General features: G+C 36.0%; 6 protein-coding genes across 6 annotated transcripts; 2 read left to right on the top strand and 4 right to left on the bottom strand.

The window, feature by feature from the left end:
- The first annotated feature begins 218 nt into the window (after nt 1–218).
- On the top strand, nt 219–3,119 carry LOC121889927 (GTPase IMAP family member 7-like). Its single transcript, XM_042402161.1, has 3 exons — nt 219–225; nt 1,009–1,071; nt 2,020–3,119. The coding sequence occupies exons 1-3, from the start codon at nt 219–221 to the stop codon at nt 3,117–3,119; spliced, it is 1,170 nt and encodes a 389-aa protein (XP_042258095.1).
- A 5,410-nt stretch (nt 3,120–8,529) lies between these two features.
- Nucleotides 8,530–9,386, bottom strand: LOC121889926 (GTPase IMAP family member 7-like). The gene has a single exon (XM_042402160.1). It carries the CDS (start codon nt 9,352–9,354, stop codon nt 8,530–8,532), a length of 825 nt encoding a protein of 274 aa, XP_042258094.1. The 5' UTR covers nt 9,355–9,386.
- A 3,829-nt stretch (nt 9,387–13,215) lies between these two features.
- Nucleotides 13,216–15,856, bottom strand: LOC121889925 (GTPase IMAP family member 7-like). Its single transcript, XM_042402159.1, has 3 exons — nt 15,850–15,856; nt 13,958–14,819; nt 13,216–13,231 (listed from the first exon to the last, which is right to left on the bottom strand). Exons 1-3 carry the CDS (start codon nt 15,854–15,856, stop codon nt 13,216–13,218), a joined length of 885 nt encoding a protein of 294 aa, XP_042258093.1.
- Nucleotides 15,857–42,009: 26,153 nt separating this feature from the next.
- Nucleotides 42,010–44,907, top strand: LOC121889924 (GTPase IMAP family member 7-like). Its single transcript, XM_042402158.1, has 3 exons — nt 42,010–42,016; nt 42,801–42,863; nt 43,811–44,907. Exons 1-3 carry the CDS (start codon nt 42,010–42,012, stop codon nt 44,905–44,907), a joined length of 1,167 nt encoding a protein of 388 aa, XP_042258092.1.
- Nucleotides 44,908–49,129: 4,222 nt separating this feature from the next.
- Nucleotides 49,130–50,419, bottom strand: LOC121889121 (GTPase IMAP family member 7-like). The gene has a single exon (XM_042400830.1). The coding sequence runs from the start codon at nt 50,410–50,412 to the stop codon at nt 49,555–49,557; it is 858 nt and encodes a 285-aa protein (XP_042256764.1). The 5' UTR covers nt 50,413–50,419; the 3' UTR covers nt 49,130–49,554.
- A 3,866-nt stretch (nt 50,420–54,285) lies between these two features.
- On the bottom strand, nt 54,286–56,882 carry LOC121889923 (GTPase IMAP family member 7-like). The gene is made up of 2 exons (XM_042402157.1): nt 56,876–56,882; nt 54,286–55,845 (listed from the first exon to the last, which is right to left on the bottom strand). The coding sequence occupies exons 1-2, from the start codon at nt 56,880–56,882 to the stop codon at nt 54,755–54,757; spliced, it is 1,098 nt and encodes a 365-aa protein (XP_042258091.1). The 3' UTR covers nt 54,286–54,754.
- Nucleotides 56,883–59,790: the final 2,908 nt, after the last annotated feature.

Genomic DNA, 59,790 nt, shown 5'->3' with positions numbered 1-59,790 from the left:
TAAAAAAAAGTTATTTCTGGATATAATTAGTTAGAATAGCAAAATAACATTATGTCATATCTAAACATCATAATAAATCTATAGCTGTTTGGATCCTACTTGTCTTACTTTAAGTCCGCCCATAATGCTCCTGATAAATAAGTGTAAAAGAGAAACATAGTCACACAGGCAGTCTTGTCATCTTCATTGTCACTCTGCAGTTACTCCTTTTTGACAACATGGGCGGTGAGTTAATTCTTTTCACTTATGATACTTTGTTTGCTCTGAGCACAACACAGTTGTCTCATGAAGAATTTTAAACTGCAGTCATTTTTGTTTTAACAAAAAGTTTTGACTGTGTATACAGTTTTAACACCTGAGATGCATCACTATGCATTTAAAATATATATCTGTGAACAGTAGTGCTCTTAAACCTCACAGCTGTTTACAAAATTCCACAATACATCAATTTTGATTGTTGACAAGTTTTGTTAGATTACATTTGAAACATGAGATGTTCTTGCTCATTTTGAATCATTTTTCATCTTTTAATCATCTTAAAATGTATCTTGTCAATCCTGTCAATGTTAAAGCTACCAAGAGACTGGACAATCAATAATAAAAGTGGTGGTTGCCTTTCTAATTTCCTCAAAAACACTGATGGCATAATTGGCTTATCTTGTCTAGTTAATGTGGTCAATATTATTTGAAAATTCATTCGTTTTGGTGAAAATTTCAGTCAGTGAGTTCATACTTTGAGCTCATAATTTAAAATATTGAGACAACACAACATCTTTTGTCACACTATTCAGGCTACTGTAAAAACTTAGGATCTCTGTTATTTAATGTTTGTTTGGTTAAAGGGCTATTTTAACCTTTGACGGATAACTGTTAGTGTGTATTAGTAAACTGAGTCGGATATTGTGCTCTTGCTCTGTTCATTGAATAGGTGAATAGAGTTGTTAACTGTGTTATATTGGTACATTTAAAGTTACGGTGTGCTGTGCTATTGCATTTTTCTTTTTGAAGGTAGAGAGAGTAGCATTGGTGCCACAGAAGTGCAGACGCCCACTACTTCAGAGCAACCTGCAGGTACAGAACATTTTATGTTTTGTTAGAATATTAGTTGTTTAATTAGTTATTTATATTTTTAATAAATATTGGTTAAAAGTTAGTCCTTGTGTCCTCTCCCTCCTTAATGATATGTACCTTTGGTTTTATTTGAGGTTCATAACAGTACATTTTACTAAGCAGTTGTTGGCTCATTAGTTTGTTATTCACATGCACTAACATTTACCAGAATGCAGGAAATCAAGTCTTTGTAACTAAAATTTTCCTAGTGGAGGACCCCCTGATCCCCCGCTTAAAAAATGGCCTGACTGTGTCTTTATTTCACACAATATTTCCCGGCCTGAATAATTTTCCCAGTCCGGACCTGTCTGCATCTTAAAATCTAGTATGACATGTTATACTAGATTGTCAGAGTCGAGAGTTTGAGGTGTAAAGATATAAAAACTTCTTTTGGAAAAGAAACATACTAATGTCTCCTCCTCTGCTCGCTCTTCTAATGTTATCAATGCAAATGTATCTCAGGGAGGACACTGGGTGTTTAACTCTCTGAAATGCAATGAGACGGGACACTTTTAACAAGTGTTTTTACCATCTGTTGCCCTTATTTACCCACATTATATGGTCAAACCAAATAAATGGTTATTTCACAAGGTACAGCATAAAAGCTGAGAAATAATATAATTTTTTTTTCTAAAATACAGTGCTAGTATGCTTGTTAACTTCAGCTACTTTTCACACATGGACAAAAACATTCAAACCAAAATCAAGAATTCTACAAGACCTCATTTACCAGTTACGACTGCAACCTAATTTAGAGAGTGTTGTGTTGTGGTTTTCACTAATGTATGCATAAAATATTATTCCTATAACTGACATGAATGTCACAGTGTAATCTGAATAGTGATGCACAAAAATAAGTAAGAGCAATATGTATAATATTATTGATCCTGAATCATTATTCTTTTCTAGACTCAGACAGAAGAATTGTCCTACTGGGAAAAACTGGAGCTGGGAAAAGCAGTTTAGCCAACACCATATTCAGAGAGGATGTCTTCGAGATAAACCATACTGCAAACGCTGGAACAAGTCAATGTGCAAATGGAACCAGATCTGTCAATGAAAAAAGCATCACTTTGATTGACACTCCTGGTTTCTTTGACCCAGACAAGTCTAAGAAGGAGCTGAAGGATGAGATAGTTAAGTGTATCATAGAGTGCGCTCCTGGGCCTCATGTTTTTCTTATTTTACTTAAAGTTGAGAAATTCACAAACCATGAGAAGCAGGTTATTGACAAAATACGAAGGACTTTTTCTGAGGAGGCCTTCAAATATGCTGCAGTTGTCTTCACTCATGGTGACCAGCTCCGCAAAGGACAGAAAATTGAGGAGTTTGTCCAAGACAATAAAGTTCTGAGTGATGTGGTGAAGAAGTGTGGCGACCGATGCCACGTCATTGATAATAAATACTGGAAGAACAACCAGCAGGATGAATACAGGAGCAACCAGTTCCAGGTGGCAGAGCTACTCAAGACCATAGACAAGATAGTGGAGGAAAACAAAGGAGGCTGCTACACCAATGAGATGCTGCGGACAGTGTACAAATTGATTAAAAAGTATGGGAAGATTTATGTCTCAAATTTTCTCAAGAAGTCTGTTGGTATTACTACAGGAGTATTGTTGGGAGCTTTGCTGGGTGTGCCAGTAATGATTGTTTCAGTTGTCAGAGCCTTGATGAAAATGAGACCATCACCAGCGGCAGAAGCAGCAGAGGTTGCAGTGGGAGCAGCAGTAATGCCTACCTTAGGTGTAGCTGCAGGTGTAGAGGCTGCAGTGGCAGCAGCAGCAGGAGCAGCAGCAGGACCTGGATTAGGTATAGCTGCAGGAGTTGCTGCAGGAGCAGGAGCACTAGTAGGAGGTTTTATAGGATATCGTGAAGCTGATAAAGCAGCTTCAGTAGGGGAGGCAGCAAAGAACACAGCAAAGTTTATGTTGGACAAATCTCTACACAGAGTTACAAACCAAAATCAACAGCAAAGTGAGGATAATTATGAACTTCTGACAGATCAGTGAAATAAATTGACTGTTATAGTGCTCTTGTTACTACACTGTTATATATAGTGCTTTTATTCAAAAGCTTTACAATTTTCCTCTCATCCACTTATTCCCATTGTATAGAAACTATATTTGCTCCTAAAATTCTAACATCTATTAAATAGGCTTTAGTCACATACAGTATGTGTCCATCTTGGATCCAAAATGAGGCGAGGCAGGGAAACATATGCAGAAGTTAGTTTCTGTGCAACTTGACACTCCTTGTGAACAATATCCAGCTGAAGTGTATCTTCTTTTACCAGCTATTCTTGTAAAAACACAGCAAACGTTTGACTTTTAAAAGTATCTATCAAGTTTTAATATCTGTCAATGACTGTGATTTATTATTTCAAAATGTTGCTCTTTGAAACTAGATGTATATAAGAGTTCTTGAGAGAATCTTTAAGATTTTCATGAGCATGACCCTCCTGGTAACTGAAATGTTTTAAAGCTGTTTGTTATTCTGATTGTGCTTCAACTTTTTGCCAACAATTCAGGGAAAATGTTTTGTTTATGCAATAAATTCTCATTGTTATTATATAACCTCTTATTTCGTTGTTTCTTTTTTCAAAATGAAATGCCAGTTGGTATACAATGAAACAACTGACGGTAATGTAATAAAGATTGTCATTTCATCTGTTATTTCTTGTGGTCGAGTGTTGTTTGTTCTGAGGTCTCTGACATTTCTCCCACATAATCCCTGGTTCCTGGTAGCCTAGATTCAAACCTAAATTTATTACAGTCTGAAGTCACGCACTTACATTATAGTTTTATGGCTCCCTCTATCACCCTGCACCCAGTAAAGTGAAACAGGCACCAGAAATGAGGAAATATAAATATATTCACAGATGAAGTCACTCTGATTAATTGTCACTCTGCAGTTCGTTTTTTTGACAATATGGAGAGTAAATTCATTTAAATCACTTATTATGTCTGTAGAACAGAACACTACAAAGTTGTCAGATTTTACTGTGTACAGTGTTTTTTGTTTTGTTTTGTTTTGTTTTGTTTTATTTTGTTTTTTCATTTACTGTGAACAATGATGTTCTTGAACCCCACAGCTGCTTACAAAGTTATTCTGTTCCACAATAAATCATCTTTGATTAATTTATGAAAAATTATTAGTGCTGTTAGGTGAGATGACATATGTGTCCTTGCTCATACTGAGGTTACTCCTGTCCTTGAAAATGACAAAGATGTAACAACAAAAGGCCCGTCTGTATTTGCTATTTGCCCTCAGCAGATTTATTAGTAAATTATCAAGACATGAGGTGATTCTGACACATTGTAGTTCTTCTTTTGCTACATAACACCCGACTGAAATTCAGTGCAGTAGAAGTACATCTATTTTCTTTTGTGATATCTATTAATGTCCTTGTTAACCTCAGCTAGTGTTTATCAAACATTCAAAGCAAAGTCTTCATTCGTCATTATTTCACTTACTAGTTATGCTAGCAAATTAATTTAAAAGTGCAATCCTCTTCATTGTCATTATTAACTGCTGTTTGCACATTAAATTGTTTTTTTCTGTTAATATCAGAGTGATTTCACATCTGTACTTTGGTTAATATTTGTCCAGACCAAAGGTAAAAGATTGTTGCCCTCTAGGTCTGGTGTGGCTCATGTTCACACTGATTTATGAACAGAGCTGACATCACAAAGACAGACAGGTGACTCAATGACTGGAAAGTTGGGCGACTGTCTGATACCTGACAGTAAGTCATGCAGCACATTGTGAGTATATGTATCATCAAATCTCATCTTATTTCTTCTATCACTGATGATGAACTGCAAAGGCTGGTGCAACGTCACTGATAATAAATTACAAAAAGCAGGATGACTACATGACTACATGACTATTTAACACCATAAACAAGATAGTGTTGGAAAGCAATTGAGACTACTAAACCAATGAGATGCTGCAAACAGTGAAGAGAGAGATACAGACTGAGAAAGAGCACATTAGACAGTCATCAGGAACCAAGTCACAGAAAAATATCAGAGATAAGGCAAAGGTCAATGTTTCAAATTGTCATTGGTCAGCAGTGAGATAGGATCATTGTTGGGAGTTTTGCTTGGCATGACAATGATAGTTGCGTTTGTTGCCACAGCTTTGTGCAAGAAGTAAAGGCCAATTTTGAAAACAAATAAAACATGTCATAACTCAAAAATAAAAATGTTAAACAATTTAATTACAATGTGGGCTACTTTTTATACAATATTAAAGCAAAACTTTTACAGAATTGGATTTTCTGTCTACTCCAACTTAAGGGAGCCTTGTGGGTGTAGATAGATCCCTGCTTGAAAGTTTTATTGTATTAGTCCAAATATAAGACAACCTCCTGCTTTCCAACACTTGTTTTTGGAAAAATAATTTTTGAAGCTACAACACACATTCACACTCATCTTGTTCACTCACACACTCTCCTGTCAGCCTCTCAATTTCTTAATGACCCCTTATTTTCTCGAGTAGTTGCCATTTTTCAGACTGACAGCACTAATTCAGATGATTTGGTTCATGGTCCCTATCTGCAGTGAAGATAAGGAAGACGCTTTAGACTTGTTTTCAGCCATAAATTTATTTCCTCCGAGGCAGCAAAATCCGTTACATGAGCCATTTAGAAACTCTTGTATGTTTACATGGTCTCACAACACACTTTAAACTCTAACAGACCCACTATGAACAGACTTTAAGGAACTTATATAAAGTATAGCAACATTAAGGCTACAAATGACCCATAATGCAACACTCTCTTTAGGAGCTGGTGTCACAGTGATACTCTCAATTAAAAAAGAATTTCTGATGTTGTGAACATGTGATTGTCTAGTCCTAAAATGTGTGTGTCTAGTCATCTTTACAAATTATTCATATGACTGATCTGCACTGTTATAAAGGTTTAGGTACAGAAACTACTTGGTTAAGATTTTGAAGAGATCATAGTCATGGTTAAAAGAAAACATGCTTAAAATAAAGTCCCCTGTGGATAAAACACTTCAAGAACCCAAAAGACATGTTAAATGACCATGCAAGAGACAAATTTAGTGTATTACATATGTAAAGTAATTGTTCTCTTCCAGTGCCCACAAGGAGGATTATTCTGCTGGGATAACTAGAGCTGGGAATAGAAGTCTGGCTAACACTATATTTGGTGAGGATGTGTTCAACACAAACCATTTTCCCAACTCTGGCTCAAGTCAATGTCAAGCAAAAGACATATATATCTATCACATTTTGCACTCCTGGTGTGCTCCTGGCCCTCATGCTATTCTCACTGTGCTTAAGGTGGAGACATACACACATCAGGAGAACATTATCTCAAAAACTTTCCAGTATTTCTCTATAGAGGAATACTGGAAAGTTTTTGAAGACAACTAACATTTTAAATATATTCGTTGTCTGTGTGTGTGTGTGTGTGTGTGTGTGACAGAGTACACACACACACACACACACACACAAACACACATAAACACACTCTCAGACATGCATACATACTCCTACAGAGTTTAATTAATTTAATTCATACAGAACTACATTTTGTGTGTGTGACATCTTAGCCTATTAAAAAAAACAAAATGAGGAACAAGTCACTTTAAGGGTGGAAGTATTGAAAGTGACACTGCAGTATGCATGTTCTAAATTTTTGTAAACATTTTAATCAGAATCACTTGATATTTGTCTTATTCAAACAACTACTATGTTGCAACCCAGTCACCAGAAGAAAACGTTGGCATTGAACGTTTCTGCAAACCACAGAAACGTTGAATATATATGTTTCAACATGTGTAATACGTATCATATCAACATTTCTACAAATGTAGCATATTAACATTTCTACTCATTGAATAATGATGTTTTATGGTGTGACAACGCTGTGGTTAAGGTCTGATTAGGTTTAGGCACAAAGACCACTTGATTAGGGTTAGGGAAAGATCATGGTTTGGGTTAAAATAAAAATAAAAAATAAAATAAAAACAGCCAATGTCTCACTAAAAACACCCGCTTTTGTCAGTTGAAACAGGAAGCGGGCATTGGTTTCGAGATGGTCCCGAACCATACTCTGCTGATTTCCAACTTGTTGCCAAGAAACTTCCTACCCATCCACCAACCCATCCTCCCCCTAATAAGAAGAATCAGCTCATTTAGATTCGAACTACGTCACTTTAGAAATGTTGAGATGATACGTATTTTGGAAATGTTGATATGATACGTTTGTTGAAATGTTAATATGCTACGTATTACACGTGTTGAAACGTAGATGTTCAATGTTTCTGTGGTTTGCAGAAACGTAAACTGCCAACATTTTATTCTGGCTACCAGGCTGAATTTCCACTACACTCTTAAATCCTAGCAACACTATTTTGAACAGGATACAAACAGGAAAGAATTAATCTTCTTCTTTTTTTTTTTTTTAACTAATGCCGGTAAACAGGACATTACAGAAGATAAGACAGGATGTACAGTAATAAATGCATAAATGACAGTTTGCAGAGAAACAGGTTGAAGTGAAACCTGGTGTAATGCTTAGCTAGATAGATAATTATGACACACTGACTCTGCAGCTGAGCTAAGAATGTGATTAAATATTCAGTGTTATGAGTGCATTTTACATTCTTATAGTGAAAAGCACAATGGCTTTTTATTAGGGGCATCTAGAATATTACATATTAGTAATGAAGTACTTTTTACTTGTTACAAGTGTCAAAGAGGAAGAGATGGCAGCTGCACCTTTTCATACCTTTTTAGGGTGGAGTGTTTTATCTCTGGGTGAGACAGAACAAGTTAAAAGAAATTTTATTTGTTTCTATTGGCAACATCCCAAGATGAATGAACTATATCAAGCTATTTACTGACAAACAATATATAGAGAGTATATCTTCAGCTGTGTCCTTTAACTTTTTATGTGGTTTCATAAAAAAGAAACAACTGAATAGACAGATGACCAATCAGCTGTTTTATTGTTGTATAATACTTAATTATAACTGAGCAACAAACACTTATTGTACTTAAAACAAATCATCATCATAAAACACCACAAAGCCATGTAGAGTCCATGTCCCAACAACCACTTTCAGATTTCAGATCAAAACTTTGATTACTACCAGATTAACTTCTTATTTACTCTGATTTTTATTAAACAGTAACTCACAGTAGTTAACTTTTCATTTGACAGGAAACACCACAACGTTTGAAGCATAGACACGAGGACTTCCATCAAGTCAGAAGCTTAAATTAACATCTGTTGGATTCTGCTTCAATATTTATTCAAATGGGTTCAATGGTACAAATCATAAATTTGTTCAAGACAACCTCAAATGTCTTCTATACTGCCTTCACTGGTGTGATTGCTCCCTCATATTACTTGTTCATCAAATAGTGGTATACCTCTGTTCATACCTTCATAAATTTTGACTTCAACACAGTTGCAACAAGTCCAACAATGATCGCCAAACCCACAAAACCGCTAATCAATGTCCATGGTGCTTTGTTCAAATGCTTCTCAAGGACTCTGCTTTTAGCCTGCTGTCTGATCTCTTCCTGTGTCATGTTTCCTGATGACAGTCTGATGCGCTCTTCCTCTTTCTGTATTTCTCTCTCCACTGTTTGCAGCATTTCATTGGTGTAGTAGCCTCCATTGTTTTCCATCACTATCTTGTCTATGGTGTTGAGTAGCTCTGCCACCTGGAACTGGTTGCTCCTGTATTCATCCTGCTGTTTGATCTTCCAATATTTATTATCAACAACGTGGCATCGGCCGCCGCACTTCTTCACCAGATCACTCAGATGCTCACTTTGACTGACAAACTCCTCAATCTTCATCCCTTCTGGGAGCTGGTCACCCTGGGTTAAGACAACTGCAGCATATTTGAAAGCATCCTTAGAGAAATATTCACACATTTTTGTGATGACAGCTTTCTCCTGCTCGGTGAATTTCTCCACTTTAAGCACAATGAGAAAAGCATGAGGCCCAGGAGCGCACTCAATGATACACCTCATCATCTCAGGCTTCATGTCCTCCTCAGACCTGCCTGGGTCAAAGAAACCAGGAGTGTCGATCAAAGTGATGCTTCTTCCATTGACAGATTTGGTTTCTGCTTCACAAAAATGTGTTTTCAAGTCATTAAAATGGTTTATTTTGAATTTGGCCTCTCCAAATATGGTGTTAGCCAGGCTGCTCTTCCCAGCTCCAGTTTTCCCCAGTAGGACAATCCTCATTGTGTTCAACCCTAAAAGAGAATTACTTTCTATCAGTAAAGCAGGTAACTTGTCCAAGTGGTTTTCCCATTTATTGATTTTCCTACAATAATTATTACACTGGTGACATTTTGGCTGAGTTACAGAAACACTTCAAACACAAGTAGGAGCTCTGCTCTGCTTCACAACAACAATAACATTATTATGTTAAATATCAAACATCGACTCAAATATTTAAAACAGTAAAGTTTAACAGTAAAGCTAATGTAGAGTTATAATACTCTGGAGTAACGGTCAATTTGTAGATGTTAACTGTGAAATTCACAGTGTCCTATTTTTAATGTGTTTGATAATAAATTCATCTGTAAGAGACCTGAGTACAAGGATCCATTATTAAGAGTTACAGAATATAAATAACTTAGTATTTAGATAGATGACAAATTCACATTCAAATTTCATCTGGACAATCTTGTCAACAAATTATGACTTTTTTTTATATGTAAACAGAACCAACTTTCCTTGGATTGTATTCTCTGTCTGAGAGATGTGATAAGCATATATACTTATTCATCTACAAGGCCCTTATTGTGAAGCTACAATCTTAGATCACAACTATGCTTGATTGGTTCTCAGTCTAATGACCGAGTTTCACTACAAGTCACTAGAGTTTGTACTGAGCTTGGAAGATCCGCATTTTGTTTTTATGCTCCGACCACCTGGAACTCTTTGCAGAGCATCTTAAAAATGAATATGTAAGTAACCCTTGGACATATTAAATCTATGATCACAAACCACTTAACTTCTGTTTGAACTTGTTTTAATTGATTTGTTTTATATCTTGTATCTTTTATTATCTATACACTTTTTTTGATTGGTTGGTTTCTTTTATCTTGTATGTTTTGTTATTATTTTATTATACTTGACATCACTGAAAATCAGGACCGGCCCTCAATGATTTTCAGGCTTAATAAAGGTAATAATAAAACTGACATTAGCAACCTCTTAACTCTAATAATTCTGGGAAATATCTGATGGATACTGTCATGTGTTATAGAAACTTTAAATAAGGATATAGAAAGTTAGTGAAGATAAAGGAAAATTAAGAGGAAGAAGAAGAAAAAATATTGTACAAATAAAGTTGTAAAATATTTAAAAGAAAAATAAATAGCATTGAAATGTAGTTTTTATTGTACCACCCCTCCTTCCTTAAAATGAAAATACATTCTCACTCCCAAGCCACACACACACACACACACACACACACATATGTGTGTGTGTGTGTGTGTGTGTGAGACTATAGTCACGCAGTATCACGGTAGTCACTGTTAAAAAATAATTTTATTTTATGGTGTGACAATATGGTGGTTAAGGTCTGGTTAGGTTTAGGCACAAAAACCACCTGGTTAGGTTTAGGGAAAGATTGTGGTTTGGGTTAAAATAAAAAATGAAATAAAATGTTAAGGTGATCTCGAACCATGCTATCTGCTGACTGTGCTGATTTACAAATTTCTGCAACCAACATTACAAGCCACCCACCAACCCCTACACCTCCTAATAAGAAAGTAAGTCAGCTTATATAGATGTCGTGTGAAGTACATCACTTCAGAAATGTTGATATGATACATGTTGAAATGTTAATATGTTACGTATTACAGGTGTTTAAATGTGCATGTTCAATGTATCTGTGGTTTGCAGAAACGTTTTATTCAGGCTGAAATTTGTCACCTTACTTAGACGTCATCGGTCTCACAGCGTCTATTTCAGACGTTGTGGGAGCTCAGCAGAAGTCTTTCAGACTACCCTGCACGTTAAAAAAAAATGACGCTAAAAGGGTACCCAGTGCGTTAAAAAGTGACGCCACGGGGTCCTGACCAAACTTCGATATGTGACGAGTTGGGAGTTAGAACGGGCTCATATTTAACAACCATGGTGTGTTAAAACTTGATTAAATAAGGTTTAAAGTAACATCTGTCAGAGCTTATTTTATCATAGTGAAATAAAATAAATAATTTCTTTTGAAAAATATTTTTACAGTCTCACAGAGAAGGAATGGATGCTCACAGCCTTTTATATCAGTTTTAATAAAGCTGGGAATTGTGAGTTTCTTTTACTGGAGGAATTTAGTTTTAAATGGAGGTATTTGGCCTAAAGTTTAGTCCTCATTGTTAACACAACAGCTGAAATAAATCAACTCAACTTACCTTCCATGTTGTCAGACAGAGTTCAGACAGAGTTCAGTTCATAAAATTCTTCAGATCCGCGAGACGTCCTCACTGTGAGTCTTTTCTCTTGTTCTCTTCGTCCTACTTGCCCCCTGCTTTATTTTTGTCTGACTTGTTTCCAGGCTGCAGACTGATGAACTGCATTTGTTTTCATGCAAGTGCATTACAATGTTTTACAGTTTCTCATATTTTTTTTCCATATGTATTAATATTTATAGATTTATGTTCAGGAACACAATACTTAGGAAATAATTTCTCCTTGAAATGTGTTATTTTAAATGTTAATGCCACACAAAATGATGCACAGTGAAGGGAACATTCTGAAACTTAAAGAAATAAAGGGAGAAATTTTACCTCTTACATAATATACAGTACTCATATTTTAACTTAGATATGCATGATGGAAATTTCTGATTTGTACAACGACTGTAGAAGACTGCACAAGTAAAATTGTGGTTTGACATTTATGGCAGATGCTTTGTGTAAACACTTCCTCTCAGAGGGCTGAGACTCTGACATGTGATGAAAAATGGTGTAATCGTTCCTCATTTATGTCTCCTGTTTCACTTGTTTACTGGGTGAAAGGTGATGTTGTACGTGACTTCATATCATAGACTGAAAGAGTCCACAGTTTATTGATAAACATGCATCTATGTTGCATCGTGTATCTAAATATGACACAAGGTTTGACTTTGTGTGAGAAACAATATGAAACAATAATTTATTTATAGTTACAATGTATTTGCAGTATTTTCATTTATGATATGTAAAATACATATTACAAAAAACAATGCAAATTCTCAATGTCGGGGTGACTGTCGTGAAATTTCTTGGTAAAAAGGATTGTGATCTTAATTTCTTTTCAGAGAAGACACAAAGTATTTACTTAATTGGTAACATTATTTCCTCTTTCTTAAGACAGCGAGCAAACTCATTGCTGAGGTGTTCTGGGAACAGACAGATGTCCTCATATTCTTACACTGACCTTGACAACCATTTTTAACCTTATAGCTAAACTGCACCTCCCTCAGCAACCTTTTTGCCTTAGAAAGCATGTAAGGCCGTCTGGATTGCATTCCATTAAAATATGCAGATTGAACATGTATGCACAATGTTTACAATATATTTTCTGACATGTTCACAAACATACTGTATCTGCAAAATGTTCAATGACTCGGCACAGTATCATGCTCTTCACTGGAAGGGCACTTTAGTATTTTTCTGCTATACAGTGCACCCTATAGAGCACTCCACAATGTGTGAAACAGTAGCCCTCCCATTCATTTGAATGGGGGCAGTGTACAGGGCCATGCAGACTGCATGGAGCTCAGCAAAAAACTGCAGTCGTCATCCAGACTGAACTGAATTTGAAATTACTTTGTAACGTGAATGCCATATTATTGGTATCAAATAGCAAATTTAAGCTGTGGTCTGTGTCACTGTTGGAGGCTCAAAATCAGTGGCATGGTTTTATGAGGAAAGAGACACCTGAAAGAATTCTTACTAATGAACAATTTTATTGTTGAACTGTTTCATTGTATAGCTATTAGCATATTTTGAAAATAAAAACAACAAAATAAGAGGTTATATAGTAACAATAACAATTTATTTCATGACAAAAACATCACCAAACCATTTTTGGCAAAAAGTTGAAGCACAATCAGAATAACAAACAGCTTTAAAAAATTTCACAAAGAGGGTTATTGCTCATGAAAATCTTAAAGATTCTCTCAAGAACTCTTATATACATCTAGTTTCATAAGCAACATTTTGAAATAACAAATCAAAGTCATTGACAGATATTAAAAACATTTGATAGAATACTTTTAAAAGTCAAATGTTTGCTGTGTTTTTGTAAGAATAGCTGGCAAAAGAAGATACACTACAGAAGGATATTGTTGACAAGTGTCAAGTGGCACAGAAACTAACTTCTGCATTTGTTTCCCTGCCTTTTTGATCCAAAATGGATACATACTGTATGTGACTAAAGCCTATTTAATAGATGTTAGAATTTTAGGAGCAAATATAGTTTCTATACAATGGGAATAAGTGGATGAGAGGAAAATTGTAAAGCTTTTGAATAAAAGCACTATATATAACAGTGTAGTAACAAGAACACAATAACAGTCAATTTATTTCACCAGTTTGTCAGAAGTGACTCTTTCGCCTCACTTTACTGATACTTTTTGTTCAATTGTATTTTAAAATTTTTTTGTAGATTTTCATCACAAACAGCCTTTGCTGTGTTCCTTACTGCCTCTCCTACTGAGTCTGCTTTATCAGCTTCACAATATCCCATACAACCTCCTACTACTGCTCCTACTGTAACAGCAACTCCTGCAGCAACTCCTGCAGCTATACCTAATCCAGTTGTTACTGCTGCTCCTCCTGCTGCTCCCACTGCAGCCTCTGCTGCTACTGCTGCTGTGGGTTGCATTGTCATCAAGGCTTTGATAACTACAATAATCATTCCTGGCACACCAAGCAAAGCTCCCAACAATACTCCTGTTGCAGTACCTGCCAGTCTGATCGAAAACTTCTTTAAGACATTGACTTTGGCCTGCTTTGTGATCTCTTGCTCTGATATTGTCACTGGCAACAGTTTAATTCTCTTCTCCTCTTGCTGTATTTCTTTCTTCACTGTTTGCAGCATCTTATTGGTGTAGTAGCTTCCATTGTTTTCCATCACTATCTTGTCTATGGTTTTAAGTAGCTCTGCCACCTGGAACGGGTTTCTCCTGTACTCATCCTGCTGGTTGTCCTTCCAGTGTTTATTATCAACGACGTGGCATCGGCCGCCACACTTCTGCACCAGATCTCTCAGACCTTTACTGTCTTTGACAAACTCCTCAATTTTCTTTCCTTCAGTGAGCTGGTCACCATGAGTGAAAACAACTGCAGTGTATTTGAAGGCCTCCTCAGAAAAAGACTTTCGTATTTCGTCAATAACTTGCTTCTCGTGAGGTGTGAATTTCTCAACTTTAAGTAAAATGAGAAAAACATGAGGCCCAGGAGCACACTCTATGATACACTTCACTATCTCATCCCTCAGCTCCTCCTCAGACTTGTGTGGGTCAAAGAAACCAGGAGTGTCGATCCAAGTGATGCTTCTTCCATTGACAGATCTGGTTTCTTTTGCACATTGACTTGTTCCAGCGTTTGGAGAATCATCTATCTTGAAGACCTCCTCTCCGAATATGGTGTTGGCTAAACTGCTTTTCCCAGCTCCAGTTTTTCCCAGCAGGACAATTCTTATTTCTGAGTCTAGAAAAGAACAATGAATCAGGATCAGTAATATTGTATATATTGCTCTTACTTGTTTTTGTGCATCACTATTCAGATTACACTGTTATATATATGTCAGTTATAGGAATAATACTTTATGCACACATTAGTGAAAATCACATTCAAGAGGGACAACACTTCCTAACTTAGGTTGCAGTCATAACTGGTAAATGAGGTCATGTAGAACCCTTGATTTTGATTTGAATGTTTTTATCCACATGTGAAAAGTAGCTGAGGTTAACAAGCACACTAGCACTGTATTTTTAGAAAATTTTATGTAATTGCTTGGCTTTATGCTGTACCTTTTGAAATAACCATTTATTTGGTTTGTGCAGATAATGTGGGTAAATAAAGGCAACAGATGGTAAAAACACTTGTTAAAAGTGCTCCATGTCATTGCATTTCAGAGAGGTAAACACCCAGTGCCCTCCCTGAGATACATTTGCATTGATCACATTAGAAAACCAAGCAGAGGAGGAGACATTAGTATGTTTCTTTTCCAGAAGGAGAGTTTTTATATCTTTACACCTCAAACTCTCGACTTTGTCATGTCCCAAATTTAGACATATTTTGTTGATAATATTTATATTTTCACTTGATTTTAAGCTGCAGTAAATTTTAATAATTGATACATTTTACAAGATAGATTTTGAGAATAATTGATTGTATAATGTATGAATATGAAATATCTTTTATGATTAAAAATAAAATAATAATATAATAATAAATAAAAAATGCAAGAACATCTCGTGCATCAAAACTGGTAATTTCTCAACAATCAAAATTGATGTATTGTGGAATTTCGTAAACAGCTGTGAGGTTTAAGAGCACAACTGCTCACAGATATATTTTTTTAAATGCATAGTGATGCATCTCAGATGTTAAAACTGTATACACAGTCAAAACTTTTTATTAAAACAAAAATTACTGCAGTTTAAAATTCTTCATGAGACAACTGTGTTGCGCTCAGAACAAAAAAAAAAATCATAAGTGAAAAGAATTAACTCACCGTCCATCTTGTCGAAAAAGAGTAACTGCAGAGTGACAATGAAAATGACAAGACTTCCTGTGTGACTATGTTTCTCTTTTACATTTATTTATCAGGAGCATTGTGGGGCAAACTTAAGGTAAGACTAGTAGGCAACTGTCTGGAGCACCGAACTAAAAGGGATCCAAACCGCTACAGATTTATTATGATGTTTAGATATGAAACATATAAAATGATGTTGCTATTCTAACATTATAGCCAGAAATAACTTTTTTAAATTTTTTTTCATTTTCTAAGAAATCATTGTAAATGTGCCACTCCCCCGTGCACCACAGACTAATGGACTGTTCCATAACCGCAAGAACCACTGACCCCAGCACATCACATCACAGTGAGAGTTGTTGTACTATTGTCCTGCTATTGCTGTGGCTTCTCTTATTTTCAGAAAGTCAAACCAGGCAAAGCTCCCACTTAATGACATTTTGATTGTATCCAAATGTTAACAGTAATAGGTTGTTTTTATGTGTAGTTGAAGGGAACATTCTCAGGATAATTTAGGTACAAGGTTTGAAAGTAAAACTTGTAGTTAAATGTCTGCATGTGACATTATTGTTTGGGGGTCTGATGGATTAGAGAACCTTATCTCACAGTGCACAATGTCAGTAAAGAAAAAAAGTACAGAATGACAGTTGCCTGAGTCTGCTACATAACTGCAAGTATGTTTCCATAAAGGTGATAGATGGAACAACAAACAATAGCATGTTGTAATTGTCTTTTTAACTACATTATGAAATCACAAATCACATGTGCTTTCAAATAAAATATTTATTGGTTTAACTAAAACTTTATTTGCTCACATTACATTCTTTCAAATCTTTCAATATTGATACTTTGTTATCAAGACAAAAGAACGACTAAAATATTTTTTCCAAAACCTATTTGGAAAACCTGCTCTCTGTAGAGCCGCTGGTCCTTGATGAAAAAGACAGGGAAGATGATAGAGGCAAATAAATAAATAAATTTTTATTCATGTACAGCATACAGCAGGATAGTTGTGTGATTAGAAACTGCTGTCTGGGCAGATTACCCTTCACTAAACATGACAGAGGAGAAAAAAATACTCCAGTCAGTGTGGATTGTGACATCTGATAAAATGGATGTTTATCTATTCAGTGAGACGCACAAGTGATGGACATCAAACGCCACCAATGGAGAGTAAGTCCCCATAATAATACTATGTGATTTATGTCCTCAAATGTGATTAATACAAGAACATAAACACATGTGCATTTTCAGAGATGTTCTCCGCAGATAGCAGTTATTTCAGATCGCTGGTACAGTATCTCACAGTAAAACAGCTGATGAATGACGTAGTTGTAGTTAAGACAACTAATATTAACACAGTGATTGGGCTTTGTATTAGTATATCAAATTGTCACCTGTCGCAACCACTGGGAAACCTTCACTGCAAGTCAGATTGGACATAATGTTTGGTTTATCTGTTTTTTTTTTCTGTTATCTGTTTTTCTTAATGTGTCTGTTTTATCCTTGTGTAATATATTTATATTACTGTCAATTTCTTTTTGTTCTTTTGTATTTATTTTGCAAACTCCTCATTTTAAATGTTTATTTCTCAAACACATTTGTAGTAAAAACATAATCACTATTAACATTTTGAGAATTATATGTGTTGAGCAGTCTTGTCAAGGAAACAAGCAAGATTGGTAGAATTAAAGGAGGATTATTTTGGTCATGTGTTTGTAAGTGTTAGTGACTTCATTATGGTTAATTGGGATGTCCATCTCACAGCTGATCTGAGAGCCTTCTTTCTCCGCATCTGCTTCTAAGCTTGGTCTTGATCACCTTCAGTTTGGAGAATTATCACTCAACTGATGCAGTTGTGACTGACAGCCTAGACTGTACTGACCCAAAGACAACATAACAATCTAAAGGCTGAGCAAACTAGTTAGTAGCACTCTACCGAAATCAATTGAATGGAATAATTTCAGCTACAACAACTACAAAATGTTTTTAAGGGTGCTTTATATTCCTCCATATTCCATCATAAGGGCATCTTATAGCGCACAGTATCTCATGTTCTTCACTTCACCATGTTTTTCTGTAATACAGTGCACCCTATAGGGTACTTCACAGTGTGTGAAACAGCAGCCCTCCCATTCATTTGAATGGGTTTGCTTGGACAAGCTGTTGTTATTTATTTGTTTATTAGTATCAAATAGCAAATTTAAGCTGTGGTCTGTGTCACTGTTGGTGGCTCAACATCAGTTTTAATTCTGTGATTTGGCTCATGGTTTTATGAGGAAAGAGACACCTGAAACAATTTTTAATAACGATCAATTTTATTGTTAGTGTTTCATTGTATAGCTATTAGCATTTAATTTTGAAAAAATCAAAGACAAAACAACAACAAAATAAGAGGTTATATAATAACAACAAGAATTTACTGCATGATCAAAACTTTTCCCCTGTATCATTGTCAAAAAGTTGAAGCACAATCAGAATAACAAACAGCTTTAAAACATTTGTTTCCAAGAGATTATTTATTCTCTCAAGAACTCTTATATACATCTAGTTTCAAAGAGCAACATTTTGAAATAATAAATCAAAGTCATTACCAGATATTAAAACCCCTTGATAGAATGTTTTTAAAAGTCAAACTTTTGCTCTGTTTTTGTAAGAATATCTGGCAAAAGAAGATATACTACAGTAAGATATTTTTCACAAGGAGTGTCAAGTGAAACAGAAACTAACTTCTACATGTGTTTCCCTGCCTCGCCTCATTTTTGATCCAGGATGGACACATAATGTATGTGACTAAAGCCTATTTAGTAGATATTAGAATTTTAGGAGCAAATATAGTTTCCATACAATGGGAATGGATGGATGAGAGGCAAATTGTAAAGCGTTTGCATAAAAGCACTATATAGAACAGTATAGTAACACGAACACTGTAACAGTCAATTTATTTCACCTGTTGATCAGAAGTGGCTTTTTCTCCTCACTTTACTGATGCTTTTTGTTACTTTTTTTGTGATTTTAAATGTTTGTAGAGCTTTGTCACAAACAGACTTTGCAGTGTTCTCTGCTGTCTCCCATACTGAATCTTCTTGATCAGCTTCAAAATATCCTATACAATCTCCTACTACTGCTCCTATGGTAATATCACCTAACTAAAAAAATGTAAAATTTGAGACATGATCTTTCCATTCTTTTTAATCATTCTGTCCACTGTTTGCAGCATCTCAGTGGTGTAGCAGTCTCCGTTGTTTTCATCCACTATCTTGTCTATGGTTTTGAGTAGCTCTGCCACCTGGAACTGGTTGCTCCTGTATTCATCCTACTGGTTGTTCTTCCAGTGTTTATTATCAACAACGTGGCACCGGCCGCCGTACTTCTTCACCACATCACTCAGAACTTTATTCTGTTGGATAAACTCCTCAATTTTCATTCCTTCAGGGAGCTGGTCACCATGCATGAAGACAACTGCAGCATATTTGAAAGCCTACTCAGAAAAAGTCTTTCGTATTTTGTCAATAACCTGCTTGTCATGGTCTGTGAAATTCTAAACTTTAAGTAAAATAAGAAAAACATGAGGCCCATAGCGCACTGCTTTTCCCAGCTCCAGTTTTTCCCAGCAGGACAATTCTTCTGTCTTAGTTTAGAAAAGAATAATGAATCAGGATCAATAATATTATGCATATTGCTCTTGCTAGTTTTTGTGCATCACTATTCAGATTACACTGTGAGTGGAATAATTCTTTATGCAAACATTAGTAAAAATCACAATAAAGAGAGACACCACTTTCTAAATTAGGTTGCAGTCATAACTGGTAAATGAGGTCATGTAGAATCCTTGATTTTTGGTTTGAATGTTTTTATCTACATGTGAAAAGTAGCTGAAGTTAACAAGTACACTAGCACTGTATTTTTAGAAATTATTATGTAATTTCTTTTATGCTGGATGTTGTGAACTACTCATTTTTTTAGTATGAGCAGATAATGTGGGTAAATAAGGGCAACAGATGGGAAAATCCTCCCCAAGATACATTTGCATTGATCACATTAGAGGACCAAGCAGAGACATTGGTATGCTTCTTTTCCAGAAGGAGAGTTTTTATATATTTACACCTCAAACTCTTTACTCTGACATCAAATTTACACATATTGTGTTGAAAATATTTATATTTTCACTAGATTTTAAGATGCAGTACATTTGAATAATTGATACATTTTACAAGATAGATTTAAAGAATTATCGATTGTATAAGTTATGAATATGAAATATCTTTTATGATTAAACAATGAAAAATGTTTAAAAATGAAGAACATCTTGTACATAAAAACTGATCATTTCTCAACAATCAAATCAGATTTATTGTGTAATTTTGTAAACAGCTGTGAGGTTTAAGAGCACTGCTGTTCATAGATACATTTTTTAAATGCGTAGTGATGCATCTCAGGTGTTAAAACTGTATATACAGTCAAAACTTTTGATTAAAACAAAATTGACTGCAGTTTAAAATTCTTCATGAGACAACTGTGTTGTGCTCAAAACAAACAAAATATCATAAGTGAAAAGAATTAACTCACCGTCCATGTTGTCGAAAAGAGCAACTGCAGAGTGACAATTAAAATGACGAGACTGCCTGTGTGACTATGTTTCTCTTTTACACTTATTTATCAGGTGCATTGTGGGGCAGACTTAAAGTAAGACAAGTAGGAAACTGTCTGGAGCACCAAACTAAAAGGGATCCAAACAGCTATAGATTTATTATGATGTTTAGATATGAAACATATAAAATCATGTTGTTATTCTAACTAATTATAACCAGAAATAACTTTTTTTTTTAAAGAAATCATTGTAATTGTGCTACTCCCTCCGTGCACTACAGATTAATGGATTATTCCATAACTGGAAGAACCACTGTGACTGCAGCACATTACATTACAGTGAGAGTTGTTGTACTATTGTCCTGCTATTGCTGTGGCTTCTCTTATTTTCAGAAAGTCAAACCAGGCAAAGCTCCCACTTAATGACATTTTGATTGTATCCAAATTTTAACAGTAATAGGTTGTTTTTATGTGTAGTTGAAGGGAACATTCTCAGGATAATTTAGGTATAAGGTTTGAAAGTAAAACTTGTAGTTAAATGTCTGCATGTGACATTATTGTTTGGGGGTCTGATGGATTAGAGAACCTTATCTCACAGTGCACAATGTCAGTAAAGAAAAAAAGTACAGAATGACAGTTGCCTGACTCTGCTACATAACTGCAAGTATGTTTCCATAAAGGTGATACAGAAAGTAATTTATCTAATTATCTTATCATGGCTTTGTTATTCATTTTACATGTTTGACAGTTTATATTTTAAATATGCAATTACTTAGTGTTTTCAGTCATTTAATACATTTTAAGTCAATAATGTTTGGATAAATTTCATGTACTATTAGTAATTTTATTTGATGTCTTTAACATTTTATGACAGCCATCTGGAGATTATTTTTTCCTTGTGGCAGATTAATATGATGCTCAGAGGAACACAGATCTACACAGAATAACTGAAATAAGTTGTAAACTCACCTTCCATGATGTTAAAAAAGAAATTGGAGTGAAAATGTCTTGAAATTGAATCTGGTCTATTTCTTTGCTTTGATTCTAGTGAGTTTCTGTGTCAACACACTACGATGAACAACCAGCAACAAGTTACTATCCTGAAAAAATGAATGATTTATATACCAGTTTCAGTGAGGGCTGCACCTCTTTTAGAGGTGTGGCCTTGATGTTTCAACTACTGTTGACAGTAAACTCTGAATGCTGCTTTTCAATCAGCAAAGGTAATTTTGTGGTCAGAGATTCAATAATACAATTATAGATAGTGGTTCTCTTTTATAATTTACACACAATTATAAAAGCAAGCTTGTCATTATGTTTGGTTTTATTTCTCTGTAGCACATGTTTAGACCTTAAAATATAGCTAGTAAAGCACTTGTACTTGTAAAGCAGGATTTTGATCAGATTTGACAACAGGTATGTTGATTATTGCTTGACTTAGAATATGTCTGACTTGCTGAAATGTCAAACAGGTTTTCAAACATTGCTTCTTACATCTTGCAAATTACATTCATTCATTCATTTTCATACCTTTTTAGAATGTTTTGTCTGTGAATGAAACTGTAGTAGACTGGAATGTTATTTTAACGTGTTGTGATATGTATCAGCAAATAAAGATGAGGTATGAAACACAAACCAGGTCTATGTGCTTCTCAAAATTTGAACCACTGCAATGTGCAGTTTCACCAATTGTGCATGGATCCTTTTTGATGATAGACCGACAGTTTTAATCAGCTGGTTGTCAAACAGAACATTCTTTTGTCCAGGAAACAAAATCTTGATATTGATTTATATGAACAATATGACATCATTCACTCACTTGATAAAAAGCAGCACTGTGCTGCATTCTTTGTAAATCTGTCCAATGTTTTTGATATTGTTGATCACAAAATTCTGGTAAAAAAAAAGTTGCTCTCTGTGGGTTTTGAAGTTTCTGCTTTCAGCTTGTTCAAATAATATCATCTCATCTCATCTCATCTCATCTCATCTCATCTCATCTCATCTCATCTCATCTCATCTCATATCATGTCATGTCATGTCAGAGCTAGCTTAATGAATTTTTGACATAATAGGCACTAACTGCCTCTAGCCACTGCTAAGCTCTTTATGCACTCAATGATTTTCTTGCACTTATCCTATTGTGCTACAAGCTGGTCCCAGGCAGGAGTGACTAAGCTAAAACCATTATACACTCTTCCTTCTTCTTCTACCACCATTGTATCATCATTCAAAAGTATTATTTATTGACTTTTGACAGTTCTCTTTGTTTTGCAGATATGTGTCTGATGTATAAATTAATTCATGATCTTGCACCACCACTACTTAAACAATGTGTGTCATTCTGCAGGAACAATGCTAGGGAGACCAGGGCATGAGCAAGAGGTGACTGCTTGGCTAAATTTAGGAAAACTTTTGGATAATCAGCATTTTCAGTCAGAGCAGCAGATAAGTGGAACTCAATTCCCACCCACTGTTATGGCTCTGTCCGCAGTCTGACTCTGTGTCCCTTGTTGCCATTCTCCATCAGTCCACCAGAGACCCTCAGCTTTTTCCCTGTGATGTTAAGTCTGGACTGAGTGGAGGATGGATAGATTAGGTAGTATTGTATTGAAGGACCCCTTGAGATATTATTGCTTATTGTAGTTAACCTTTGTCCTGACATTTGTGATGACTGCACAACAACATTTGCAGCGTCCTCTCCTAGTTCCAACTATGCAGTGTCTCTGTCCATGTCTACGTCTACGTCTGTGTCATCACGTGGAGTGTGAGGGAAATATGTCTATGATCATCAGTTTGTTCTGGACATTTGTAACAAAGACGTTGGCTATACAAAATACTGGCTGGGAGCTAAATCAGCTGAGTGTGCTTTGTCTGCTTTGCCCAGTGGGCCCAAAGGAGACCATGGACTTGCCTGGAGCTGCACTGGAAAGGAAAAATCAAAGTCAGTGCAACAGGACGCGGAAGCTGGGCAAGCATGGAGGAGTGCAAGCAAGGCTAACTGTTAACCCATACAAACTGGCAGTTCCAACAATTATGCTGCCTAATGTTCTCTGGACAGCAAAATGGATTATTTCACTTCCCCATCAGTGCTCGTTACTTGTTGACATGCAAGAGCTGTCTACATCCAACTGAGATATGTACTTTCTTTAAACTTTCTGTTGTTGCACTGCTGTGGGCTAGGAGGAACATCATTTCATCTTTTTTGTGTACGCAAATACACAAGAAAATGACAATAAACTAAATCTTGAATCTTGAATCTTAAGTCTCGTCAGCACTGCCCTGCTCCCAGTGTCTTCCCAGCTTATCAGCTCCCAGCCTGCCCCTGTGTCTCACCACTTGTTCCTTGTTGTCTGATTAGTTTAGTTCGTATGTTAGACCTGTTTTTCAGTTAAGTCTTGTTGGATCATTTGTTTGGTTTAGTTGAATGCTTGCACTCCTGTTTGCTGTTCCTGTGTTCAATAAATAGATTATTCATTTCCTTGTGCCTGCCGAGTCTCTGCGTTTGGGCTCTACCTGCTCCGCATTTCATGACACCCATATCAGAGAATGCATAAGCCTCAGTACTTTTAAAACAACACTTAAAACATGGCTCAAGATGAGCCAATCATGTGATTTCTGATCTAAACCTTTGTATGGAACCAACTGTTTTCCAACATGAAGAGTATGTAATGTATATTTTGTATGATGTTGTTTTATATGTGTTGCACTGTTTGTAAGTTTTGCTAATTGTATTGTTCTTAATTGTTTGTATTGAACTGTATTGTTTTTTATATTTTCCTGCCCAGGGACCACAGGTGTAAATTAGCTATATAGCTAACTCTGGCCCAACGGTTATGTTGTGCATGGCCCATGTTAAATAACAAAAAACTGAACTAACTAATATCCCTCTTAGAGTTCAAACTGTTGTTGCTGATGATTTCAAATCCAAATAGTTGATAAAGATGTCCCTCCTGGCCTGCAGATTTAAAATGCTTGTTCTAAACTTTTAAGTATTTCACAATGGTGGAAGACATAAATGTTCCCAAACCTATTCATGCTCTAAATCAGTTGGTCCCTAACTTTTTCTGCTGGGTCCCTTTTTGTGGGTAAAAATATTTTCAAGCCCCCCACTTGCATAAACACACTCTCAAACATGTCGTTTGTTTCCAACCTCCTACAGAATTTTATTAATTTAATTAATACAGAATTACATCTTGTCTGTGACATCTTAGCCTATTAAAAAAGGAACAAGTCACTTTGAGAGTGGAAGCATTAAAAGTCACACTGCAGCATACATGTTCCAAATTTTTGTGAGCATTTTAATCAGAATAACTTGATAATTGTCTTATTCATAATCACTACTGTGTTAACAGCATCTAGTTTCAACAGATTTTCTCAAAATTCCCTCTCTGCACAAGAATTCCAAGTTTACCAACCCCCTGAACACAAAACCTGCACATTTCATCTGCAAGAATTACACTTAACTGGGAATTCACTAGAAAGCAAGACATAAGTGGTGGCGTTCTATCTGTTAAATCCACACGGACTCCAACCTGCGTTCAGCGTCTCTGTTCAGAGAAGCAACTGTCTGTCAGCAGCAGCTGCTGGGGAGCTGAGAGGACAGCGGCCAGACAAACTGCCTTCATCAGGTTGGCTGACAGCAGAAATTTACTGAACCAAAATAGTTTTCATGTCAGCTCCATGAGAGGAAATTGACATTGTTTGTATTTATTGATCATTGATTTTACTTCCCTGCCCTCCGTAGCAAGTGTGGGGACTCTGCAAGTTCACTTGTTAGTTTCACTACCAGCACTAACCACAGCATTGTCAAACCATAAAACATAATGTGTTGAGTTATCCTGACTGCTCGATGTCCTTGCTGCATAATTTTCCTCCTGTTCTCTAGCTGTGGTTTGATTGTATGACCATTTCCTGCCAGTTTGACTGGTTTGTCAGCGGTACCTGAACAACTGGAGAGATGACTATCCCATGATTCACTTCTTTCATATGAGTGCCTGATGCAGGCCTCATTATAGCCAAAAGTATTATAGTCATAATGTTTCACTACATATACTGGATAATATAAAACATGTAAGAATGAAAAACAATAAGGGCATAAAAAAATATATATATATTTACCAAATATAATTCTTTGCTACACCCACATTTCCAAAACCAGACCTGATGATCACATTATCCTGTGTCTACTGTCCTGTAAACATGAGGCTGTAAGGCTCAGCAATATGCTTGAAAATCAATATCACACATGAAAATAATGTATCATCAAATTGATGTTCAATGTAATGCAATGGTGTTTTATTTTTGGATGTTATGGTGAACATATAAAAACAAAAACTTTTCAACTGATTCTATTTTCAACTTCTATTTAAAATCGTCTTGAAATCATTAATTTGTCTGACTAAATGCTATAAAATGACAATGTATCAAAACAGGTAAAATAAATACAACTAAAAGAAGACTAAGCGGAAAATATTTGTGAATTGCATGGTTGGTTGGTGACATTGGGTGTTAACAGTTCAGCAATATAACCTGTTAGAGCTTTAAAAGTAATGAATACATTTTGAAAATCAATTGTAAAGGAAAATGAAAGCAACTGTCAGGATACAGTGATCAGTGAAAAATGGTCCATGTTAAATCCTAGCAACACTATTTTGAACAAGCTGAAAACAAGAAAGAATTAATCTTCTTTTTTCTTTCTTTCTCTTTTTAAACTAATGGCAGTAAACAGGACATTACAGGCGATAAGACAGGATGTACAGTAATAAATATGTGAATGACAGTTTCCAAAGAAACAGGTTGAAGCAAGATAGATAATTATGACACACTGACTCTGCAGATGACAGATTGTGACTCAGATATTATTATGCAAATTGTGCCCAGTGTATAAAATAAGTATTGACAACAAGTAAATGCAGCTACAATAGAAATTATTTGGGTTTCTTACAATAATTAAGGCATTTACTGCCCTTCAAAGCTCCTTATTTCCCTGCACTGAATGTGATTAAATACTCAGTGTTATGAGTGCATTTTACATTCATATAGTGAAAAACATTCATATAACTGTCAAAGAGGAAGAGATGGCAGCTGCATCTTTCCATACCTTTTTAGGGTGGAGTGTTTTATCTCTGGGTGAGACAGAACAAGATGAAAGAAATTTTATTTGTTTCTATTGGCAACATCCCAAGATGAATGAACTATATCAGGCTATTTACTGACAAACAATATATAGAGAGTATATCTTCAGCTGTGTCCTTTAACTTTTTATGTGGTTTCATAAAAAAAGAAAGAAAATGAATAGACAGGTGACCAATTAGCTGTTTTATTGTTGCACAAGACATTTAGAACTGGGCAACAAACACTTAATCTACAAGCACAAAACAAAACAGGTGAAAAGCAAATCATCATCATAAAACACCACAAAGTCATATAAAGTCCATGTCCCAACAACCACTTTCAGATTTCAGATCAAAACTTGTGCCATGTTTGCTTACAGTAAACAAGACATTACAGAAGATAAGACAGGTTGTTCAGTAATAAATGCATGAATGACAGTTTCCAGAGAAACAGGTTGAAGTGGAACCTGATGTGATGTTTAGCTAGATAAATTAAAACTTTGATTACTGCTGGATTAACTTCTTATTTATAGACACTGGGATTTCCATCAAGTCACAAAATTAACATCTGCTGGATTCTGCTTCAATGTTCATTCAAATGGGTTCCAAGGAGTATTTGTTCTCTCATACAAATCATAAAGTTTGTTCATGACAGCATCAAATGTCTTCTGTATTGCCGTCTAAGGTGTGATTGCCACCTAAACTACCTTTTCTATTGCACTGACTAGTGGAGACACTCTTGCTGTCTCAGCTATTTGTTCTTCTACCACTGTTGCTAGTGGTGTTGCTATTACTTTTCATCAAATAGTGGTATACCTCGGTTAATACCTTCATAAATTTTGACTTGATCAACATAGCTGAGACAGTTGCAAGTAATCCAGCAATGATCGCCAAACCTACAAAACCTCTAATCCATGTCCGTGATGCTTTGTTCAAACACTTCTCAAGGGCTCTGCTTTTAGCCTGCTGTCTGATCTCTTCCTGTGTCATGTTTCCTGATGACAGTCTGATGCGCTTTTCCTCTTTCTGTATTTCTCTCTCCACTGTTTGCAGCATCTTATTGGTGTAGTAGCCTCCATTGTTTTCCATCACTATCTCTTCTATGGTGTTGAGTAGCTCTGCCACCTGGAACTGGTTGCTCCTGTATTCATCCTGCTGTTTGATCTTCCAGTATTTATTATCAACAACGTGGCACCGGCCGCCGCACTTCTTCACCAGATCACTCATATGCTCACTTTCACTGACAAACTCCTCAATCTTCATCCCTTCTGGGAGCTGGTCACCCTGGGTTAAGACAACTGCAGCATATTTGAAAGCATCTTCAGAGAAATATTCACACATTTTTGTGATGACAGCTTTCTCCTGCTTGGTGAATTTCTCCACTTTAAGCACAATGAGAAAAGCATGAGGCCCAGGAGCACACTCAGTGATACACCTCACCATCTCAGGCTTCATGTCCTCCTCAGACCTGCCTGGGTCAAAGAAACCAGGAGTGTCGATCAAGGTGATGCTTCTTCCATTGACAGATTTGGTTTCTGCTTCGGAAAAATGTGTTTTCAAGTCATTAAAATGGTTTATTTTGAATGTGGCCTCTCCAAATATGGTGTTAGCCAGGCTGCTCTTCCCAGCTCCTCCTTGACAATCCTCCTTGTGTTCAGCCCTAAAAGAGAATTACTTTCTATCAGTAACTTGTCCAAGTGTTTTTCCCATTCATTGATTTTCCTACAATAATTTTTGCTGAGTTACAGAAACACTTCAAACACAAGTAGGAGAGCTCTGCTCTGCTTTAAATGCTTTATAACTCTATAAAGACTCTAACAAGCCAATCAACTGCATTATTATGTTCAATATCAAAGTAAAGCTAATGTTGAGTTATAATACTTTGGAGTAGCAGTCATTTTGTAGACATGTACAGTGGAAGCCACTTGTATGGATCAAAAAGATTGGGACAGAAACATTTCTATACAAATGCTGTTTAAATAATTTGCTTAGTAATCAAGTAGTCCGCTTACAGTGTATGGGGGGAAAAAATTAAACTACGGTAATTCTATTTTCTTTTTACTTTATTCCCATAGTACATGTATGATGTGTATAGCAGCTGCGGCACCATTATCAGGTGTTGCAGTGCACCTCCGCAGGGTTGTGTGGAGGTGGGTGTTTATTTGTAACCGCCCTGAAGCAATCAGAAAATAACGTTTTATTCCTCTCATTCACTGGCTTTCTCGCTGCAACTGCTGACGCTCCTCATCCACTCTCTAGTTCGCTCGACCATCGCTTCTCTCTCACTCATTCTCTTTTCTATGAGTATGAGTTGGGAAGCCGTCAGCAAAGCTAACTTTACTTTTAACGTTATCAAACCAAGAGAAATGTCCACCCCTCTTCTTAATTATGTTTTTGTCTTCCCTTATTGCAGGGTTGTACAGGGTTACGGCTACCTGGGGCAGGTGGTGCATGCACATTGAATCGTAATGTCAATTAGATGGTAATTAAATTAAAAATCAGTTATAATAATCATCTGCTTACAATGATCAATTTCACCTGGACAGACGTGATCACTATAAGCGTTTTCCACTGTACTGTGAAATTCACAGTTTCCTATTTTGTGTTTGATAATAAATTCATTTGTAAGGGACCTGAGTTAACTGACATTAGTAACCTCTTAACTCTAATAATTCTGGGATTATCTGATGGATACCGCCATGTATAGGAACTAAAAATAAGAATATAGAAAGTTAGTGAAGAAAAGGAAAATTAAGAAGAAGAAGAAAAAGAAAAAAATTTGTACAAATAAAATTGAAAATATTTAAAAGAATAATAAATAGCATTGAATATAGTTTTTACTGTATTACCAACTACCTCCTTAAAATGAAAACTAAAATGAAATGTAACAAGTCAGATCTTATAAGGAGAATACATGATATTTAACATCTATGCTGTGTTAAACCTGATAAGATAAGATATAAGATTTAAAGTGTCAGAGTTTGTTTTATCTTAGTGAAATATAATAAATAATAGCTTAAACATTTTTTCAAAAACATTTACCATCAGTTCACGGAGCAGGAATGGATGGATGGATCAGTTGGGAATTATGAGTTTCTTTCATTGGAAGAATTTAGCTTTAAATTGAAGCATTTGGCCTAAAGTTTAGTCCTCATTGTTAACATAATAGCTGAAATAAATAGATAAATAAACTTACCTTCCATGTTGTCAAATACAGAGTCTTCAGATCTGTGAGACGTCCTCACTGTGAGTCTTTTTGCTTGTTAACTTGCTCCGAGTTGAGTCTTGCATTGTTTTTTTATACCTGTCTAACTTGTTTCCTGGCTGCAGGCTGATGAACACGTACTGCACTTGTTTTTATGCAAGTAGATTACACAGGCAATAATATACTACAAAATAAGCACCAATAATGACAATATGTTACCGCAAATAGCTACATAACACAAAATATGTCATGATATAGGACAGATTGTTTTGTAATTTCTCATATTTATTTCCAAATGTACAAATATTTATAGATTTCTGTTCAGGAGCACAATATATAGGAAATAATTTCACCTTGAAATGTGTTATTTCAAAAGGTTAATCCCACACAAAATGATGCACAGTGAAGGGATCATTCTGAAAATTAAAGAAAAAAAAGGGAAAATTTTACTTCTTATATAATATATACAGTACTCATGTTTTAACTTAGATATGTATGATGGAAACTACTGACTTGTGCTACCACTGTATTTTATTTCATATATATATTAATATTCATAGATTTCTGTTCTGACTTAATCTTTTGCGCAAGTGAACTCAAACTTGTGAACATGCATTGTTTTATTAAATTCATTTAGAGATTTGTAAACATGTACTTGTGGCTTTGTGGTAAAAACTATATTTATTTCCGTTTTAATACAAGAATGTTTCTCTTCCATTAAGTTCCATATATGTTCATATTTCACATTCCTACAATCTTTCATACATGTTTTTAATTCAGAAAGCTCCATTCATGTTTATTCATTGAAATGTACAGTATGAAGTCAGGTTTTTGCAGCCTTTTTGTTTTCATTCATTTTGTTTATTTCCTCGTTCCATTTCTTCAGATATGATACTCTGACTCACAAAGTGGCAATGTAAGAAAGGATTACAAGGTAAAGCAGGAAGTTGAGCATGACACTGCCTCTGCAATCAGTCGAGTTGAATCATTGCTTCTGACCCAACATCATTAAATTTTATATATGTAAAATCTGAATTTTACACTATAGTAACTTCAAGCATAAAATAAACTGTACAAACCTACTCAGTGTGTCTGGTCAAAATGGGCAATATTGTAGTTAAGTGATAATTCTTGTGTGTGATTGTCCATCCACCTGTAGCATTGCTGAGGCTGACATTTTGCATGTCAAAGCAGTTGAAATTGACTATTGTTATGCAACTACAATTAAATTAATTAATTCTTAAAATAACACTAATTGAGTGCATCTGTTTTTTTCTTCTTTGTGAGTCACTCAGCTGATGGGATGAATGTAAATGATTAAATGAAAAAATGAGACACTTGAAAACATATGAAGAATTTGTTGATTTATTGTTAAATTGTACATTTATATGAGAGCAAACAAACGGAAAATTAAATCAAAGTTATGGAGGGATCACATCCAAAGAACCATTGTCACTTCATAATCATTTCAGATAAAATGTATCAGGAAAAGTAAAAATACCTTTTAATTCATGATGAATTTATGATTCATGATTATCATTTACAAGAACTCTCAGGTTATCACATGATGAATTACATGTAATCTCTGAGCAAGAATAGCTCAGAAACAAGCATTTACCCTATACCTGCCATATTGTTCATTCTCATTCTTTACTACTAATTTAAAATTATATAATAATAATAATAATAATAATAATAATAATAATAATAATAATAATTATAATAATAATAATTTTTACTTTTTTGTTTATTTCTGTTTGTTAGGTTTTTTTGCATTGTTTTGTTTTATTTTGTTTTTCATTTTTTGTTTTACTTGCTATGTTATTGTGTTGTTAGTAACAACCCTGTTGTTAGTCTTATTGTGTGAAAAAAATATAAAAAACAATAAATATATTCAAGCAATATAATATAACTGTATCAACTTTTGGTGGATCATCTCAATACCTCAAAGGAGCAGCATAAATCTGGCTGTAAGGTTCAAAAGTTATTGAAAAATGGTGAAGCTGAATGTTACAGAACGGCAGGCCAACTGATAATAGCCGATACTTCACTTATTACAGCAGTTGGGTCATTGAAAATCCAATAGTTACATACATCTATACTAGCAAGAATACTAACACTAACAACAAAAACAATAGTAATACTACAACAACAATACGAGGAGGATCTCAGCCATTCTGACTCAAAATGATAACAGTAGCAATGAGAAGAAGGCAACCACCAGCAAAATGACTCTAATACACTGTAGCTGGCTCTTCAAAAAAGCTTTTACCTGATTTATTTTTCTACTACACTTATTCCTCCTACTACTGCTGCAGCTACTCCCAGTGCTGCTACAGCTGCTCCTGTTCACTCCGGTCCCAGTGACGAACCCAAACAGACTATCTGATCCGTCACTTACTGCTTCTGCTTTTTTTGATTTTGCTTTTCCTTCTTCTGCTTTTCTTGTTACTTCTCCTTTTGCCTCTGTTGTTGCCTCTCCCTCATGTCCTTCTCTCTCTTCTCTTCTTCTAGCAAGAAGAACAACACCACTAACAACAAAAACAATAGTAATACTCCAAACACTAGGAGGAGGGTCCCAGCCACTCTGACTTGGACACAAAATGATAACAGTAGCAATGAGAAGAAAGCAACCACCAGCAAAAAAGCTTTCACTTGATTTATTTTTACTGCCACCCATTTTCCTCTTACTACTATTGCTACTCTCAGTGCTACTTTTGCTGCTGTTCCTGCTGCACTTGCTGCTCTTACTACTGCTGCTTTTATCCAAGTGAATAACCCATGTTCTTCTAGCAAGAATAACAACATTAACAATAAAAACGATAGTAATACTCCAAACAATAGGAGGAGGGTCCCAGCCATTCTGACTTGGACACAAAATGATAACAGTAGCAATGAGAAGAAGGCAACCACCAGCAAGATGACTGCAATACGTCGTGACAGGTTGTTTAAAAAAGCTCTTATTTTATTTACTGCATACCATAATATTCCTCCTCCTACTGCTGCTACTACCAGTGTTATTGCTCCTACACATTTCACTATTGTTCCGCCTGCTCCTGCTGCTACTCCTGCACTTGCTGCTCCACCTGCTCCTGCTGCTCCTCCCACACTTGTTGCTCCACCTGCTCCCGTTGCTCCCGCTGCACCTGTTGCTCCACCTGCTCCTGCTGCTCCTTCTGCTCCTGCTGCTACTCCTGCACTTGTTGCTCCACCTGCTCCTGTTGTTCCCGCTGCACCTGTTGCTCCACCTGCTCCTGTTGCTCCCCCTGCACCTGTTGCTCCCCCTGCACATGCTGCCCCTCCTGCACTCGCTGCTCCTCCTGCACCTACAGCTCCTGCTACTGATGCTGTTGCTCCTGCTATTATTGCACTTGCAGCTACTGCTACTAATGCTGCTGCTCCTGCTATTATTGCAACTGCAGCTCCTGCTACTGATGCTGCTGCTCCTGCTATTATTGCACCTGCAGCTCCTGCTGCCAATGCTCCTGCTCTTTTGAGGATCCCAAACAGACCACCTGATCCACCACTTGCTGGTTGTACTTTTTTTGCCTTTGTTGATGCTTCTTTGTTTGCGTCTGTTGTTGCCTCTCCCTCTTGTCTTTCTCCTTCTTTTTTTTCTTCATCTACTTCTGTTGTCGACTTCCCTTCTTCTCCTTCTTCGGGTTCTCCACCTGCTTCTGTCAATGCTTTCCCTCCTCCTCCTCCTTCTGCTTTTTCTTCCTCTGCTTCTCCGTCTTCTGCCTCTGTTGTTGCCTCTTCTTTGTGTCCTGTTTTTTCTTCCTCTGCTTGACATTCTTTTATTGCCGCCCCTTCGTCTCCTTCTTCTTCTCCATCCTTTGATTCTGTTGCTACATCTTCTTCTGCTTCTGTTGATGCTTCTCCTTCCCCTTCTTCTTCTGCCTCTCCCACTGCCGCTGTTTCTGCTCCTCCTGTTGCTGCCCCAGTTTTGATAACTGGCCCAAAGAACACTTCCACCAATGATTCTGATGCAGGGCCTGTTAATTTGATCCACTCATTCTTAGAGATACCGGTGTTAGTCTTATTGCTGGTCTCTTTCAGCGACATGTCTCCTACTGATGTCCTGTTTCCTTCCACTGCTTGTAGCATCTCACCGGTGTAGCAGCATCCTTTGTTTTCCATCACCATCTTGTCTACTGTGTTGAGTAGCTGCTCCACCTGGAACTGGTTGCTCCTGTAGTCACCCTGTTGGTTGTTGTTCCAGTTTTTATTATCAACGACATGGTATCGGCCGCCACACTTCTTCACCAGATCCTTCAAACCTTCAGTCTGACCAACAAAGTCATCAATCTTCATGCCTTCAGGGAGCTGCTCACCATGAGTGAAGACAACTATAGCATACTTGAAAGCTTCCTCAGAGAAATACTGGCATATTTTCGAGATGACAACCTGCTCCTGCCCTGTGAATTTCTCCACTTTAAGCACAATGAGAAAAGCATGAGGCCCAGGAGCGCACTCAGTGATACACCTCACTATCTCAGGCTTCAGCTCCTGCTCTGGTCTATCTGCGTCAAAGAAACTAGGAGTGTCAATTAACGTAATTCTTCTCCCATGAACAGATTTGGACTCTGCTTGGCATTCACTTCTTCCCGAGGTGGGGTTATTCTTCATCTTGTACACATCCTCTCCAAATATGACGTTTGCCAGGCTACTTTTCCCAGCTCTAGTTTCTCCAAGCAGGACAATCCTGTATGTTTTTAGCACTAGAAGAGAATAATGAAAATTCGTCTTGACTTGCTCTCTTACCTTGCCACTTTGAGTCTCAAGATGCGTATCAGTTTAAACATATACATACAGAAATATGTCTACAGTATATAAACATTAATTGTAATCACAGGGAAGATTTTTACTCCTTGTATAACTCTTCAAAGACATATTTGTTGTCTCCATAAATTGACACTGTGCTGTTGTTACCTCTGATGCTTTTCCCAGCTCCGGCTGTTCCAGCGATGACAATCCTTGTTGTTGGTAGTACTAGAAGAGAAAATGATTGATAACTAACATTGAACAGCCTATTTGTTTTTAGCTTATTCTCTTACACTGTTAGTATTCTTGCCATTCATTTATGTTGTCACATCAAAGACTAAATATTGCGAGCTTGATTACATTAGCACTTGCTTTGCATAAACATCACATAATAATCACTGTAGAGGGAGGCCAGTTCTCATTGCTAACATTAGCTTGCAAGCATAACTGGCAACTCGACAGAATACTTTGCACTGGATATTAGCTTAAAATTGTGGCTACAGCTGTAATATTGTGCATTTGGTTATTTCATGTTGCAGTGTTTTCTAATGTTAATTAGGGCTGCAACTAATGATTCTTTTCATTGTCGATTAATCTGTCAATTATTTTCTCAATTAATTGATTAGTTGTTTATCTAAGAAATGTTGATTTAAAAAATGTTCATCACCATTTCCCAAAGTCCAAGATGCAACCTAAAATGTCTTGTTGTGTCCCAACCAACTGTCCTTAACCAAAAGATATTCAGTTTACCATCATAAAAGGCTAAAATAAAAAAACTAAATAGTGTTCACATCTAAGAAGCCGGAACCTGAGAATTTTTGTATTTTTCTTAAAAAATGAATTAAACAATTAACCAATTATCAAAGCCGTTGCAGATGAATTTTCTGTCAATTAATCGACTAATTGTTGCATCTCTAATATTAATGGCCTACAGGAAATCAGCTTGTTCCCAAATGGATGCTGAGCATGATCTTATAATATGTTCCATTCTCTTTTGTTCTTCTGAATTAGGACAAAATGGCACAAAAATGCTCCCATTATTGTCTTTGATCACTTCTTACCTGCTGACACTGGTTTGACTCTTGTTGTTGTTCCTCCTCTTCCAGTTACTTTTGCACCTCCTCCTTCAGCTCCTTTTCCGGGTGATAGTGGCATTAATGATCCTTTTATAACTCTGTTTATTATGTACACTTCCTTTTTCTGTGCACTGTTTGCTTCCTCTTCTGCTTCTGCCGTTACATCTTCCACTCCTCTTCTTGCTTCCCTTGTTTCCTGTAAAACTACGACAGCTGGCCCGAAGAAAGCTTTCGCCACTGATTCTGCTGTGGGGCCTGTTAATTTGATCCAAACATTCATAGGGACCCTGTTGTTAGTCTTATTACTAGTTTCTGACTGTTTCTCTGTCTACTGTGTTGAGTAGCTGCTCCAACTGGAACTGGTTGCTTCTATATTCATCCTTTTGCTTGTCTGTCCAATATTTATTATCAACAACGTGGCATCGGCCGCTGCACTTCTTCAACAGATCACTCAGGCATTCAATCTGACTGACAAACTCCTCAATTTCCATCCCTTTGGAAAGCTGCTCACCATGAGTGAAGACAACTGCAGCATATTTGAGAGCTTCTTCAGAGAAATATTGACAAATTTTCCTGACGACAGCTTTCTCCTGCTTAGTGTATTTCTCTACTTTAAGTACAATGAGAAAAGCATGAGGCCCAGGAGTGCACTGAGAGAAACATTTCAGTATCTCAGGCTTCATGTCCTCCTCAGACCTGCCTGGGTCAAATAAACCAGGAGTGTCAATCAAAGTGATGCTTCTTCCATTGACAGTTTTGGTTTCTCCCAATATGATGTTAGCCAGGCTGCTTTTCCCAGCTCCTGTTTTTCCCAGCAGGAGGATCCTCCTTGTTGTCAGCACTAGAAGAGACAGATGGCAAAGTATAATTAATACTGTACATTTGTGTTTGTGTGGACTTACAGTTGGCAGATTGCAACCACATTAGTAATGAGTTTGTTGACAAAGCATGACAGAAAGTTCTGTCAAAAAATTGCGTAAAGATCCTCTTCAGATATATTTTAAGATGTATAGAAAATACTCTACTTTGAATAATAATTCGTGTCTGATATGTTTTTTCCATGAAAAAAAGTGAAATTATCTTGTTAAAACCCTTAAAATTACATCTACTCCCTTCTCCCTCATTAAAAAATTCCAGAATCTATGAACATGCAAATACATTTCATTTCAGAAGTTTTTAACTGAAAAAAAAAACAAAACAAAAAAAACTTTGAGTGGAGGGGGACTTTAATTAAATTTATTGGGCATTGTTATTACAGTTTGCAGTTTGAACTGTGCTCTCAAAACTCCTGATGTCATGAACAAAATCGTGATGTAACAGTGTCTAAAAAGTGTCAGCTGTATGCTGTAACACAAAGCGTTCACACTTACAGTCATTAATTGGTGATAAAAAATGCTGAAAATAAAATTAACAAAAAAATGGTTTACTGTAAAGATGTCATATACTGACCAGACACCTTAATAAAAAATTGTGTTTGTAAACTTTTCATCACTATACTGAATACAATGGACTTCAGTTTAGCTTCTATAACTAAACATGCATTGTGTTTCCATCTAGTGTTTGCTGAAATATAGTGCAAGACTACATCAAAGTTAATGTGTCACTTTCTGTGTAGTCACACACCCTCCGTCTCTCGCACCCTGCTTGAGTCTTTATCTCTTCTTCTGCTGTTTTCACATTATTCAGATTGAACATTAACCAATGGTGCTTGCTTGTGTGTTCGGTGAGGCGACAAATCGGCAGAGAGCTCATGCCTGAACAAAATATATTATTAGCTTATTTATTGTCAGAGCCAGTGCACATTTACTAAAATTTAGTAGAGCTTGACCAATTTAGATATTGGACTATCACAGATATATCCGTATCAGCTTATATGTTGTCCGATATGCACCGATATGAAAACTTTTTTTTACAGAACATAATGCAGAAAAAGATGCTTAGGGTAAATATAGAAATTCTTCAATTTGTGTTTTTTTCAATTTATAGTTATGGGGTGATTTATTTCTATCCATAGCCAACACATTTGCCCAGTAGTTTAACAAGGATTGAGAAATTAATTAATAAAAAAGAGAAAGTGAAAGAGAGCAGGCATGCAAATACAAGAGATGTGTGTGTATGTGTGTAAGAGAGAGGGAAAGAAAAAAACAGAAAGTGAAACATAACTTTATTCCTTATGTATATTGATGGATTTTATATAGTGATACATTGTTTAATGTAGCTGACAAAACTCTCTGCAACACTTATGTAATGAGCCAGACATGAGCAACTCTGCTCAGATGTTACTGGCCAGAATGTAAAGACAATGGTTGATGAGTCACACATACCAAACATGTGACTCCTCCTTTTATGTAGGATTTTGCATGCTTTGTTGATATATTTCACAATTGCCAATGATTTAATCACAATAATTAGCCTGTAGTGGTTTCAGATGTTATCATTCAAATGATATTTTGCCAAAATATGAGTTTCCAGAATGTACTGCATAGTTATGTCAGATGAATATAAAGTGAGCAATGTTAAGAAATAACAGTAACAGTATCTTACCGTCCAAATTGGCTTCATAGCCCAGTGCTGTTCCTGAGGGCTTGGCATGAGAGGACTCGAGCCACAAACATTAAGTGGGATGACCCCAGTGATCCCAGAACAACTTTGTATTGATTTGTTGTGACCCTCACCTCTAAGGGGACAAGTGGCCCAAGCAAAATGCCCCCCACAGCATAACAGAGCCACCGGATCTCCAGAAAAAAGAATATTACATTGCAAAAACATCATCACTCTTCACCTTATTGGTCCAAGATGAAATATCTCAACAACTATTGATTGATTGACCATAGATTATTATGGAATTTTGTACAGACTTTCATGTTTATTTTAATTTGTCAAATACTTTGTTTATGAGAAAATAATTAATTAAAATTAATGACATTTCCATCGGCCTCAGCTCTGTGTTGTGTTAGTGCTTATTAGCAAATGTCGCATGGTAATATGCTCGGTGAAGATGGTGGATATTGTAAAGATTATACCTCATTTCAAGCATGTTAGCATGCTGGTATTAGCATTTAGCATCAAAGCACCAATGTTTACAATGTCACTTACAGCAAAGGGAGATACCTTAACTATTGTGACCCCACTAAGGAAAACACCTACCAGCATTCCTGTTGCAACACCAACAATTTGGATCAAACACATCTTAAATACTGAGTTTTCTTGTCTCCTCGTGTGTTGTGCATGTTCCCTGATGACTGTCTAATTCCACTTCCTCTCTTTGTATTACTATTTCCACTGCTTGTAGCATCTCATTGGTATAGCAGCCTCCCTTTTCTGTATTCTTTTCAGTTGTATTAAGGAGCTGTGCAACTTGGAACTTGTTGCTCATGTAGTTATTCATCTTTTTCTTCCAGTATTTATCATAAATGACGTGGCACCGGGCCACCACACTTCTTCACCAGATCATTTAAACCTTTGTTCTGATGCACTAACTCCTCAATTTTCATTCCTTTGGGGAGGTAGTTGCCATGTGTGAAGACAAGAACAGCATGTTTTAAAGCTTCTTTAGAGAAATACAGAAATTTTTTTGTGATAATGTCGTCCTGATCTGTGTATTTCTCCACTTTAAGCACAATGAGGAAAGCATGATGGCCAGGAACGCATCCAGTGATACACTTCAGTATATCTGGCTTTAGCTCCTCATCAGACCCTCCTGTGTCAAAAGAACCAGGAGTGTCAATCAAAGTGATGCTTTTCCGTTAGACAGATTCGTTGTTGTTACTCGAAAAATGGGAAAAATGAACAAGGGAATCAATTAATAGATTAATTTTAAAACTTATTTCATACCAGTGTAGGCTAAATAATTAATCATAAAGGTTTACTGTTAAGAGGGTTATATTCATTGCAAGTGAAACAGGAAGTTTTTCTGGTGGATCCAAATGCACGTAAAATATTGCAACAAAGCATGCAACCTACGCAAAAGGAGAGTATGGCAAGCCCTGTTAAATGTAACTGTGGACTGGAAATCTTGGAAATCTGAAATTGAAAGCTCAATACACATGGATGGAAACAGTGACGTCATTTGTCCTAGGAAGAATGCTATGTCATTTTGACTAGGAAGAATTGAATTACAGATATCTGCAGTACATATCCAGTCAAGCTATTAAATGTTAAAATGGCCAATTACACTTTTTAAGGATTTTAAGATATCTTAAATGTATTTTTGACCAGTACAATCAAAGTTGTGGATACAAGTTGCAGATATCTTGAAATACAATTTCTACTAGTAAGAATGTTATTGTGGATATCTTTAATTACCATTCTGAGTAGTGAGAATACAGTTTTGACCAGGAGAAATGCAATTATGGACATCTAAATGTAATTACAGATAGGAGTGTGGTTCGATTAAATGTTAAAACGGCTTGCCATAGGAGTCACGTTTGGTATTTGTGATGCATCAACCACTGTCTTCACAAAGTTTTCAGGGTTTGAATTGGCAGAATGAGAGAGTGTGTTTTTTCTCTGGGAATGATACTTGCATGAAAGATGCACCATGGACCGGTATAGTACTGCACCCACAGTACATTAGGACATGATCAGAGTAATGTGTTAAACACCTGAAATGCCAGAAAAAATGCAACAATTCTGCATGTTTTGACATAATTTTGCAGGTAAGAGGTGTGCAGCCCTCTGAGGCAAATCTGTGATTTTTGTTTAATGATTTTGAGATACATAAATAAAATTTAATGCACACCATTGCAGCTTGGACACTAGAGGGCACCAATATCAAACAGTTCAGTGCCATTTTAGCCTGAGGGATTTTCCAAGCCCTTGAGATTTAAAAGCAGGCAAACTTCCACTTCCTGTATATGATATAGCTACCCTGCACAGCTCACAGCTTGAACAGCAAACCGATGTTCCTCACATGTTCCACAGTCTTTACACAACTTTAGTTTGAGCCTGGACACGTCAGTTATAGATGATGAAGTTCGCAATAATTTAATTAGAGCATTGGTGTTGCAATTTCTCACTTTATATTTTTGTTGTTTATGTAGATCATCATTTATGACTTTTCATGATTCAGAAGACCATTTCCTCAATACATTAGGCCTTAATTACCCCATAGACAAAAAAAGTCTGTTGGTAATATTCAGCAAAAATAGAGAGTAAACAAGACAACAAGTAGGACTGAATACTGAGCATTTCTACAACATGGGCTGTTAAGACTTAAAAGAGGAATCATAAAGTTAGGGCTACAGCATTTTACAAATTAGAATAAACTGACTGAAATTTCTACTTAAGAAATAATGTCCCATATAATGTTTGTGTTTCATTAATATACAGTAGTGCCTTGCTTGCATTTTGCATCAAGATAGTCCAAACACACATCATCACTTCCACAAATGTTAGTTCATTTTCTTCTGATCAGTCTCTTTTTTTATTGTCTCTCTGCAGAATATATGACAAACATCAACAGAGCATGTGAAAAACAGCCAACACAAGATCTCACATTCAGTAGAAAAAGACTCATCTTAACCATCGTTGCACTACAGAGGTCACTTTCAGCTCCTGACTGACTGAGATATCCCATCATGCCACTGGTTGTTTTTCACACTTCCTAGCTGCTGTGGGTGCGTGTATCTGGCGGTGCTCACTGCGGTCAACTTCCTGCTTTACCTCGCTGACCTGGCCTACACCGCCAGGCTGGTGTTTGTCACTGTCTAGGAAGAAAGGGAATAAAGGAGGGAGACATATTGAGTGATGAAGAACAGAAAAAAAGAGGCTAAGACCTTGAGTGGCTTTGTATTTTTGACAAAATAGACATGAATCTTTCTCTTTGGTGTCTAATTATACAGTGTGATGGTGAAATGAGATGTCCTGTTGAAACAAGGAAAGCTCAAATGGCTCACTTGCAGTATGTACATGCATGTTTGAGTTTAAAATAAATGCCTAGATATCTGCAATATTTTATTTGAAAGCACATGTGATTTGTGATTTCATAATGCAGTTAAAAAGACAATTACAACATGCTATTGTTGCTCCATCTATCACCGTTATGGAAACAAACTTGCAGTTATGTAGCAGATTCAGGCAACTGTCATTCTGTACTTTTTCTTTACTGACATTGTGCACTGTCAGATAAGGTTCAGTAATCCACGGGGGAGTGGCACATTTACAATGTATCTTTAAAAAAAGTTATTTCTGGATATAATTAGTTAGAATAGCAAAATAACATTATGTCATATCTAAACATCATAATAAATCTATAGCTGTTTGGATCCTACTTGTCTTACTTTAAGTCCGCCCACAATGCTCCTGATAAATAAGTGTAAAAGTGAAACATAGTCACACAGGCAGTCTTGTCATCTTCATTGTCACTCTGCAGTTACTCCTTTTTGACAACATGGGCGGTGAGTTAATTCTTTTCACTTATGATATTTAGTTTGCTCTGAGCACAACACAGTTGTCTCATGAAGAATTTTAAACTGCAGTCATTTTTGTTTTAACAAAAAGTTTTGACTGTGTATACAGTTTTAACACCTGAGATGCATCACTAATGCATTTAAAATATATATCTGTGAACAGCAGTGCTCTTAAACCTCACAGCTGTTTACAAAATTCCACGATACATCAATTTTGATTGTTGACCAGTTTTGTTAGATTACATTCGAAACATGAGATGTTCTTGCTCATTTTGAATCATTTTTCATCTTTTAATCATCTTAAAATGTATCTTGTCAATCCTGTCAATGTTAAAGCTACCAAGAAACTGGACAATCAATAATAAAAGTGGTAGTTGCCTTTCTAATTTCCTCAAAAACACTGATGGCATAATTGGCTTATCTTGTCTAGTTAATGTGGTCAATATTATTTGAAAATTCATTCGTTTTGGTGAAAATTTCAGTCAGTGAGTTCATACTTTGAGCTCATAATTTAAAATATTGAGACAACACAACATCTTTTGTCACACTATTCAGGCTACTGTAAAAACTTAGGATCTCTGTTATTTAATGTTTGTTTGGTTAAAGGGCTATTTTAACCTTTGACGGGTAACTGTTAGTGTGTATTAGTAAACTGAGTCGGATATTGTGCTCTTGCTCTGTTCATTGAATAGGTGAATAGAGTTGTTAACTGTATTATATTGGTACATTTAAAGTTACGGTGTGCTGTGCTATTGCATTTTTCTTTTTGAAGGTAAAGAGAGTAGCATTGGTGCCACAGAAGTGCAGACGCCCACTACTTCAGAGCAACCTGCAGGTACAGAACATTTTATGTTTTGTTAGTATATTAGTTGTTTAATTAGTTATTTATATTTTTAATAAATATTGGTTAAAAGTTAGTCCTTGTGTCCTCTCCCTCCTTAATGATATGTACCTTTGGTTTTATTTGAGGTTCATCACAGTACATTTTACTAAGCAGTTGTTGGCTCATTAGTTTGTTATTCACATGCACTAACATTTACCAGAATGCAGGAAATCAAGTCTTTGTAACTAAAATTTTCCTAGTGGAGGACCCCCTGATCCCCCGCTTAAAAAGTGGCCTGACTGTGTCTTTATTTCACACAATATTTCCCGGCCTGAATAATTTTCCCAGCCCGGACCTGTCTGCATCTTAAAATCTAGTATGACATGTCATACTAGATTGTCAGAGTCGAGAGTTTGAGGTGTAAAGATATAAAAACTTCTTTTGGAAAAGAAACATACTAATGTCTCCTCCTCTGCTCGCTCTTCTAATGTTATCAATGCAAATGTATCTCAGGGAGGACACTGGGTGTTTAACTCTCTGAAATGCAATGAGACGGGACACTTTTAACAAGTGTTTTTACCATCTGTTGCCCTTATTTACCCACATTATATGGTCAAACCAAATAAATGGTTATTTCACAAGGTACAGCATAAAAGCTGAGAAATAATATAATTTTTTTTCTAAAATACAGTGCTAGTATGCTTGTTAACTTCAGCTACTTTTCACACATGGACAAAAACATTCAAACCAAAATCAAGAATTCTACAAGACCTCATTTACCAGTTATGACTGCAACCTAATTTAGAGAGTGTTGTGTTGTGGTTTTCACTAATGTATGCATAAAATATTATTCCTATAACTGACATGTATGTCACAGTGTAATCTGAATAGTGATGCACAAAAATAAGTAAGAGCAATATGTATAATATTATTGATCCTGAATCATTATTCTTTTCTAGACTCAGACAGAAGAATTGTCCTACTGGGAAAAACTGGAGCTGGGAAAAGCGGTTTAGCCAACACCATATTCAGAGAGAATGTCTTCGAGATAAACCATACTGCAAACCCTGGAACAAGTCAATGTGCAAATGAAACCAGATCTGTCAATGGAAGAAGCATCACTTTGATTGACACTCCTGGTTTCTTTGACCCAGACAAGTCTAAGAAGGAGCTGAAGGATGAGATAGTGAAGTGTATCATAGAGTGTGCTCCTGGGCCTCATGTTTTTCTCATTTTACTTAAGGTTGAGAAATTCACAAAGCATGAGAAGCAGGTTATTGACAAAATACAAAGGACTTTTTCTGAGGAGGCTTTCAAATATGCTGCAGTTGTCTTCACTCATGGTGACCAGCTCCCTGAAGGAAAGAAAATTGAAGATTTTGTCCAAGAGAATGAAGATCTGAGTGATGTGGTGAAGAAGTGCGGTGGCCGATGCCACGTCATTGATAATAAATACTGGACGATCAACCAGCAGGATGAATACAGGAGCAACCAGTTCCAGGTGGCAGAGCTGCTCAACACCATAGACAAGATAGTGGAGGAAAACAAAGGAGGCTACTACACCAATGAGATGCTGCAGACAGTGTACAAATTGATTAAAAAGAATGGGAAGATTTATGTCTCAAATTTTCTCAAGAAGTCTGTTGGTATTACTACAGGAGTATTGTTGGGAGCTTTGCTGGGTATGCCAGTAATGATTGTTTCAGTTGTCAGAGCCTTGATGAAAATGAGACCATCACCAGCGGCAGAAGCAGCAGAGGTTGCAGTGGGAGCAGCAGTAATGCCTACCTTAGGTATAGCTGCTGGAGTAGAGGCTGCAGTGGCAGCAGCAGCAGGAGCAGCAGCAGGACCTGGATTAGGTATAGCTGCAGGAGTTGCTGCAGGAGCAGGAGCAGTAGTAGGAGGTTGTGTAGGATATCGTGAAGCTGATAAAGCAAAGTCAGTAGGGGAGGCAGCAAAGAACACAGCAAAGTCTATGTTGGACAAATCTCTACAAAGATTTACAAACCAAAATCAAGAGCAAAGTAAGGATAATTACCGACTTCTGAAAGATTAGTGAAATAAATTGACTGTTATAGTGCTCTTGTTACTACACTGTTATATATAGTGCTTTTATTCAAAAGCTTTACAATTTTCCTCTCATCCACTTATTCCCATTGTATAGAAACTATATTTGCTCCTAAAATTCTAACATCTATTAAATAGGCTTTAGTCACATACAGTATGTGTCCATCTTGGATCCAAAATGAGGCGAGGCAGGGAAACATATGCAGAAGTTAGTTTCTGTGCAACTTGACACTCCTTGTGAACAATATCCAGCTGAAGTGTATCTTCTTTTACCAGCTATTCTTATAAAAACACAGCAAACGTTTGACATTTAAAGTATCTATCAAGTTTTAATATGACTTTGACTATGACTTTGATTTATTATTTCAAAATGTTGCTCTTTGATACTAGATGTATATAAGAGTTCTTGAGAGAATCTTTAAGATTTTCATGAGCAATAACCCTCTTTGTAACTGAAATGTTTTAAAGCTGTTTGTTATTCTGATTGTGCTTCAACTTTTTGCCAACAATTCAGGGAAAATGTTTTGTTTATGCAATAAATTCTCATTGTTATTATATAACCTCTTATTTCGTTGTTTCTTTTTTCAAAATGAAATGCTAGTAGGTATACAATGAAACAACTGACGGTAATGTAATAAAGATTGTCATTTTATCTGTTATTTCTTGTGGTCGAGTGTTGTTTGTTCTGAGGTCTCTGACATTTCTCCCACATAATCCCTGGTTCCTGGTAGCCTAGATTCAAACCTAAATTTATTACAGTCTGAAGTCACGCGCTTACATTATAGTTTTATGGCTCCCTCTATCACCCTGCACCCAGTAAAGTGAAACAGGCACCAGAAATGAGGAAATATAAATATATTCACAGATGAAGTCACTCTGATTAATTGTCACTCTGCAGTTCCTTTTTTTTTGACAATATGGAGAGTAAATTCATTTAAATCACTTATTATGTCTGTAGGACAGAACACTACAAAGTTGTCAGATTTTACTGTGTACAGTTGTAACATGCTTGAGTTTTTTGTTTTGTTTTGTTTTGTTTTGTTTTATTTTGTTTTTTCATTTACTGTGAACAATGATGTTCTCGAACCCCACAGCTGCTTACAAAGTTATTCTGTTCCACAATAAATCATCTTTGATTAATTTATGAAAAACGATTAGTGCTGTTAGGTGAGATGACATATGTGTTCTTGCTCATACTGAGGTTACTCCTGTCCTCGAAAATGACAAAGATGTAACAACAAAAGGCCCGTCTGTATTTGCTATTTGCCCTCAGCAGATTTATTAGTAAATTATCAAGACATGAGGTGATTCTGACACATTGTAGTTCTTCTTTTGCTACATAACACCCGACTGAAATTCAGTGCAGTAGAAGTACATCTGTTTTCTTTTGTGATATCTATTAATGTCCTTGTTAACCTCAGCTAGTATTTATCAAACATTCAAAGCAAAGTCTTCATTCATCATTATTTCACTTACTAGTTATGCTAGCAAATTAATTTAAAAGTGCAATCATCTTCATTGTCATTATTAACTGCTGTTTGCACATTAAATTGTTTTTTTCCGTTAATATCAGAGTGATTTCACATCTGTACTTTGGTTAATATTTGTCCAGACCAAAGGTAAAAGATTGTTGCCCTCTAGGTCTGGTGTGGCTCATGTTCACACTGACTTATGAACAGAGCTGACATCACAAAGACAGACAGGTGACTCAATGACTGGAAAGTTGGGCGACTGTCTGATACCTGACAGTAAGTCATGCAGCACATTGTGAGTATATGTATCATCAAATCTCATCTTATTTCTTCTATCACTGATGATGAACTGCAAAGGCTGGTGCCACGTCACTGATAATAAATTACAAAAAGCAGGATGACTACATGACTACATGACTATTTAACACCATAAACAAGATAGTGTTGGAAAGCAATTGAGACTACTAAACCAATGAGATGCTGCAAACAGTGAAGAGAGAGATACAGACTGAGAAAGAGTACATTAGACAGTCATCAGGAACCAAGTCACAGAAAAATATCAGAGATAAGGCAAAGGTCAATGTTTCAAATTGTCATTGGTCAGCAGTGAGACAGGATCATTGTTGGGAGTTTTGCTTGGCATGACAATGATAGTTGCATTTGTTGCCACAGCTTTGTGCAAGAAGTAAAGGCCAATTTTGAAAACAAATAAAACATGTCATAAAAATGTTAAACAATTTAATTACAATGTGGGCTACTTTTTATACAATATTAAAGCAAAACTTTTACAGAATTGGATTTTCTGTCTACTCCAACTTAAGGGAGCCTTGTGGGTGTAGATAGATCCCTGCTTGAAAGTTTTATTGTATTAGTCCAAATATAAGACAACCTCCTGCTTTCCAACACTTGTTTTTGGAAAAATAATTTTTGAAGCTACAACACACATTCACACTCATCTTGTTCACTCACACACTCTCCTGTCAGCCTCTCAATTTCTTAATGACCCCTTATTTTCTCGAGTAGTTGCCATTTTTCAGACTGACAGCACTAATTCAGATGATTTGGTTCATGGTCCCTATCTGCAGTGAAGATAAGGAAGACGCTTTAGACTTGTTTTCAGCCATAAATTTATTTCCTCTGAGGCAGCAAAATCCGTTACATTAGCCATTTAGAAACTCTTGTATGTTTACATGGTCTCACAACACACTTTAAACTCTAACAGACCCACTATGAACAGACTTCAAGGAACTTATATAAAGTATAGTAACATTAAGGCTACAAATGACCCATAATGCAACACTCTCTTTAGGAGCTGGTGTCACAGTGATACTCTCAATTAAAAAAGAATTTCTGATGTTGTGAACATGTGATTGTCTAGTCCTAAAATGTGTGTGTCTAGTCATCTTTCCAGTATTTCTCTATAGAGGAATACTGGCAAGTTTTTGAAGACAACGAACATATTTTAAAGCTTCTGTATACAGAAGCTTTAAAATGTGTGTGTGTGTGTGTGTGTGACAAAGTACACACACACACACACACACATTCACACACAAACACACATAAACACACTCTCAGACATGCATACATACTCCTACAGAGTTTAATTAATTTAATTAAAACAGAACTACATTTTGTGTGTGTGACATATTAGCCTATTAAAAAAAAACAAAATGAGGAACATGTCACTTTAAGGGTGGAAGCATTGAAAGTGACACTGCAGTATGCATGTTCTAAATTTTTGTAAACATTTTAATCAGAATCACTCAGATATTTGTCTTATTCAAACAACTACTGTGTTGCAACCCAATCACCAGAAGAAAACGTTGGCATTGAACGTTTCTGCAAACGACAGAAACGTTGAATATATACGTTTCAACATGTGTAATACGTATCATATCAACATTTCTACCAATGTAGCATATTAACATTTCTACTCGTTGAATAATAATGTTTTATGGTGTGACAACGCTGTGGTTAAGGTCTGATTAGGTTTAGGCACAAAGACCACTTGATTAGGGTTAGGGAAAGATCATGGTTTGGGTTAAAATAAAAATAAAAAATAAAATAAAAACAGCCAATGTCTCACTAAAAACACCCGCCTTTGTCAGTTGAAACAGGAAGCGGGCATTGGTTTCGAGATGGTCCCAAACCATACTCTGCTGATTTCCAACTTGTTGCCAAGAAACTTCTTACCCATCCACCAACCCATCCTCCTCCTAATAAGAAGAATCAGCTCATTTAGATTTGAACTACATCACTTTAGAAATGTCGAGATGATACGTTTTGTTGAAATGTTAATATGCTACGTATTACACGTGTTGAAACGTAGATGTTCAATGTTTCTGTGGTTTGCAGAAACGTAAACTGCCAACATTTTATTCTGGCTACCAGGCTGAATTTCCACTACACTCTTAAATCCTAGCAACACTATTTTGAACAGGATACAAACAGGAAAGAATTAATCTTCTTCTTTTTTTTTTTTTTTTAACTAATGCCGGTAAACAGGACATTACAGAAGATAAGACAGGATGTACAGTAATAAATGCATAAATGACAGTTTGCAGAGAAACAGGTTGAAGTGAAACCTGGTGTAATGCTTAGCTAGATAGATAATTATGACACACTGACTCTGCAGCTGATAGATTGTGACTTTGATATTATAATGCAAATTGTGCACAGTGTATAAAAAACTATTGGCAACAAGTTAATGCAGCTACAATAGAAATTATTTCCTTACAATTGTTACGGCATTTACTGCCCCTCAAGACTCCATATTTCCCTGCACTGAATGTGATTAAATATTCAAATAATCAAAAGCAAATCATCATCATAAAACACCACAAAGTCATGTAGAGTCCATGTCCCAACAACCACTTTCAGATTTCAGATCAAAACTTTGATTACTTCTAGATTAACTTCTTATTTACTCTGATTATTATTGAACAGTAACTCACAGTAGTTAGCTTTTCATTTGACAGGAAACACCACAACGTTTGAAGCATAGACACGAGGACTTCCATCAAGTCAGAAGCTTAAATTAACATCTGTTGAATTCTGCTTCAATATTTATTCAAATGGGTTCAATGGTACAAATCATAAAGTTTGTTCAAGACAACCTCAAATGTCGTCTATACTGCCTTCACTGGTGTGATTGCTCCCTCATATTACTTTTTCATCAAATAGTGGTATACCTCTGTTAATACCTTCATAAATTTTGACTTCAACACAGTTGCAACAAACCCAGCAATGATCGCCAAACCCACAAAAGCTCTAATCCATGTCCGTGGTGCTTTGTTCAAATGCTTCTCAAGGACTCTGCTTTTAGCCTGCTGTCTGATCTCTTCCTGTGTCATGTTCCCTGATGACTGTCTGATGCGCTCTTCCTCTTTCTGTATTTCTCTCTCCACTGTTTGCAGCATTTCATTGGTGTAGTAGCCTCCATTGTTTTCCATCACTATCTTGTCTATGGTGTTGAGTAGCTCTGCCACCTGGAACTGGTTGCTCCTGTATTCATCCTGCTGTTTGATCTTCCAATATTTATTATCAACAACGTGGCACCGGCCACCGCACTTCTTCACCAGATCACTCAGATGCTCACTTTCACTGACAAACTCTTCAATCTTCATCCCTTCTGGGAGCTGGTCACCCTGGGTTAAGACAACTGCAGCATATTTGAAAGCATCTTCAGAGAAATATTCACACATTTTTGTGATGACAGCTTTCTCCTGCTCGGTGAATTTCTCCACTTTAAGCACAATGAGAAAAGCATGAGGCCCAGGAGCACACTCAGTGATACACCTCACCATCTCAGGCTTCATGTCCTCCTCAGACCTGCCTGGGTCAAAGAAACCAGGAGTGTCGATCAAAGTGATGCTTCTTCCATTGACAGATTTGGTTTCTGCTTCAGAAGAATGTGTTTTCAAGTCATTAAAATGGTTTATTTTGAATGTGGCCTCTCTGAATATGGTGTTAGCCAGGCTGCTCTTCCCAGCTCCAGTTTTCCCCAGTAGGACAACCCTCATTGTGTTCAACCCTAAAAGAGAATTACTTTCTATCAGTAAAGCAGGTAACTTGTCCAAGTGTTTTTCACATTCATTGATTTTCCTACAATAATTATTACACAGGTGACATTTTGGCTGAGTTACAGAAACACTTCAAACACAAGTAGGAGAGTTCTGCTCTGCTTCACAACAACAATAACATTATTATGTTAAATATCAAACATCGACTCAAATATTTAAAACAGTAAAGTTTAACAGTAAAGCTAATGTAGAGTTATAATACTCTGGAGTAAATTTGTAGATGTTAACTGTGAAATTCACAGTGTCCTATTTTTAATGTGTTTGATAATAAATTCATCTGTAAGAGACCTGAGTACAAGGATCCATTATTAAGAGTTACAGAATATAAATAACTTAGTATTTAGATAGATGATAAATTCACATTCAAATTTCATCTGGACAATCTTGTCAACAAATTATGACTTTTTTTATATGTAAACAGAACCAACTTTCCTTGGGTTGTATTCTCTGTCTGAGAGACGTGATAAGCATATATACTTATTTATCTACAAGGCCCTTATTGTGAAGCTACAATCTTAGATCACAACTATGCTTGATTGGTTCTCAGTCTAATGACCGAGTTTCACTACAAGTCACTAGAGTTTGTACTGAGCTTGGAAGATCTGCATTTTGTTTTTATGCTCTGACCACCTGGAACTCTTTGCAGAGCATCTTAAAAATGGATATGTAAGTAACCCTTGGACATATTAAATCTATGATCACAAACTACTTAACTTCTGTTTGTACTTGTTTTAATTGATTTGTTTTATATCTTGTATCTTTTATTATCTATATACTTTTTTTGATTGGTTGTTTTCTTTTATCTTGTATCTTTTGTTATTATTTTATTATACTTGACATCACTGAAAATCAGGACCGGCCCTCAATGATTGTCAGGCTTAATAAAGGTAATAATAAAACTGACATTAGCAACCTCTTAACTCTAATAATTCTGGGAAATATCTGATGGATACTGTCATGTGTTATAGAAACTTTAAATAAGGATATAGAAAGTTAGTGAAGATAAAGGAAAATTAAGAGGAAGAAGAAGAAAAAATATTGTACAAATAAAGTTGTAAAATATTTAAAAGAAAAATAAATAGCATTGAAATGTAGTTTTTATTGTACCACCCCTCCTTCCTTAAAATGAAAATACATTCTCACTCCCACATATGTGTGTGTGTGTGTGTGTGTGTGAGAGAGACTATAGTCACGCAGTATCACGGTAGTCACTGTTAAAAAATTATTTTATTTTATGGTGTGACAATGTGGTGGTTAAGGTCTGGTTAGGTTTAGGCACAAAAACCACCTGGTTAGGGTTAGGGAAAGATTGTGGTTTGGGTTAAAATAAAAAATGAAATAAAATGTTAAGGTGATCTCGAACCATGCTATCTGCTGACTGTGCTGATTTACAAATTTCTGCAACCAACATTACAAGCCACCCACCAACCCCTACACCTCCTAATAAGAAAGTAAGTCAGCTTATATAGATGTCGTGTGAAGTACATCACTTCAGAAATGTTGATATGATACATGTTGAAATGTTAATATGTTACGTATTACAGGTGTTTAAATGTGCATGTTCAATGTATCTGTGGTTTGCAGAAACGTTTTATTCAGGCTGAAATTTGTCACCTTACTTAGACGTCATCGGTCTCACAGCGTCTATTTCAGACGTTGTGGGAGCTCAGCAGAAGTCTTTCAGACTACCCTGCACGTTAAAAAAAATGACGCTAAAAGGGTACCCAGTGCGTTAAAAAGTGACGCCACGGGGTCCTGAGCAAACTTCGATATGTGACGAGTTGGGAGTTAGAACGGGCTCATATTTAACAACCATGGTGTGTTAAAACTTGATTAAATAAGGTTTAAAGTAACATCTGTCAGAGCTTATTTTATCATAGTGACATAAAATAAATAATTTCTTTTGAAAAATATTTTTACAGTCTCACAGAGAAGGAATGGATGCTCACAGCCTTTTATATCAGTTTTAATAAAGCTGGGAATTGTGAGTTTCTTTTATTGGAGGAATTTAGTTTTAAATGGAGGTATTTGGCCTAAAGTTTAGTCCTCATTGTTAACACAACAGCTGAAATAAATCAACTCAACTTACCTTCCATGTTGTCAAAAACAGAGTTCAGTTCAGAAAATTCTTCAGATCCACGAGACGTCCTCACTGTGAGTCTTTTCTCTTGTTCTCTTCGTCCTACTTGCCCCCTGCTTTATTTTTGTCTAACTTGTTTCCAGGCTGCAGACTGATGAACTGCATTTGTTTTCATGCAAGTACATTACAATGTTTTACAGTTTCTCATATTTTTTTTCCATATGTATTAATATTTATAGATTTATGTTCAGGAACACACTACTTAGGAAATAATTTCTCCTTGAAATGTGTTATTTTAAATGTTAATGCCACACAAAATGATGCACAGTGAAGGGAACATTCTGAAACTTAAAGAAATAAAGGGGGAAATTTTACCTCTTACATAATATACAGTACTCATATTTTAACTTAGATATGCATGATGGAAATTTCTGATTTGTACAACGACTGTAGAAGACTGCACAAGTAAAATTGTGGTTTGACATTTATGGCAGATGCTTTGTGTAAACACTTCCTCTCAGAGGGCTGAGACTCTGACATGTGATGAAAAATGGTGTAATCGTTCCTCATTTATGTCTCCTGTTTCACTTGTTTACTGGGTGAAAGGTGATGTTGTACGTGACTTCATATCATAGACTGAAAGAGTCCACAGTTTATTGATAAACATGCATCTATGTTGCATCGTGTATCTAAATATGACACAAGGTTTGACTTTGTGTGAGAAACAACATGAAACAATAATTTATTTATAGTTACAATGTATTTGCAGTATTTTCATTTATGATATGTAAAATACATATTACAAAAAACAATGCAAATTCTCAATGTCGAGGTGACTGTCGTGAAATTTCTTGGTAAAAAGGATTGTGATCTTAATTTCTTTTCAGAGAAGACACAAAGTATTTACTTAATTGGTAACATTATTTCCTCTTTCTTAAGACAGCGAGCAAACTCATTGCTGAGGTGTTCTGGGAACAGACAGATGTCCTCATATTCTTACACTGACCTTGACAACCATTTTTAACCTTATAGCTAAACTGCACCTCCCTCAGCAACCTTTTTGCCTTAGAAAGCATGTAAGGCCGTCTGGATTGTATTCCATTAAAATATGCAGATTGAACATGTATGCACAATGTTTACAATATATTTTCTGACATGTTCACAAACATACTGTATCTGCAAAATGTTCAACGACTCGGCACAGTATCATGCTCTTCACTGGAAGGGCACTTTAGTATTTTTCTGCTGTACAGTGCACCCTATAGAGCACTCCACAATGTGTGAAACAGTAGCCCTCCCATTCATTTGAATGGGGGCAGTGTACGGGGCCATGCAGACTGCATGGAGCTCAGCAAAAAACTGCAGTCGTCAGCCAGACTGAACTGAAATGAACTGAATTTGAAATTACTTTGTAACGTGAACGCCATATTATTGGTATCAAATAGCAAATTTAAGCTGTGGTCTGTGTCACTGTTGGAGGCTCAAAATCAGTGGCATGGTTTTATGAGGAAAGAGACACCTGAAAGAATTCTTACTAATGAACAATTTTATTGTTGAACTGTTTCATTGTATAGCTATTAGCATATTTTGAAAATAAAAACAACAAAATAAGAGGTTATATAGTAACAATAACAATTTATTTCATGCAAAAACATCACCAAACCATTTTTTGGCAAAAAGTTGAAGCACAATCAGAATAACAAACAGCTTTAAAATTTCACAAAGAGGGTTATTGCTCATGAAAATCTTAAAGATTCTCTCAAGAACTCTTATATACATCTAGTTTCATAAGCAACATTTTGAAATAACAAATCAAAGTCATTACCAGATATTAAAAACATTTGATAGAATACTTTTAAAAGTCAAATGTTTGCTGTGTTTTTGTAAGAATAGCTGGCAAAAGAAGATACACTACAGAAGGATATTGTTGACAAGTGTCAAGTGGCACAGAAACTAACTTCTGCATTTGTTTCCCTGCCTTTTTGATCCAAAATGGATACATACTGTATGTGACTAAAGCCTATTTAATAGATGTTAGAATTTTAGGAGCAAATATAGTTTCTATACAATGGGAATAAGTGGATGAGAGGAAAATTGTAAAGCTTTTGAATAAAAGCACTATATATAACAGTGTAGTAACAAGAACACAATAACAGTCAATTTATTTCACCAGTTTGTCAGAAGTGACTCTTTCGCCTCACTTTACTGATACTTTTTGTTCAATTGTATTTTAAAAATTGTTTGTAGATTTTCATCACAAACAGCCTTTGCTGTGTTCCTTACTGCCTCTCCTACTGAGTCTGCTTTATCGGCTTCACAATATCCTATACAACCTCCTACTACTGCTCCTACTGTAACAGCAACTCCTGCAGCAACTCCTGCAGCTATACCTAATCCAGTTGTTACTGCTGCTCCTCCTGCTGCTCCCACTGCAGCCTCTGCTGCTACTGCTGCTGTGGGTTGCATTGTCATCAAGGCTTTGATAACTACAATAATCATTCCTGGCACACCAAGCAAAGCTCCCAACAATACTCCTGTTGCAGTACCTGCCAGTCTGATCGAAAACTTCTTTAAGACATTGACTTTGGCCTGCTTTGTGATCTCTTGCTCTGATATTGTCACTGGCAACAGTTTAATTCTCTTCTCCTCTTGCTGTATTTCTTTCTTCACTGTTTGCAGCATCTTATTGGTGTAGTAGCTTCCATTGTTTTCCATCACTATCTTGTCTATGGTTTTAAGTAGCTCTGCCACCTGGAACTGGTTTCTCCTGTACTCATCCTGCTGGTTGTCCTTCCAGTGTTTATTATCAACGACGTGGCATCGGCCGCCACACTTCTGCACCAGATCTCTCAGACCTTTACTCTCTTTGACAAACTCCTCAATTTTCTTTCCTTCAGTGAGCTGGTCACCATGAGTGAAAACAACTGCAGTGTATTTGAAGGCCTCCTCAGAAAAAGACTTTCGTATTTCGTCAATAACTTGCTTCTCGTGAGGTGTGAATTTCTCAACTTTAAGTAAAATGAGAAAAACATGAGGCCCAGGAGCACACTCTATGATACACTTCACTATCTCATCCCTCAGCTCCTCCTCAGACTTGTGTGGGTCAAAGAAACCAGGAGTGTCGATCCAAGTGATGCTTCTTCCATTGACAGATCTGGTTTCTTTTGCACATTGACTTGTTCCAGCGTTTGGAGAATCATCTATCTTGAAGACCTCCTCTCCGAATATGGTGTTGGCTAAACTGCTTTTCCCAGCTCCAGTTTTTCCCAGCAGGACAATTCTTATTTCTGAGTCTAGAAAAGAACAATGAATCAGGATCAGTAATATTGTATATATTGCTCTTACTTGTTTTTGTGCATCACTATTCAGATTACACTGTTATATATATGTCAGTTATAGGAATAATACTTTATGCACACATTAGTGAAAATCACATTCAAGAGGGACAACACTTCCTAACTTAGGTTGCAGTCATAACTGGTAAATGAGGTCATGTAGAACCCTTGATTTTGATTTGAATGTTTTTATCCACATGTGAAAAGTAGCTGAGGTTAACAAGCACACTAGCACTATATTTTTAGAAAATTTTATGTAATTGCTTGGCTTTATGCTGTACCTTTTGAAATAACCATTTATTTGGTTTGTGCAGATAATGTGGGTAAATAAAGGCAACAGATGGTAAAAACACTTGTTAAAAGTGCTCCATGTCATTGCATTTCAGAGAGGTAAACACCCAGTGCCCTCCCTGAGATACATTTGCATTGATCACATAAGAAAACCAAGCAGAGGAGGAGACATTAGTATGTTTCTTTTCCAGAAGGAGAGTTTTTATATCTTTACACCTCAAACTCTCGACTTTGTCATGTCCCAAATTTAGACATATTTTGTTGATAATATTTATATTTTCACTTGATTTTAAGCTGCAGTAAATTTTAATAATTGATACATTTTACAAGATAGATTTTGAGAATAATTGATTGTATAATGTATGAATATGAAATATCTTTTATGATTAAAAATAAAATAATAATATAATAATAAATAAAAAATGCAAGAACATCTCGTGCATCAAAACTGGTAATTTCTCAACAATCAAAATTGATGTATTGTGGAATTTTGTAAACAGCTGTGAGGTTTAAGAGCACAACTGCTCACAGATATATTTTTTTAAATGCATAGTGATGCATCTCAGATGTTAAAACTGTATACACAGTCAAAACTTTTTATTAAAACAAAAATTACTGCAGTTTAAAATTCTTCATGAGACAACTGTGTTGCGCTCAGAACAAAAAAAAAAATCATAAGTGAAAAGAATTAACTCACCGCCCATCTTGTCGAAAAAGAGTAACTGCAGAGTGACAATGAAAATGACAAGACTTCCTGTGTGAGTATGTTTCTCTTTTACATTTATTTATCAGGAGCATTGTGGGGCAAACTTAAGGTAAGACTAGTAGGCAACTGTCTGGAGCACCGAACTAAAAGGGATCCAAACCACTACAGATTTATTATGATGTTTAGATATGAAACATATAAAATGATGTTGCTATTCTAACATAGCCAGAAATAACTTTTTAATTTTTTTTTATTTTTTAAGAAATCATTGTAAATGTGCCACTCCCCTGTGCACTACAGACTAATGGACTGTTCCATAACCGCAAGAACCACTGACCCCAGCACATCACATCACAGTGAGAGTTGTTGTACTATTGTCCTGCTATTGTTGTGGCTTCTCTTATTTTCAGAAAGTCAAACCAGGCAAAGCTCCCACTTAATGACATTTTGATTGTATCCAAATTTTAACAGTAATAGGTTGTTTTTATGTGTAGTCGAAGGGAACATTCTCAGGATAATTTAGGTATAAGGTTTGAAAGTAAAACTTGTAGTTAAATGTCTGCATGTGACATTATTGTTTGGGGGTCTGATGGATTAGAGAACCTTATCTCACAGTGCACAATGTCAGTAAAGAAAAAAAGTACAGAATGACAGTTGCCTGAGTCTGCTACATAACTGCAAGTATGTGTCCATAAAGGTGATAGATGGAACAACAAACAATAGCATGTTGTAATTGTCTTTTTAACTACATTATGAAATCACATGTGCTTTCAAATAAAATATTTATTGGTTTAACTAAAACTTTATTTGCTCACATTACATTCTTTCAAATCTTTCAATATTGATACTTTGTTATCAAGACAAAAGAACGACTAAAATATTTTTTCCAAAACCTATTTGGAAAACCTGCTCTCTGTAGAGCCGCTGGTCCTTGATGAAAAAGACAGGGAAGATGATAGAGGCAAATAAATAAATAAATTTTTATTCATGTACAGCATACAGCAGGATAGTTGTGTGATTTGAAACTGCTGTCTGGGCAGATTACCCTTCACTAAACATGACAGAGGAGAAAAAAATACTCCAGTCAGTGTGGATTGTGACATCTGATAAAATGGATGTTTATCTATTCAGTGAGACGCACAAGTGATGGACATCAAACACCACCAATGGAGAGTAAGTCCCCATAATAATACTATGTGATTTATGTCCTCAAATGTGATTAATACAAGAACATAAACACATGTGCATTTTCAGAGATGTTCTCCGCAGATAGCAGTTATTTCAGATCGCTGGTACAGTATCTCACAGTAAAACAGCTGATGAATGACGTAGTTGTAGTTAAGACAACTAACATTAACACAGTGATTGGGCTTTGTATTAGTATATCAAATCACCTGTCGCAACCACTGGGAAACCTTCACTGCAAGTCAGATTGGACATAATGTTTGGTTTATCTGTTTTTTTTTCTGTTATCTGTTTTTCTTAATGTGTCTGTTTTATCCTTGTGTAATATATTTATATTACTGTCAATTTCTTTTTGTTCTTTTGTATTTATTTTGCAAACTCCTCATTTTAAATGTTTATTTCTCAAACACATTTGTAGTAAAAACATAATCACTATTAACATTTTGAGAATTATATGTGTTGAGCAGTCTTGTCAAGGAAACAAGCAAGATTGGTAGAATTAAAGGAGGATTATTTTGGTCATGTGTTTGTAAGTGTTAGTGACTTCATTATGGTTAATTGGGATGTCCATCTCACAGCTGATCTGAGAGCCTTCTTGGCTGCTTCTAAGCTTGGTCTTGATTACCTTCAGTTTGGAGAATTATCACTCAACTGATGCAGTTGTGACTGACAGCCTAGACTGTACTGACCCAAAGACAACATATCAATCTAAAGGCTGAGCAAACTAGTTAGTAGCACTCTACCGAAATCAATTGAATGGAATAATTTCAGCTACAACAACTACAAAATGTTTTTAAGGCTGCTTTATATTCCTCCATATTCCATCATAAGGGCATCTTATAGCGCACAGTATCTCATGTTCTTCACATCACCATGTTTTTCTGCTATACAGTGCACCCCGTAGGGTATTTCACAGTGTGTGAAACAGCAGCCCTCCCATTCATTTGAATGGGTTTGCTTGGACAAGCTGTTGTTATTTATTTGTTTATTAGTATCAAATAGCAAATTTAAGCTGTGGTCTGTGTCATTGTTGGTGGCTCAACATCAGTTTTAATTCTTTGATTTGGCTCATGGTTTTATGAGGAAAGAGACACCTGAAACAATTCTTAACAATGAACAACTTTATTGTTGAATTGTTTCATTGTATAGCTATTAGAATTTCATTTCGAAAAAATCAAAGACAAAACAACAACAATAAAATAAGAGGTTATATAATAACAATAAGAATTTACTGCATGATCAAAACATTTCCTCTGTATCATTGTCAAAAAGTTGAAGCACAATCAGAATAACAAACAGCTTTAAAACATTTGTTACCAAGAGATTTATGCTCATGAAAATCTTAAAGATTCTCTCAAGAACTCTTATATACATCTAGTTTCATAGAGCAACATTTTCAAATAATAAATCAAAGTCATTGCCAGATATTAGAACTTGATAGAATACTATTATACATATTTTTTTTGTAAGAATAGCCAGCAAAAGAAGATACACTACAGTAAGATATTTTTCACAAGGAGTGTCAAGTGAAACAGAAACTAACTTCTACATTTGTTTCCCTGCCTCGCTTTGTTTTTGATCCAAGATGGACACATACTCTATGTGACTAAAGCCTATTTAGTAGATGTTAGAATTTTAGGAGTAAATATAGTTCCCATACAATAGGAATGGATGAATGAGAGGCAAATTGTAGTGTTTGAATAAAAGCACTATATAGAACA

The sequence above is a fragment of the Thunnus maccoyii genome, chromosome 22, assembly GCF_910596095.1.
Source record: "Thunnus maccoyii chromosome 22, fThuMac1.1, whole genome shotgun sequence".
Lineage (NCBI taxonomy): Eukaryota > Metazoa > Chordata > Actinopteri > Scombriformes > Scombridae > Thunnus > Thunnus maccoyii.
Note: the sequence above shows the minus strand (reverse complement) of the source record. Positions and strands in the feature narration are given on the sequence as shown.

Bases quoted from the DNA above. Each gene is read 5' to 3' on its own strand.
- LOC121889924 (XM_042402158.1), top strand. The intron at 42,864-43,810 runs GTACAGAACATT...ATTCTTTTCTAG, and splicing joins TACTTCAGAGCAACCTGCAG to ACTCAGACAGAAGAATTGTC.
- LOC121889927 (XM_042402161.1), top strand. The intron at 1,072-2,019 runs GTACAGAACATT...ATTCTTTTCTAG, and splicing joins TACTTCAGAGCAACCTGCAG to ACTCAGACAGAAGAATTGTC.
- LOC121889926 (XM_042402160.1), bottom strand. From the start codon at position 9,354: ATGAGGATTGTCCTACTGGGGAAAACTGGAGCTGGGAAGAGCAGCCTG.
- LOC121889121 (XM_042400830.1), bottom strand. From the start codon at position 50,412: ATGAGGGTTGTCCTACTGGGGAAAACTGGAGCTGGGAAGAGCAGCCTG.